This window comes from Leucopleurus acutus, assembly GCF_964270905.1.
Source record: "Leucopleurus acutus genome assembly, chromosome: 19".
In the NCBI taxonomy this organism is placed as follows: domain Eukaryota; kingdom Metazoa; phylum Chordata; class Mammalia; order Artiodactyla; family Delphinidae; genus Leucopleurus; species Leucopleurus acutus.
This window is the reverse complement of record NC_139161.1, coordinates 20,708,263-20,772,206: the sequence shown is the minus strand read 5'-3', so window position 1 is coordinate 20,772,206 and position 63,944 is coordinate 20,708,263. Positions and strand designations below refer to the sequence as shown.

Genomic DNA, 63,944 nt, shown 5'->3' with positions numbered 1-63,944 from the left:
TCCTAAAATGCTGCCAGGTACTGATCTGAGGCAAAGGAAGGAAAGGGCCAACAGCTAGGTAGACCTAGCAGTGGTCTCTCTAGCAATATTCTTTTTTTTTTTTTTTAACATCTTTATTGGGGTATAATTGCTTTACAATGGTGTGTTAGTTTCTGCTTTATAACAAAGTGAATCAGTTATACATATACATATGTTCCCATATCTCTTCCCTCTTGTGTCTCTCTAGTGATATTCTTACCTAAATAATTTTACATGAGCAAATATGCACAGGAAAAAAATAGACTCTGTGGACAGGAAAAAAAGATCATGCTCACCAACCTATAAATATTTTTTATAGACGTGGAGTTGTATCATAGCTGATGTAAAATATAATAGCTACAGTCTGAAAAACTAATTTTTCTAATATTTAACAACTAATCATTTTTCCCATCATCTGCCTTTATTTCTGTAATTAAAGAACCATTTGTTAATGCTCATTAATAGTTGATTATATGCTTGTATACAGTGTAGATAGCACCACAAATGTTCATCAGGGGCTTGATTTAAATTACATTTGACTTTCATGCGTATCATTTACGCATTACGTATCAGTGCAAATATTAATGCACCGGTCCGGGAAGATCCCACATGCCACGGAGCGGCTAGGCCCGTGAGCCATGGCCGCTGAGCCTGCGCGTCCGGAGCCTGTGCTCCGCAACGGGAGAGGCCACAACAGTGAGAGGCCCGCGTAACGCAAAAAAAAGAAAAAATTAAAAAAGTTTATATTCTGACCTAAAAATAAAACTTTTTAACCAAGGCTTTGAAAATACTAAAAATTTGTAAGTGTGACATGAGTAAGGTTGTGGCTCTGCACTGGTATATTTTTTCCTGTGCTTACTTGCCCTTGTAAAATTGTTCAGATGTGCCAAATATTCTGTTATGTCAATAGTCTCTCAAATAGATAATACTTTGCAAATAAACTGATAGTGCTGTGATACAGAACTCAAGTAAAATATGATATGCTCAACTTTAAGAAGCAACACATTTGTTGTGAAGAAATAGTTTACTGTAGGAATTGCAGTGCTTCACTGTAACACTGCAAAGAATGTAGCAAAATTTTTAAACAAACCCAAAAGTTAGATTTCACTACATCATTTTGCCCAGAGTAGAGCCAATATTGGATTAGAAAAAGATAACAGTGTTCATCCTGTGGGATTTATCCAACATTCCAAACTCTTCTATCAAACCTTTAACAGCACCTCTGACGAATTAACCAGCAAAATTAACTAGTTTCCATGTCACTATTTTCTTCACTATCTTTACCATAAAAGCTGAACAAATAAATAGTCAAATGACCAAACACACAGGCAACTCATTCATTAATTTATTCAATAAATATGACTACAGTCCTACTATATGCTAGGGACCAGACTGGGTACTAGTTATCACTGGTGATAAAAAGATCCCTACACTTTGGAACTTCATAGTCTAGATGGGGCTACAGGTGTACTAATGACCAAAATAAGCAAGAAATCTAGATAAATAATCCTTAGATAATTAAGAGTTAAGAGTAGAAAATACTGTTACGTGCTATTTCATCAGTGATGCTATTGAAATGTTTTCCATTTCTCTTATTTTACAAAAGTTTCTTTTATAAACCTACAAATAACCTGATGTGCCAAAAATGTTATCTCTAAGAACACTTGTTAATAAATACAATTTGTGATATGCTGCCAGGTAAGCTGATTTTGAATTTTTGACAATGAGTAAAAAGTACTGCTCCAAAAATGCTTTTATTCTGTTTCATATCCCTTATTAAACACTTAGTTTTTTATATTTCCTAGATGGGAAACATATCCAATATAATATGGTATCAACTCCAAATTATTTCAATTTACCCTACACTACTCTGGTATAGAACTTTAATTTTGGATGCAAAAAGCAGATTTCAATTAAAAATGCTGAAAAAATGATCTCATTCAGGATCACTGGGGATTAAAATATTTTGATAGATTATATAGCAATAATAATTAATAGAGTTATATATAGATCACTTTTCAAATAATCCACATATAACAGAAATATGATTATTGTTTCATCATTTCATCTTTTTAAAAAGTGATTCAAAAGGCCTTAGGGTCATCCTTATGATTTCTAATTACTATGAATATACCAGTTAATGAGAGAGTTGTATTTTTAAAAGGCTTGATAGCAGAGTATACTCTATGTCCTTGTGATGTTTAGAGTCTCTTTTCACAATAATTAATGAATATTTAGCACACCCAAGAAGCATTTCTTGGGCACTTACTACAGGCCGGTTTCTGTGTTAATCACTCAGCTCTTCTCATACATGGTCTAGAACTATAGCTTGAGTCAGCAGCCTATTAATATTGGGTGTCTGATAAAAGATCTACCAATAATCTTTTAGTCCTAAGTAAGTGTAAATATATACATTTATACACTGATGACAAGCTTATAACAATGTATTAAAAAGGTATCACTGGAAAAGTGTATGCTAATTTTATAGCACCATCTATATATCTTATTGATTGAGAAAGAAAGTTTCCCCTCATATTTGATCCATATTTTAATGGACTAATATGTGATCCTGAAATCAGCTGATGTAAAGATAAGATTTAGCATTAAGTGATATTCTAGCCTAAAAACCAATAACATTTTTTTCTAAGTTTTCTGTTTTTGTTATACCACTTAAGTACTTTAAAATTTTTCTGAGTTCTAACAAAGAATTGCTAGCACCAATCCCTTACTCACAAAAATTAATTAGATAAAAGGCATCACAATAAACATGAAAATTACTTTTCAGCACCATTTTAAAACCTGAATGCAACAAACTCTGAAGGTCTTTTATGAACCAGAAACTGTTCTTAGCACTGAGCATACAAAAATAAGACACAGTTTCTGCCCTCAGAAGCTTAAAGACCAGTGGGGGAATAAACACTTAAATTAATAAATAATTTCAATACAATTGGCAGAAGTATGCACAGTAAGGAAAGGTCCTTAGCCTAGCTGGAGGGAGGTGACAGGACTGAGTAGAATGACCACCAGAAGAAGTGGTGACCACTTTTCAAAAAAAAGACCACCAGGGAAAGTCATGAGAAGGAAGTCCTTCACGGTGGTAATGCCTCAGAAGAGTCTCGAAAGATGAGTAGGCATAACTAGGTAGAGAATGGGGTGAAATTTTTAGCAAAGACATGGAAGTGTGAAACAGCATATTGGATTATAGGAAGCACAAATGGGAATTTTCTAAAATTATGTTCTACGTGGACCCCATGGCCTTTCTGGGGCTTTTGTTCCTTTGAATTTTGCCATTTCAACGTTCACATGTTCATAATACAGGGCTAGTAAACTCTACCATCTGGAGGCTATATCTCTGTAAACCCCAACCATCCAGAGCATAGAAGGAAACCCAGAAATGAAAAATGGCTACCACGAAAGTCATGTGGTGAGAGGCTGACATCAAGAAGGAAACAAAAGTTACACAATAACCTGGGAATATTTAGTGTAGGGGCATTCAGCTCTACACAGTTCAAAACCCCGTGAGAAAATACTATAGAACAATACATTACCTGATGGTCAAAATAGTGAGCCTGGGTCACCAAGATAAAGTTTTCTCTTGTGGACCTTGTTTACAAAGCAGGGGGCTGTGTAATAAATACTCTTAGAAAGATTTCTATCCAATATTGTTGAAATAAAAGGTCACATATTAAATGAGAAATATGCCAATACCTGTAAAATTCATTATTTGTGAACCACCCATTTCTCAACCATATCAGACAGAAGGGATATTATTACAGCACAAATAACAAAATTTAGTAACATAAAGAATCTCTGGATAGAAAATATTTAGGATCACAAATTGTGAGAAAAGAAAAAAATTATAGTTTTTGATTTATTATATGCATTGTCTTTTCATTTTTACATGACAAGCTTTCTATTTCAAAAGCTTATTTCATCTGACATCTTCACACATAGAAACTCTCAATAAATGTCTGGTAATGAATGAAAAAATGAATGAATTTTTAAAAAAGATTTTATATGCTGAAGGAATGACTGACTATATAGCCTCACATTTCACAATAAACTATAGCATATTAATTTGACCCCCAAATTAGGCAGAAAATAAAAGTATTCCATAAAGTGCTCTACTTGCTTATATTGCCAAGAAATGAGAGGTATACACTATAGGTCAAATTCTAGATTAAGACCAAAATATCAAGATAATATGAAAGTACTTTATTTAAGTATCAAATACATGAGCCAGATTAGCCAATCTTGGGTGGCTATAATGAACCAGGTATTTTGCTACATCAAATACTCTGGTCCTCAAGGACCTGATGTTAGAATAGCCAAATTCACATCACTAACCTTTTTGTTAATTTTATTTTTTGATTTGTGCTGAAGTTTTTGCATTAAGCATACCATATAACATCTATCTGTATGGACCTATTAATATAATCTCCTCATCTAAACTCACAACTTATCACTGATCCAATTCTATATTCTACCTCTTTCCATTTATAGTCTGTTCATTTCAAATCAAATTCTACACAAGTTTTCACTCCCTTCTTATTCAGACTTATCTAAAAGCCTTTGTTAGGGCTTTAATATCTTAAATTATGCTATTTAGTTAATAATTTCTTTATTTCACATTAAATAAATGAATTCGGAAGTCTTAACATTTACAGAGAAACATTCTAGTTTCCACTGTCTTACAGTATTCTGTATGTTATTCTTGAGAAGTGAAATGATTAAGACTAGGAAAAAATAGTGTTAAAGTATTGATCTATAACTTCACAAAAACAAACTCAGCAATTCATTGGTAATAATTAAAGCATGAGAATTTTTTAAATTATTTTTTCATACTGTACAGCAACCTAATTTTTTTCCTGTTCTTGGCCAATGAAATCTTTACAGGTTAAAAATTACATATCATAAACCATTTTTCAAATAGTCAAAGTGCAAATTTTTCAGAGTTATTTTTAAACCTTGATAATTTTTAAAAACTTAAAACAGAGAGAGTTTTGCATAAGAGAAAACACGAAGTATTATTCAATAATGGTCATTTAAAATTTTCTACATACATACTGTTCATTGACTTATCATTTGGCATTCTACTTAGAGGGAAAAAAAATGTACATAAGGGCCAAGCCAGTTTTAAAAAATTATAAGCATACCAACGTGCAAATTGAGGATTTAAGACCACAGTATTGCACTCAGTTATACTGTGAAACAAAATTTATCTCATGTACTAAAGTATTCAGTCAAGTTTTAATAACTTCATATACCCTAGACCTAAAGCTGCCAAAGATGAAGGTTCATTGGCAATAAGAGAGCCTTCGATTATTATGAAGAAAATGTCCATGCTATTTGTAATATTTATCAAGTTAACATTTTAATCACATGTCAGTATCTCATTTATTAATAGAATGAATACATTTCTCACAAATTCTGATTTTCTGTCACCGCCTCCCCCCAACTTGAGATGCGTCTGCCATTTTCAAGGTTTTAGAAACACTTGTTGAAAAGACCACTGGAAAGTTTACAATAGTAGTGTGAAATTTTAATTATCCCAAGGAGGTACATAGTGAATAATTTTTAAGAAGCGAGGATAGTTTTATGACTTTCAAAATTAATTCAAATGAAACAATGTGAGCCTGATTTTTGCTTTGAGTAAAGAAGTTATCATTAGAAGATCGAGTTCCAAGGGAACCACAAGCGCCAACACTGTAAAATTTACCTTCCCATATGACAGCCTTTACCCTTAGAAGAAAGAAGTCACCTTTCATTCTAAAGAAGTTACTCAGGTTAGCCTAGTTCCAATAGACAGTGAAGCCATGGACGAAAAAATCATGCAAAAGGATTAGTTATTCCAACTCAGGTTTGCTGCCATTTCAGGGACACCCCATAAGTACTCTTCCTCTGCAGACTTAGAGTTGACCCCTGACAACCCCTAAGAAATAAAATTGTGGAGAAGTTATCACTGTCCAAAGCTGGGGGGTGGGGGAAGGGGAGCAAATGAGAGATGTATGAGAACCGACACGCTTTGCCCTCCGAAATGCCTCATATTTACTTTTGACAAAAGAAATAAATAGAAGCAAAACCGAGATTCAGAAGAAACTCTCTCTGCTGCGTGCACCGGTAGAGCATTTTAAAGACCCTTTAGAAAAGAAGCGGGCTGGAGGCTCACCTTCCATCTCGCCGCGGGGCTGGGCTGGAGCTGCCTGTCTGGCTACCCGGCCTCTCCACGTGCTCCTGCAGTCGCCGGGACGCAGCGCGCAGCTGGCGGGAGATTCCCAGCGCGGGGAGTCCCCGGGATCCGGCCGCCGCTTCGGCGCAGATTGAAAGGGACAGGAGCCGGCGACCGGCCGGTGCGCGGGGTTACAGCGGCGCTGGCTGGCGGCGGCTTTAAAGGACGCTCACCGCGGAGCGCCGGAGGTACCTACCGCGCCTCCAGCCTCCTTTTGAATGTCAAAGCCAAGAACCCCCATAGGATGGAAACGGTGCGACTGTAAATTGTCTCAGAATGTCTATTTTGGAAGGATAATGCATGGGAGAGTAATATCACATGGCGGGAGGGAGGATCTGGATTGATTCCTTTCAAGTATAAGTTAAAAGAGGTTTGTCTTAAATTGAGCAAAATCTGGAACTTTGGGTCTAGATTCAGGGATGATAGCCATGAGTGCCATCGATGAGAATTCACTTCATTCGATGTATCATGTTTTACTTCTTCAGTTTTTCATTTCACATAATAAAAGTTCTTGGTCCAAGTTTTCAGAAACTTCTGAGACAGTTCCAGAGTATTTTGGCACTTTCATCAGCTCAACGTTTTCATTTTTGGAAGCAATTCTCTCACTTTGTTTTCCCTTCTGGGAACTGCTTGGTTTATTTGCCACCACTCACAAAATACTACACACTCTATTTATGTGTGTTTACTTTCTGCTACCTTGCCCTCCTCCAAATAGGATCTGAAACAGCTTACAAAACTACGTATATAATGTATCAGTGCTAAGGGGTTGGGGTTGGGGAGACACAATAAGAGTAAAATTAACTCAAAGATGTTAGTACACAGAGTCAACATCTTTTCCCAACATCCTTCCCACTTTATAGAGGTCAAGCACGCACTTGACTATAGGGAGAGGAAAGGGGAAGCGACCACATAACTTTTTTCAAAAACAGAATTTTTCTTCACACTGAGGTCGAAGGGACATTGTTCAGGTGAGTCCTCAAAGTTACCCAGTGTGCTGAACTGGACAACATGTAAATGATCCTCAGAAAGACCACTTTCACCCTTGTTAGAAACTTACGTTGTTGGTATATATAAATACATTGGAGACTTAAGGTTGGGAGTTTGTGCATCAGCAGGCCACATCAGAATAAACCCACACTTACCAGTTAAAGAACGCATGTTGTAATTTTATGAATTTTAGTTTATTTTAAATATGCCTTGGTATAGGAGATATGTATAGATATAGATATAGGTATATAATTTTTAAATGAGTTAATAACTTGTATTGGCTTTGTTTTAAGATCATGGCACCACGATAGCATCTCTATAGCTTGTATGGGTTGGAGTTCTACAGGATAATATCAATTTCAGAGAAATACTCTAAACACTAGGTCTAATTTTAGTATTGAAAGGGGAAATTTGTTGTTTGTTAGTTTCTAAAAGCAAAAATAGCACATCAAAAGTAGCAGAAGAGGAACTGTAAATTTTCACAGGGATGGTGTAAGGATGAATAGTTATTTGGTTATTAAAGCGTTTTAGAAAACGTTTAGCTTCCATTACAATGTTCTTTATGCTTAGCAATGGAATGTGTTACTACTTGGTAAATAATTAGTTCAGTATTGAGTATTTCAGACTCAAGAGAATGACACTTAATGGGATAGATAAAAAGTAAACAGGTAAAATAATTTATGCAGCTATTTTGCCCTCAAGGAGGTGGAGCATAAATCCCCACTCCTCAAGTGTGGGATTGACGTCTGGGAGTTCCCTGGAGGCCTAGTGGTTAGGATTCTGGGCTTTCACTGCTGTGGCCCGGATTCAATCCCTGGTCGGGGAAATGAGATCCTGCAAGTCACGTGGCGTGGCCAAAAAAAAAAGATTAAAAAAAGTGGGATTCACATAGTGACATCCTTCCAAAGAGTACCGTACGAAAAGGGAGAGAGAGGAGAGTAACTTTATATTACAGAAACCAGACAAACACTACCTCAGCCAGGTGATCAAGGTAACATCCACAATGATATAAGGCAATGCTGATAGTTTGTACCTTGATACAGTGTGGTGAGTATGGTACTTCACCTCTGTAGTTTTCCACCCATAAACCTGTAGCCCCAGTCTAATAATGAAAAAAGAAAAGCAGAAAAAGTCCAATAGACAGGCATTCTGCAAAGTGTCTGACCAGTTAAGGTCAGGTCAATGTCATAAAAACTGTAATTAACTGTCAAGGTCATCAAAACTAAGAAATGTCTGAGGAACTGTCACAGCCAAGAGGAACCTAAGGAGACTTGATGACTAAATGTAATGTGGGATCCTGACTGGGATCCTGGAGCAGGAAAAGGCCATTAGGTAAAAACTAAGGAAATCTGAATCAAGTATGGACTTTATTTAGTAAGGTATCAGTATTGGTTCATTAACTGTGAGAAATGTATAATAACTAATGTAAAATGTTAATAGCAAGGAAATAGGTGGGTGTACGTGAGAACTCTTTGTACTATCTTCACAGTTTTCCTTAAATCTAAAACTATTCTAAAAGAGTGGATGGATACTTTGAACAAATAACTACTACTCACTTGGTTTGGTGTCTTCTCATAGTATTCAAAGTTGATCACACAGCGTTTACAAGGATCAATTACTTATAACTGGGAAGGTAATAAAACACTGTGGATTTATAATGTACTTTGACTGAAACTGAAATGATAAACTTCCAGGGAATCAGAGATGATGCCTAAATTTGTCTTCATTATCATCACTTTAAGAAGGGTACAGTTGAGACTAAACCATGAATCTAGACACGGTAACTGACATGGGTGGATCTGACTCACTGAATCACATTTCATGGCTTATGCTATGTAGGTAAAATTAACAGTGACTAAAACTGAAATCACTGACAAAGGTTGCTCTCAGACCATCTGAGATAGCCCAACTACTGACTCGGCTCAAAGGAAATAAAACTGAAAACTCTTGATCTCACCCCAAATAATCATTCTGCACCCTGTCTGAACCTTGGGCTCTCTACCCACCAGCCTACTCAAAACCACAACTGAGGGTGTCCCGCTGCTAAGAAACAGACAACACACAGGGCATTCCAGGCCATCAAATTAGTAGCCAAGAAGGAACCATCAAAGACGCTGGCATGGTCCCCTTCAGAGCTCGCTCATCTTGACTTAGCATCCCTCCCCTCAGGAAAAGCATTTGGGGATCTCGCCTTTCAATTGGGCCCTTTCTTTAAAGCAGTCTTACTTCACAACCCTGGACACATTTGCAAGTGGGGTCTCTCAACGCCGTGTGATACTCAAAGTTGAAGATGAAGATTAAACGTTCCTCTAGAATGTGAAGGCCTGGAGACACCTTATTGGTGCACTAGCGGTTCTTCATTTTATGGGTAGAACACAGTTGGGTAAAAATTGGGTGTTAAGAGTTTGAAAAAGATTGTGCACACAGTTTCAGACAGTTCATGAGAAGAAAGGCATAGGAAATTACCACGTGGGGCTCTCTGCTTCCTGTGAAGTGTAAATTTTCACAAGCTCCTCCCTCCTCAGGTCCTCATGTAATCGCATTCCTACCCGCCCTATCCCACTGGGACCACCATGCTCCTCTCGTCGATCTCTTCAGCCCCTACACTAAGGAAGTGACCGAAACGCGAAGCCTTACGTTCTTTCTTCTTCTACTCTTTTTTTCTCTCAGGGACTGCTCAGAGAAAACCGAGCCACCGACAGCGCGGGGGAACGGCGCCAGACTCGAGGCGCGAAGCATCAGAACCATCCGCACGACGGCAGCCGCGTGCACGCGAGGGGGCGGGGCGCTCGCTTCCCGCGCACCTGCCCAAGGCCCTGCCCTCTGGCCGCGCCCCGCCCCCAGCCCCGCCCAGGCGCCCAGCTCGGCCGACGCGCGCGACGCCCCGATTCACGCGAGCGTTCTCCTGCGCGTCCGCTCCCGCTGGAGCGTCGGACAGTTAGGGGAGTCGACCCCCGTCGGTTTGCTCCTCTCGGTGGAGGAGAGATGGGGAGGCGTTGCGCTGGGGCTGAGGTAGGAAGGAGCCCGCTCCTCGACGCCTAACCCTCCCACGACGCTAGCCCCTGAGCCGTGATGCGAGCGTGGGTCCTGCTCTCCGCGGTGCTCTGGTACCTCACAGGAGGTGGGGATCCTCCCGCCAGGTCCCCTGGCCTCTCCCATCTTCTCCGTCCTGCCTCCTCCGCCCCGCCCCGCCCCACTCTGAGCCCTGGCTTCTCTTCTACGTAAAAAGTCAGTGGTTTCTTTCCTCCGCAGTTGGATGGCAGCGTAATTCCGAGCGCACTGAGAAGGGCTTCATTTATGGCAACCCGGGACACCCAGGTAATAAGAACCTCTTCACCCGCAGAGTCTGCCCGAAGAGCCGGGGTTCCGTGGCTCTGCTAAGGTTCTTCCCGAGGAGGGAAACGGAACATTTATTGAACGTATACAGTGTGCTCTGCACTTCCCGAAGGCTGTTGCATCGTTTCATCCTTAGAGCGACGCCACTACGCCTCAGTTGAATCACCTTACCTAAAGCTGCATAGCTCGGTAGGAGCTAAGACTCCATTCAGATCTCTTTCTCTGATGCCACCTCACTTCCAGGTGTCCCCGCTGCTTTGCAACATGCGAGGCCCCCTCAGAGGAGTGATTTCCGGGGCTGGAAGTCCCTCTGTTTGGAATGCCCTTATCCCTTCCCTTGTTAACTAGAACTCCTACATATCCTTTACGGCTCAGCTCAAATGTCATTTGTCACTGTGATGAAACTTTCTCACACTCGCCAAGGAAAATTAGTCACAAGGCTAATTTTAGATAACTTTGGGCCGGTTCATAGCATTGGTCTGCTTTGGAATCTCTCCGTGTTTGGCGGCCCTCCCCTTCCCTGCCACCACCAAATTGTAGGACACTGTCTTCTTTATATGTTCAGAGCCTGGCATTCAGTAGGCTTTAAAATTAATATCTTGTGGGACTGTATTGGTTCCAAGCACATTGTTGCTGCTTCCATCAAATCCGAAACAGAATAGGTATTGCAGAAAATCTTCTTTGTCTGTCCCATTTAATTATTGTTCCTAACAGAGGAAATTTATAGTTAAATATCATGTTTGCCTTGCGGATGACAATGATCATCTTTAAAATAGTTTTGCAACCAAAAGATCCTTTTCTGATCTTTAATTTGATTCCACTAACCCTTCAAATTTTTTTTATTCTAGTTAGTTCTGAATCCGTACATCAAGATGTATTATGTACATTTTAGCAACTAAGACGTGGCACAGCCAAAATAAATAAATAAATAGATAAATAAATATTTAAAAAAATAAAATGTATTATGTACATTTTTATAAACAACACTATAATATCACAGAAAAAAAATATTGACTCTGTAGCAGTCTAGAGTTTTAAGATATATGAGAAGCAGAACGGACTTTAGCATTCCAAATGTTATAATGATATGCTGATTTTTAAAATAGTGAAATCCAAAAAGAACTAATCAAAGTAACTTTGGGAAAAAATGGTAGGAAGTGTGTTTCTTAATTTAATTTTGCTATATAATGTAGTTATATATTGTTTTATTTTTGTCACAGTGAAATTATATGTAAAATTACATCACAATAGCCCAATCCTTGTCTGTATGGATTTGAAACGCGCTGAAAAAGAAACAGTGGACCCCACCTACTTATGGGTTGGGCCTAATGAAAAGCCATTAACAGGTAAGTTATTCGATTTTAATACCTTCTTTTCTTAATGATGCGAACATTTTTTAAGAAAAGCACTGTCATTTATTGGAATGAACAAATTGAAATTTAATTTTAACTACAGATTCACTTACTCCATATTTAGACAATCATATTATATCTTGGTCTGTGCCTTATTTTCTCCTTAGGCAAAAACTGAAGCAGTAATTTTTGTACCTTACTTCCCAAAGCTGTATTAGTTCAGAAGCTCTTATAAAACCTAAAATTTATCCTTGCAGCACCTGTGATAGGAGATGAGGTAACTAATAATGTAATTTTTCACGATGTTAGGAGGGTGTCTTATAATATGAGCATTGTTAATTTCTGTCTTATGTGAAGAAATTGCATAGAACTATAAGGCAGTGTGATCTCACAGAATTACTGGCATAAATCAATTGAAATTAGATACCAAGAAATGAATTAAAGAAAACCAAAATATATTTCAAAAGTGTACTTATCTCATGTGGTTTTCCATTGAGTAATATGACAGAGTTACGATTTTGTTGAATTCTTGAAGTTAAAATAGTCCATTAATTTTAAAATTTTTGTATTTATTTGTAACCCCAAGTTTACTAAATAATGTTTGAATTGTTACATGTTAAATACCAAGCAATTTACTCTTTCTGTTTAGGAAATAATAAAATAAATATAACCAAAACAGGAAAGCTGATGGTGAAAGACTTTCTGGAGCCTTTGTCTGGACTTTACACATGCACTCTTTCTTATAAGACTGTCAAAGCAGAAACCCAAGAAGAAAAGGTAGTAAAGCAGAGATATGACTTTATGATCTTTGGTAAGAATATAGGCACATTTTAACTTAAACATTTAATATGGATCAGAATTAAGTATATGGTTTCTTCATTTAGTGAAAATGAGTCTTATATATAATCATTATGACTTACAGAGTATTTTGGGTGTATTTGACTAGGCAAACTCTTAAACTGACATCAAAATAGTGTGTCCTAAATAATCCTTTTTCAGCCTCCCACTTCCCACTCTGGGTATGCAGGCACAATCTACATTATCACAACTTTGCCAGGTAATTTAAAAACTGATGTTTAATTCCATAAAAGCAAATTAATGATCCTTTTCACTGTTGCTGACAGCAACACTTCTGTAAATTAAGACCCTCACCATCAAAATCTTATTTTTTTCTTGATACTTTTAACTTACATATATAGCCAGCCCACAGAAACCATACAATCTCTTGTACTGAGTGGGTAATATATCAGATGAAAATAACCTTTTTCATTAAAGTTATTCATTTTATATGTTTTTGTGAGGACAAACTGTTAAAACATTTTATTAGAAAAAATAAAATACCCAAAAAAACCCCATTTTATTAGATAAATTAAGTTTCTGTGCTGGTTTGCAAGATTGATGGGATTAACTATTACATGTTATTTGGAAATTAATGCTAGGCACAATTGTTTTATTCTCATCTTTTTTAAAGCCTACCGGGAACCTGACTATTCATATCAGATGGCTGTACGTTTTACCACAAAATCTTGTGTAGGAAAGTATAATGATCTGCTTTTTAGACTGCTGAAGAAAATCTTGCATAATTTAATCGCTGATTTGTCATGCCATATCATAGAACCATCATATAAATGCCATTTTGTTAAAGTCCCAAAACATGGCCTCATTCCTGAGCTATTTATAGCCTTTCAAGGTAAAAAAAGTTTTAATATTTCTTTAATTTTATGTGTTTAATCTTAATTACAAAATTAATTGCCATATTATTATAGAAAGCTTATAAATAGTAGGCCTTAAATGTTCGTTAAGCACTAAAGTATGTTGTTGGTCTTAACCTGGTTGTGGTTTTAAAAATTAACACATTATTTGCCTTCAACTATGATATATTGTTGCCTGTCTTTTAGAACTTAATATCATTTTATAAATATGGGCTTTAACTATGCAGCTAATATTTAACTTATAACTTCTTATAGAATTTTAAATTGTATTTTTGAGAACTTAACAAAAGGGAGAAACCAAACCAAACCAACCCAGAATTATTACTATTCATTTTAAAGCCTTGTAGTTACCTCCATTAGCCCCCAGATGGAGTGAAATCATAATGTATAAATCATTCAAATTGTTCACCTTTACTTTATTACTAGAATTACATAGATTAAACACATGCACACATGCATACTGAATTCAGCATTTGGAGCTTTATTGGAATGTTTGGAACTTTTTGGAATCTTTCTGTGAAAATGTTATTTTTCCCCCTCCAGTTAATCCTTTTGCACCAGGGTGGAAAGGTAAATGCAATGAGTCTGTTGACTGTCAAGATAACACTAACCATAATATCCTCCAGGTGAGAATTTCAGTGTAAGGGGAAAGTATTTGAATAGTATACAAAGCTATTTAAAAACTGAAATATGAAGTATTATTGATTTTTGGTTTCAGTTTTATAAACTGAGATTGTTGCGATCTTGGCTATTTAAAAATGTTTTGTTGTGGAAGAGTACATCTGGAATGTTATATAGCTCCCCAGGTTAATATTATGTATTTTTCCTCTGACAGAAGGATGGATCACTGTTCTTTGTTCTCCAAATGTAACTAAGCAGCAGCTTGAAGAACAACCTTACAATCATGTCAACCTAGGTTAAAACAGTGGTTCTTCCAAAATTGTATCTGTACTGATCAAAATAGTTGCTCTCTCCTCTGCCTCCTTAGAGGCTAAGGACATAGTCTAAAAACTCCCTTCGCTCTCCTCCTCTATATCCCTGAGCGCATACCCTTAATATTGTGCATGGTTTATGGGTTATTATTAGTTATTATTTAAGCCCCATGCTCAAAAAATAAAACAAAATTTACACCATTAGTCTGTAATGCTGATTAGAGAAAAGTTTTGGTTTCCATTTTGCTTGGCTTTTTTTTTTTTAAATTTTACTTATTTATTTATTTATTTTTGGTTGTGTTGGGTCCTAATTGCTGCGCGTGGTCTTTCTTTAGTTGCGATGAGCGGGGGCTACTCTTTGTTGCAGTGTGCGGGCTTATCATTGCGGTGGCTTCTCTTGCTGCGGAGCACAGGCTCTAGGTGCGTGGGCTTCAGTAGTTGGGGCACGCGGGCTCTAGAGCACAGGCTCAGTAGACGTGGCACACGGGCTTAGTTGCTCCGCGGCATGTGGGATCTTCCCAGGCCAGGGCTCGAACCCGTGTCCCCTGCATTGGCAGGCGGATTCTTAAGCACTGCGCCACCAGGGAAGCCCCTTGCTTGGCTTTTTGGAATTAGAAATAATGAACTCCCGGTTATCTACATATGGAATAGACATGATGCAAATAATTCAAAACAAGTGCTTTTTAACCTCAATTTAGTTTTTCTTAACTGTTGTGCATAAAAATTGACCATAATTGATAAGGTCAAGGCTGAACTAATTTTAGTATTAACATGCAACTTTTCGGGAATTCATCTGTTGTGTAAAGCAATGGCATGTTTGTATTACGTTTCATTGCCTCTGATACAGGAGGAGAAATTTGGTTCATAGTTTAGTAATTGTACTTCTCTCTGGTGTTTTTAAATCTTAGGCAAGAAATCGAATAGAAGAATTTTTCCGGAGCCAAGCATATATTTTCAACCATGATTTTAATAAAACTCTACCAGCTATGCATTTTGTGGACCACAGTTTTCAGATAGTACGAATAGATAGCTGTCGTCCAGGCTTTGGAAAAAATGAAGGTCTCCACAGCAATTGTGCTACCTGTTGTGGTAATTATAAATATAAATATCTAATTATTTAGGTTATATAGTCAGAATTCACTTAGCATAATTCAGTTGAATATTTATAGTGGTTCTCTTTACCAAAAAAATATGTTTAGTTAAAGGGAAGTAAAAATTCAAAGCCCAAATTTCTAAATATAATTATCTTCATTTATATGAATTCTGCTAATGTAATCTTTTGTATTACAAAATATTTCTGTAGTGTTTTTTTTTTTTCTTTGGCTGCGTTGGGTCTTCATTGCTGCGTGCAGGCTTTCTCTAGTTGTGGTGAGTGGGGGCTACTCTTTGTTGCGGTGCGCAGACTTCTCATTGCAGTGGCTTCTCTTGTTGTGGAGCACAGGCTCTAGGCGTGGGCTTCAGTAGTTGTGGTGCACGGGCTCAGTAGTTGTAGCTCGCGGGCTCTAGAGCGCGGGCTCAGTAGTTGTGGCGCACTGACTTAGTTGCTCCGCAGCATGTGGGATCTTCCCAGACCAGGGCTCGAACCCGTGTCCCCTGTATTGGCAGGTGGATTCTTAACCACTGCGCCACCAAGGAAGCCCTTCTGACTTAAGCTACTATACTATGAAAGAAAACAAAATGGTCCTGCCTAGAAATTGTAAATAGGAACTAGAAAACAAGAAATAGGAACTCATAAATGAAGCAATGCAGAAGATACTGTAAAATGCTGATGCTAAAGGAAAAAGATAAGATTCTAACTCTTTTCTGTCTTTAAGATGATCAGATAACAATGTTTAAAACTTATAAATGGGGAGTTCCCTGGCGGTCCTGTGGTTAGGACTCTGCGCTTTCACTTCCGTGAAATCCCGGGTTCAATCCCTGGTTAGGGAACTAAGATCCTGCAACACGCTCAGTGCAGCCCAGAAAAAAACCTCATAATAACCTTCCACACCTTAACTGGCTGAACATTACTCATAGTATAACATAGATATAGAATGTCAGTGGTGTGACATTAATGGCAATTTGTATTATTGGTATAAGATACCTCTAACTGAAATTATAATAATCTACTCCATTGTGTTTTCCTCTGCAGTGGTTTGTGGTCCTGAGACTTTTAGTCCTGATGTTGATGTTACATGTCAGACCTGCGTTTCTATCCAAATCTACGGAGCTAAATCTTGCCCATAAAACTTCAAACAAAAACTGCAACGTGAAGACTAGAGGTGAAAGCATTGCTACTTGCTTGTGGAGGTGGCGAACATAAGATGATTTGTTCACATCCCAGACTGTCATAGATAGTTCCAGTAAGTAAGATCAGTAAGACCAAAACATTGGAAAACATACCTTTTAGAAACCCTAAAAAGATAGTTGACATGGCATTTCTAAGAAGGCATTTAATATCTCCAGTGTGCAAAGGAAAGTGTAAGTATGAGTGGATGAGTTTTATTGAAATATGTTTTGTTGTTTACAAACAATCTGTTTCTGTGTTCCTAAGACTATATTAAGGTAAAGAAAAGTAGCAAAGTATAATATAATAAAAACGTTGTACTTTCCATGTATTATTTTGTTTGATATCACTCTTATATAAAGGCATATATATTACCTTTATAATTAGAACCAAAAAAGTTATTTCTTTTGGTGTCTTTGCTTTCAGTTTGTTTTTAGAATAATAGAATATATTAGTATAGTTTTAGGTTTACAGAATAATTGAGCAGATATTATACAGAATTCCATATACCCACTCCAGCCCACACCCTCATCCCTCCCCAGTTTCCCCTATTATTAACATCTTGCATTAGTGTGATGCATTTGTTACAATTAATGAACCAACGTTGATACATTATTATCAACTATAGTTCATAGTTTATACTAAGGTTCATTCTTTGTGTTCTGCAGTTCTATGGGTTTTGACAACTGCATAATGACATGTGTCCACCCTTAAAGTTTCATACAAAATAGTTTCACCACCCTTAAAATGCCCTATGCTTCACCTATTCATCTCTCTCCCTTACCCCAGAGCCACTGACAACCAGTAATCTTTTTACTGCCTCTATAGTTTTGCCTTTTCCAAGGTGTCATAAACTTGGAATTGTACAGTATGTAGACTTTCCAGACTGGCTTCTTTCACTTACCAATATTCATTTAAGGTTCCTCCATGTCTTTTTGTGACTTAATAGATCTTTTTTATTGCTGACTAATATTCCATCATATGGGTGTGTAAAGGACATCTTGGTTGCTTCCAGTTTTTGGTGATTATGAATAAAGTTGCTATAAATATTTGTGTACAGGTTTTTGTATGGGCCTAAGTTTTCAAATCAATTGCGTAAATACGAAGGAGCATGTCTGCTGGATTGTATAGTAAAATTATTTTTAGTTTTGTAAGAAATTGCCAAACCGTGTCCCCAGTTGGTCTCCCATTTTATATTTCCACCAGCAATGGATGTGTTTCTTGTTGTTCCTCATCCTCACCAGCTTTTGGCATTTTCAGTGTTTTTGATTTTGGCCGTTCTAACAGGTATATAGTGATATTTCATTGTCATTTTAGTTTTAAATCCCCTAATGACATCTGGTCTGAGCATCTTTTCATATGTTATTTGTCATGTGTATATCTACTGTTCAGATCTTTCTCCATTTTTTTAAATTGGATTAGTCATTCTTATTGTTGAGTTCTAAGAGTTCTTTGTATATTTTAGATACAAGTTCTTTATCGGATATGTGTTTTGCAAATATTTTCTCCCATTTTGTGGCTTGGCTCTTCATTCTTCTCACAGTGTCTTTCACTAAGCAGAAGTTTTTAATTTTAGTAAAATTCAATTTACCAATTTTTTTCCCATGGATCATGCTTTTGGTGTCATACCTAAAAACTCATTACCAAGCCCAAGGTCATCTAGGTTTGCTCCTGTTGTATTCTAGAAATTATATAGTTTCATGTTCTTTGCATATGGATGGTTCCAGCACCATTTGGTGAAAAGACTATCCTTCCTCCATTGAATTGCCTTTGCTCCTTTGTCAAAAATCAGTTGACCAGGCTCCCCTGGTGGCGCAGTGGTTGAGAGTCCGCCTGTCGATGCAGGGGACGCGGGTTCGTGCCCCGGTCCGGGAAGATCCCACATGCCGCGGAGCAGCTGGGCCCGTGAGCCATGGCCGCTGAGCCTGCACGTCCAGAGCCTGTGCTCCGCAACAGGAGAGGCCACAATAGTGAGAGGCCCGTGTACCGCAAAAAAAAAAAAAAAAGTCCACATCAAAAAAAAGAATCTTAAAAAATAAATAAATAAAATAAAATTAATAAATCAAAGGACTTCCCTCGTGGTCCAGTGGTAAAGATCCACCTTCCAATGCAGGGGACTCAGGTTCCATCCCTGCTCGGGGAACTAAGATCCCCCATGCCGTGGGGCAACTAAGCCCGTGTGCCACAACTACAGAGCCCACGTGCCCTGGAGCCCACACACCACAACTAGATAGAGAAAACCTGCACACCACAACTAGAGAGAAGCCCGCACGACACAACGAAAGATCCCGCATGCCTCAAGGAAGATCCTGCATGCCGCAACTAAGACCTGATGCAAGGAATTCCCTGATGGTGCAGTGGTTATGAATCCGCCTGCTAATGCAGGGGACACGGGTTTGATCCCTGGTCCAGGAAGATCCCACATGCCATGGAGCAACTAAGCCCGCGAGCCACAACTACTGAGCCTGCACACCACAACTACTGGAGCCCGCACGCTGCAACTGCTGAGCCTGCGTGCCACAACTACTGAAGCCCACGCACTTAGAGCCTGTGCTCCGCAACAAGAGAAGCCATGGCAAGAAGCCTGCACACCACAACGAAGAGTAGCCCCCACTCGCTGCAACTAGAGAAAGCCCACGTGCAGCAACAAAGACCCAACACAGCCAAAAAACAAAATTTGTTTTTTACATCTTTATTGGAGTATAATTGCTTTACAATGGTGTGTTAGTTTCTGCTTTACAACAAAATGAATCAGTTATATATATACATATGTTCCCATATCTCTTCCCTCTTGCGTCTCCCTCCCTCCCACCCTCCCTATCCCACCCCTCCAGGCGGTCACAAAGCACCGAGCTGATCTCCCTGTGCTGTGCGGCTGCTTCCCACTAGCTATCTACCTTATGTCAAAAAACAAATTTTAAAAAATTAAAGGGCTTCCCTGGTGGCGCAGTGGTTGAGAGTACGTCTGCCAATGCAGGGGACACAGGTTCGTGCCCTGGTCCGGGAAGATCCCACATGCCGTGGAGCGGCTGGGCCCGTGAGCCATGGCCGCTGGGCCTGCGAGTCCGGAGCCTGTGCTCCGCGGCGGGAGGGGCCACAACAGTGAGAGGCCTGCATACCGCAAAAAATAAAAAAAAAATTAAAAAATAAAAATGAAAAAAAGACCCAATGCAACCAAAAAAAGAAAGAAAAAAACCTTTAAAAAATAAAATTAATAAAATTAATAAATCAAGAATAAATATAAGAATATCATGTTTAGTTGTAATAAAAACTAAAACTGTTAATATGGGTGTCTCAAGGAAGTGGGACTAGGTTATAGGGTTCAGGGGTTTGAAAGGAAACTTTTACTTAATTTGTTTATATTCTTCTGTACTGTTCAAATATGTCCTCATGTGCACATATTATGTTTTTAAAGTTTTTATTGAGATAAAAACTCACAGTAAAGTGCGCAGATCTTAAGTGTTTAGCTTAATAAATGTTTACACATGTAAACGTGGTTACACATCCATGTAACCACTATCCAGATAAAGATATAAAATATGTCCGGTGCCCCAGAAAATTCCCTCATGCCCCTTGCCAGGCAATACTGCACCCACTGAGATAACCACTATTTTTTTTTCTTTTTTTTTTTGGCTGCACTGGGTCTTAGTTGTGGCAGGCAGGCTCCTTAGTTGCGGCTCGAGGGCTCTTTAGTTACGGCATGTGGACTCCTTATTTGTGGCATGTGAACTCTTGGCTGCAGCATGCATGTGGGATCTAGTTCCCTGACCAGGGATCAAACCCGGGCCCCCAGCATTGGGAGCACAGAGTCTTAACTACTGTGCCACCAGGGAAGCCCCAGAGATAACCACTATTCTGACATCTACCACCATCATGTAGTTTTGCTTGTTTTTCACTTCATTTACATGGAGTTATACACTGTGTGTTTTTTTAAGACTTTTATTGATGTATTGAATATAATACACTTACAGTAACATATACTGATCTTAAATGTTAGCTCAGTGAATCTTGATGTATTTCCAGCCAGAAGATTCCCTCATGCCCCTTCCCAGTCACTACTGTCCCCGCTAAGATAACCACTATTGTGACTTTCTACCCCTATTGCTTGGTTTTGCCTGTTCTTGGGCCTCATATAAATGGAATCATACAGTATTGTGGTGGCCATGGAGGGTACCACCCGGATTTTCTTTAGGAGAACCTGCTGTGGGAAGCAGAGTTGACCGAGAACCTCTAGCCTACCCCGCTGTAGATCTGTCTTCTGAGCCCCAGCTCCCCGGGGCCACATCCAGCCAAAAGCTGAGTATGAGGTACTGGAGCCTGGGCCTTCTGCCTGATGGGGAGCCCTCCGGCAGACCACCTTTGCTCAGGTCGGCTTGGCTGAGACCCTCAGGCTGTGCTGCCACCCGAGACCCTTCCTACTGAGTCCTTCCCTCCTCCTCTCCATTCCCAAGTTTTAGACCTTCATTGTGATTTGAAGGTTTGCCATGCCGATTCCTGCTCCCTCCCTTTATTCTTCACGGGCTTTCCCCCTATTAAGTCCCTTGCATATCTGGTTCCATTTTGGCACCTACTTCTCGGAAGACCCATGTGTTTTTGTGTTGGCTTCACTTGCTCAGCCTTCTGTCTGTGAGAACCATCCATGTTGTTATGTGTAGCAGTAATTTGTTCCCTTTTATTGCATAAGTGTACCTCAATATATGTATCCATACTAATATTATTGGACATTTGAATAGTTTTCAGCTTGGGGCTCTTATTTTAACGTTTCTGTACATGCAATCTTATGGTGAACACGTGCATTCATTTCTCTTGGGTATATGCCAAGGAAGTGGAGTTGCTGAGTCATAGGTATATGTTTAGCTTTAGTAGATACTGGTAAACAGTTTTCCAAAGTGGTGGACCAAGCTACACTCCGACAGCACTTATGAGAGTTCCTGTTGCATATAATATTTTTACAAATTTAAATGTAAAAGTGACTAGTTCAAAAGATAGATACAAATGTATGCTATATCATTCCTAGTTTAATGTTTAAGTTACCATTTTTAAAACTGCTCCATAGAAAAAATGTTCACATACCCCAAAATGTTAATAGTGGTTATATTAAAGGGAGAAGGGAGATCACAGAGTACCTTTACCTTTGACTTTGAGAAATATCTGAAATGCTTTACAACAAATATATATTTCTTTTGCTTTTAATTACATTGTCTTGAAAAATGTTACATAGAACTAAAAGGCTTATGATGAAAACCAGCAGTCTCCTCCTACACTCCTACGCATCCCTCAGTCCCATGCCTCCTAGCTTGCACTCCTATAATTGCTTCCTTGCTTCCAAAGATGTGTTGAAATCCCTTATCTGCTGCCTAATTCTCTTTATTCTTGTGGGTTTCTATCTTTTCCATCACTTTATTGTCATTTAGTGAGATTTCAAGAGGGAGAGGAAATTAATATGATCAATCTGCCACTTTTAATCTTACAATCCAGGCTGATTTTTGGACATTATCATGGTGAATGGGATGTATCAAAAAATAGCGGCTTGTTTTAAAGACATCATTCTGGTGATTGGGAATAGGGATGGTGAGAATGGACTGGGGAGGGGAGCACCCAGAGGCTTGTGGGGAGAATGCTTAAAGAGCTGACAGGAGGGACTTCCCTGGTGGCGCAGTGGTTAAGAATCCGCCTGCCAATGCAGGGGACACGGGTTCGAGCCCTGGTCTGGAAAGATCCCACATGCCGCGGAGCAACTAAGCCTGTGCGCCACAACTACTGAGCCTGCGCCCTAGAGCCCGCGAGCCACAACTACTGAGCCCGTGTGCCACAACTACTGAAGCCTGCACGTCTAGAGCCCATGCTTCGCAACAAGAGAAGCCATCGCAGTGAGAAGCTCGCGCACCGCAACGAAGGGTAGCCCCCGCTCGCCCCAACTAAAGAAAGCCCGCGCACAGCAACGAAGACCCAACGTAGCCAAAAATAAATAATAAATAAATAAAGTTATTTTTAAAAAAAGAGCTGACATGGTATTAGGAAGACACAGAGGTAGAATTCTCACCCAGCTGCAGCAGGATGGAGACAACAACGTAGAGGGCACAGAGAGTCCGTGCCTCAGGGTCACAGCCCACGTCACGGGGCTGCTCACCCTGGTTCTGCTCCAGGATAGGCTCCACCTGGAAGGAAACCCACCAGACTGTAAAATCTAGAAACAAGGAAATATGCCAGAAATGGCAAATATTTGGCCGCACTCCTTAATCCTGAGCCCATGGCAGATGTAGCAATCCACCACGGCACTCTTGCCTGGAGACCCTCAAACTCTCAACATAGTGACAGGTGCTGCTGATCAGTCAAGATGGGGCCAACTGCCCTCCTGGGACTAACAGTTTTCCAACCCCCTTTCTTGCCCATAGGCAAGCAACAGAGCCTAAAAAGCCCATCCTAAATTGTCCTGGGAACTATATATCCGGGGAATTGCCACAAACCAGCTGCATAGACAGCTGGCAGAGGACTATGAAGTAGGAAGGGACTAGTCACTGGGACTTCTGGATCCTTGAGAGCACGGGCATTCACTTCCACTAGGACCTGGGCCCTCAGCCCAGGCTGTCTTACCTTGTCCTTCAAAAGGGGCAGGGTCCCCTTAACTAGGGCCTCAGCAACAAGCTGCCCCTCCTCAGAGAGCTCAGGGGGCAAAAAGGAGGGTGGCTGGTGGAGAGGCAAGGCACATAGTGGGACAGGGCTTCACTGTCTGGTGAGAGCTGGGACAAGCATCAGAAGTTCCAGAGAGCCCCCAGGAGTGCTAGATGGAGGGTCTTCCAAAGGGCTCCTGCTTTCCTCTTAGCCTGCAGGAGGTCGTAGGGGAAGAGGAGGCTGTCCCTCAATCCCTGGCCTGGGAAAGATGGCTAGTGTCTGAAGTGTGGAGTTCTATGCCTCACAAAATGTAAAAGGCAGTGTATACCCGCTTCCTCCCAAGATTTGATTCCCCACAGGCCCCTCTGCTCAGCATTTCCTCCACACCAGCTTACATCCAAACCCCTCCTCACCCATCAAGTCATCCAAGAAATCCGAAATGGCTTCTGTGTGCTCCTCTATCAAGATCCCAGCAGCGTATATACAATGGAATATTACTCAGCCATAAAAAGGAACGAAAATGGGTCATTTGTAGAGACGTGGATGGACCTAGAGACTGTCATACAGAGTGAAGTAAGTCAGAAAGAGAAAAACAAATATCGTATATTAACGCATAAATGTGGAATCTAGAAAAATAGTACAGATGAACCTGTTTGCAAGGCAGAAATCGAGACACAGACGTAGAGAACAAACATATGGACACCAAGAGGGGAAAGCGGGGGTGGGGGGGGTGGGGGGATGAATTGGGAGATCGGGATTGACATGTATACACTAATATGTATAAAGTAGATAACCAATAAGAAACCGCTGTATAAAAAAGATAAAAATTCATTGTTTCAAAAAAAAAAAAAGATCCCAGCAGCGTTAAAAAGGCTGCATGACAGAACCTGCTGGGCCTTCCATCTGTAGCTCCCCGGAGCGCCGGACCTCAGACATCTAGGACCAGGAGATGGGGGAGATAAGCCCAGTCCCATTATAGCAGGTTGTCTCCCCACTGGCTCCTCCCTCTCTCTGCCCCAGTTCTTCCTTGGGCTTCTTACTCTTCGCTCTAGATCCTGCAGCTCTTCATCCTTGCTGAGGCACTTGGTGAAGCAGCTTAGCACCTCTTTTTGCTCCTCAGTCGGATTCTGGAGGACTCGCACCATGTCCTGCATCCTCTCCTTCACGCTTGGGAAATCCTCCAAACTCAAGGACTTCCCAGTAGAGGCAGAAATTAAGAACCCCACCCACCTAGCCTAGCAAGCTCCATTACCAAGGCCCCCGAGACCCCATTCTTTATCTATCTTTCTTCTGGAGACCACCTCTCTGTATATTCCCTTCTTCTAGTCTTTTCCTGTTAAAGCATCCTTCTTCCCAGACGCCCACCAGCATTGCCTCCCGCTGACCCCACTTCCACCTCCCCAACTCACCCTCAGTCTTATACCAACCCCCAATTCTTCTCCATCTGCAGGAAATCAAAGCTTATGTCGTCCTTTCCATTCAAAGTGCAAGCTTTGGGCCCCAGCAGGAGTACTGAGGATTTAGAGGAAGTTAGAGCAGTGGTTCTCAGCCTTGACTGTGCATGAGAATCCCCTGGGGAGTGCCCAGACCCGATGCCCAGACCAGGCCACACCCCCAGATCACTTAAGTCAGAATTTCTAGAGGTGGGACTCAGGTATCACTACTTTTAAAGTTCCCCCCAGGTGATGTCTACAACCCATGAGAATCACTGTGTTTAGAGGAGACAGATGCACTCTCCAGACTGAAGTTGAAACCTGCTTTGGGCACTGTCCTACCCTTCTCCTCCCAACGAGCTCCACTGCCACACACACATATGCACACACACTCACACACACTCAGCTGCCCCACCTGAGCTGCACTTCTTGAGGGCAGAGGGCTCAAGAGTGAGGAGTGCAGCTACCCTGAACACAGCTGGCTTCCATCCTTACCTAACCAAGATGAACCGCCATCTTTCTCTGCAGAGGAAGAATAATCTCAGAGAGTTTTCAGGTCACCTCCACCCACCTGTGGACCTTCTTGTCCCAGTGGTGGAAGTTTTCAATTCTGGACTCTGAGCCCTCACTGCCCATGCCAGGGAGCCTGCAACCTCATCATTGTGTGTAAATGACAAAGCACTATATTTACAGACCCCTTCCTACACCCTCAGAGATAGGCAGGCATAGGATTATGCCTGGATGATTGAAGGAGAAATGGAAGCCCAGAGAGGGCCGCTCAGCAAATCTGGATCAGGGCAGGAACTGGAATCTATCCCCTGACTCCTCTGTTATGGCACTGTAGTCTCTTTTGAGCTAGCAAGACCTTGCCAGGACTGAAACTGCAACTTCTACAACTTCCAGAAATTTTTCTTGAATTTTCTGCTCCATCTAGACTTCCCTCTACTCCTTCACAAGGCCTTTTAGGCAGTAACAACCCTTATTGGATTCAGGGAAAGACTCTGAAATTCCAGAGGAAGCCACATTCAGAATCATAGGGATCTCCTGGTCTAATCCTAGTTCTTTTTTTTTTTTTTTTTGCGGTACGCGGGCCTCTCACCGTTGTGGCCTCTCCCGTGGCGAAGCACAGGCTCCGGACGCACAGGCTCAGCGGCCATGGCTCACGGGCCCAGCTGCTCCGCGGCATGGGGGATCTTCCCAGACCAGGGCACAAACCCGTGTCCCCTGCATCGGCAGGCGGACTCTCAACCACTGCGCCACCAGGGAAGCCCCCTAGTTCATTTTAACGTCAGCATAACCATGGCTCAGGAGGCTGTAGAGCTAGTGAGTGGCAGAGCCAGGACTAGGCCCTGAGACCGTCTGACTCCTAGTCCAGTGCTCCTTTCAGTGCTAGTGCTATTGTGTGAGAACTGGCCAGACAATTCAAGTGTGCTTCCTAGGCCAGTAACCCTTCAGTAAGGGCTGTGAGCCCAAGATTCAGCACACTGACCTGCACAGAGCAAGTCAAAGTTGGCGGAGCCTGGAAACCCTAGGTCAACATGCAATCCAACCTACTTCTCCAACAGGCAGAGTTTTCTCCTGCCCTTACCACAGTTCCCACCTGGGTGCATCCTATTACATTCTTAGCACTAAGAACTCTATAATCCCAGGCCATTTGTTATCCTCTTTTTAAAAATAGTATCCTTGCCCATTCTGGAATGATGAACAGGAGGCCCAGAAGCTCACTCACCTTCTGGAAAGGACTTTTCTTTTCTGCCCGAGAAAACCTAATACCTAAACCAGTTTGTAAAAAGAGAAAGAGAGAAAGACCAGTTATCAAAAAGCTCCTTTCTGGGACTTCCCTTGTGGCACAGTGGTTAAGAATCCACCTGCCAATGCAGGGGACACGGGTTCGTAACACTGGTCTGGGAGGATCCCACCTGCCGCAGAGCAACTAAGCCCCGTGCACCACAACTACTGAGCCTGAGCTCTAGAGCCACGAGCCACAACTACTGGGGCCCCCATGCCTAGATCCTGTGCTCTGTAATAAGAAGCTCACGCACCGCAACGAAGAGCAGCCCCCGCTCTCAGCAACTAGAGAGGGCCCGCGTGCAGCAATGAAGACCCAATGCAGCCCAAAATAATTTTAAAAATTAAATTAAAAAATAAAAAATCGATTTTAAAAAAGAAAGCTCAGTTCTCTCTCTGTAAGGTCCTCTTTCTCCCCAACCTTCCCACCCTGCCCTCCAACAGAAAAAAAAAATACTGGGAGAGAGATGGGAGTTAAGGGAAGAATTAGTGTCATGCTGGGGCAAACCCTGGGTCAGTGGTGTCGGAGCAAGCACCCTTCTTCTCGTTCCCTGGAACTTCCCCCCACCTTCCAGCTCACCAGGGCCCCTCCAGGCTGACACAGATCCCAGCTGAATCAACCCCCACCCTACTCAGGTGTTCAGGCTCCCCCATCCACCCCGCCCCACCAGGCCTTGCTTACCCATACTTTCTGCGTTGGGGAAGACTAGCTGCTTTACTCGATAGCCCAGGACCTTCTCAGGGGTGATGGTCACTTCCGTTTGGTGCTAGGAAAAAGGAGCTCAGGTTGATTGATCCCTAAGTGCCTGATCTCCCAAACAATCCTGGGAGGTAGACATTTTTATCCTCATTTTACAGATGAGAGAACCGAGGCTCTGAGAGGGTCAGCAGATGAGCCCGTTTCACAGCAGTAGAGCTGAAATTTGAACGGGCATCTGACCCCAAAACTCATGTTGTTTCCACTTCATTCAACAAATATTTATGGGGAATTCCCTGGCCATCCAGTGGTTAGGACCTGGCGCTTTCACTGCCAGGGGCCCGGGTTCGATCCCTGGTCAGAGAACTAAGATCCTGCAAGCCGCGTGGCGTGGCCAAAAAAAAAAAAATTATAGAGGACAAAACATGCCCGTTTTGTTCCAGGCATCATGGCTCCTGCCCTCCTGCCTCCTGGAAAGGGAGGAAGACAATGAACAAGGAAAGAACACCCGTGTAACTATGAACCGTGGGAAGCGCTATGAAGCAAATGAAGACAGAGCACCACCAGAGAGTAACAGGGGAGAGGCTGAGTGATGCCACACAGACTTTCTTGGGGCAAGAAGAGAAGTCGTAAGAAGGCCAAGGAGCAGGCAAGACTGCTCAGAGAGGTCTAAAGGAAGAGCTGAAGAGTGCGGCGGCTGGGCTGGCAGCCCCTGACCTGCAGTGGGTGAGCCGAGCTGGCTCTCCCACAGTCCCCACCTCCCAGGATCCTAACCTTGTGTTCATATCGGAGGCCAAAACATTTCATCGGGTCCCAAAAAATATATTGCTTTTCACTTTTCAGGATTACAGTCTTTGTCGTCTTCAGAGTTTCCGTCACTAGATAAAGGTCTTCTCTCATCGCTTGGATTGATTGGAACGTAGGGGTCAGTTTCCTCTTCAGCTTTCTGGAGGGAGTAAAGGGGCAATGAGAGGGGCCCCACCTCCCAGGGACATTTCTCCCTCTCCAGCAGCTCGTTTCTATTTGAGATTAAGTGCCTCTGAGGCCGGAAGACCACAGCACCCGTCCCAGTTCACTTTACCCACTGTGGGCGGGAACGGGGTACAAATGGGAAGGGAACCCGCTAGCATTTCTGGAAGATTACAGTGTACCAGCGCTGTGAGATACTTCAGGCGTCATTTCATTTAACCCTCACCGCCCCGCTATGATGTAGGCAGGATTGCATCCATTTTTCATATGACGAAATTGAGGCTTAGAGACAGGTCGTGAATGGTCCAAGTTCACACAGCTAATAAGTGTATAACTGGGATACAAACCCCAGTCTGTATGAGTCCAAAGCTTGTGCCCTTCCCATGGCACTGAGATAGGTATCTGCCCAGTCCACAATACCCCCTTCTCTGAGAAGGGGCTCCAGCTCCCTGCACTGGTCTCTGGGGCCTGGTTGAATTGTCCACCCTTGGGGGTCCATGAGGCATCTCTGATTCCATAAAGAAATTCATTTGGTGACTTAAAACAGCCTGATGGGGGACTTCCCTGGTGGTCCAGCAGTTAAGACTCCACGCTCCCAATGCAGGGGGCCTGGGTTCAATCCCTGGTCAGGGAACTAGATCCCGCATGCATGCCGCAACTAAGACCCCAAGCAGCCAGATATAAATATATGTATAAACCTCCCTCCCTCCCTACCTGATGGAACTTCTGGTATTTGCAACCAAAAGACCCCCAAGAAAGTCCTACATCCTTGCCTGAGCAGATCTTCCTCTACCTACCCTCCCCCACACAACTCTATTTACACATTCCACATAGCTTCACTCTAGAAACAACAGGCATGCTAGAAAAATGGAGTTCCCTCAGAAAAACTGCAGAAGCCGCCTCCCCAGCAATACCGTGGTGGGTAGGGGTAGATCAAAGGACCAGTACAATTTCACTGCAAGGCTTTCAGTTTTTAATTAAAAAGGAAAAACAAAAGGCATCCACCGTGCTCAGGGAGGGCTAGCCCAGGAGAGCGGTGGGGCCCCTTCCCCCGACCCATCCACACTTTCCAACAATTGCAGCTAGGGAAGAAGACACCAATACCGACCACAACATGACTGCCGAGGAGGAAGGCTGGTGATATCCCTCTAAGTCCCTTGGAAGGACCATGCCCTCAGCTATCAGAACTTCTGTGGCACTTGATTGGTGCCACCCTGGTGGGGTGGGCCGGTGGTACTTCCTGTGCAGGAAATGTTCGACGGGGGTGCTTTGATTTCATTGGGCTTCACTTCAGCTCTCTTACCAAGTACTTACCATGTGCTGGGGATAAACAGAGAGGTTAGTAAAGTCAGTCCCTGGTCACAAGTTGTTCTGAGTGCAGTGAGGGGAGGGAACATGGAAACCACTGGCTTGCCGCAAGGCAGAGTGAAACAGGCACAAAACACAGATTTGAGCAGCACAGTATAGGAAAACAGAGGAGAGTGTGGCCTCTTGAAACCAGCCAGTTTTGGTCCAAGCCCAAGTAATCAATCACCCCGGAGGACAGCAGGGAAATGAGTGAATTGAGGACCTCAGAAGAAGGGCTCCTGGAGGCTGATCCTGGAAGAATGAGAAGGCTTCCTGAGGGTGGAGAAGAGGAGGGCATGCTTGAGTGAAGGAGTGGGATGGGGAGAGCTGGGAGTAGGGAGTGGGAGGCTGCACCAGCCGGGGGCACCCCACCTCAGATGCCCTTGGTGCCCAAAATGGGCTTCTCCCTCTCTCCCTCCCTCCCCCTTGCTGCCCGCATCCAGCCTCACTTGTTTTTAAGGGAATCCAGGAATTTCTGGAGTATCCAGGTCTTTGATAACTCGATGCCCTGCTCTGGGGACCTGGAGAATGTTATTCCCACGTCAAGTGTTTTTTCTTTGGGTAATTTCACTGTCAAACTTCCCTTTGAGTCTACGCTGTCCATAACTTGGGACTTAACCTCTTGACCTGGAAAGAGAAAGGTAAACGTCACATCGAGGCTGACCCCAAAAGATCTCTCTCTAGAAAATCCTCCCTGGTGCACCCCGTCCTGGGCTCCCCTCCACGATCCCCTTCCCTTCTGAGGAATTCTTCCAGTTGTGGCTCTCCAGCCAGTGCTGTTCTCACCAGAAGTCATCATGCCTGGAGCCCACTCTGCCACCTTCTTACCAAATGACCTTGGATAAGTCACATCACCTCTGAATCTGTTTCCTCATCTATAGAAGGAGAATTTTTTTTGTTTTGGCTACGGCCTGCGGCATGCGGGACCTTAGTTCCCCGACCAGGGATCGAACCCATGACCCCTGCAATGGAAGCTCGTTGTCTTAACCACTGGACCACCAGGGAAGTCTCTATAGAAGGAGAAATATTAATAGTACCTACTTCCCGTGCTTGAGGAAATTAATAAACTAATGCAGTTAAGCACTTAACAAAGTGCCTGGCACACATACTAAATGTTCAGTAAATGTGAGCTAGTCCTATATAACTATTTGAGAGGCTGAAATGAGACAAGGAAAAGTAAAGTGAAAGAATTAGGAGGCCCTGACCTTTGGGAAATAAAAGTTAAGCAGAGTTCAGTCTCTGTGTTTGTGTGCACTGTGCATGTGTAAAGTGAGGCAAGTCTGCAAAGTTGCCCACCCAAGTGGACTCTGCCCAGCCTTGCATAAGGCCTTGCATAAGGGCGTGGACTCCAAGTCAGTTGCTGCCCTGGAGTTAGTGGAGCATATGTGGAAATGCTGCCAGGCTGAGTGCCCTTCTCTCAGACCTCCCAGTTCTGAGCCTACAGAGCAGGGAGAACTTCTACTGCTGGATTTGGGGGGCAGGGCCAGATTTACAGAGAAGAAATGCATTTTGAAACTGGTGGAAATATGACAGACCTAGAAATAGTGCCTGAAATCAGTCCTGTGTGTGGGACGCTAATGTCTCAGGGCCCAATTGTTTCCTGAGTAACGTAAAAGTTCGTGGGTACTTTATCAGAGAGAATACAGTATGGGGGACTTCCCTGGTGGTCCAGTTGTTAGGACTCTGGGCTTCCACTGCAGGGGGCATGGGTTCAATCCTTGGGTCAGGGAACTAAGATCCTGCAAGCCACACGGTGTAGCAATCAATCAACCAATCAATAAAACAGTATGGAGGAGGGGCGGGGGGAAAGAGTAACTTGACAGTGGAGAAACCTGACAGGCAGTACCTCAGCCGGCTGACCAAGGTCAACATCAACAGTGATAAGTCATGTTGATAGTACATAACCTTGATATGATGTGATGGGGACAGCACTTTACCTCTGCAGTCTTCCTCCCCCAAACCCATTACCTAGGTCTATCCATAAGAAAAAAATCAGACAAATTCCAATCAGAGGGGTGTCCTACAATATGTCTGACCACTACTGCTCAAAACTGTCAAGGCGGCTTCCTGGTGGCGCAGTGGTTGAGAGTCCGCCTGCCGATGCAGGGGACACGGGTTCGTGCCCCGGTCCGGGAAGATCCCACATGCCGCGGAGCGGCTGGGCCCGTGAGCCATGGCCGCTGAGCCTGTGCGTCCGTAGCCTGTGCTCCACAACGGGAGAGGCCACAACAGTGAGAGGCCTGCGTACCACAAAAAAAAAAAAAAACTGTCAAGGCCATCAAAAACAAGGCAAGTCAAAGAGGAGCCAAAGGAGATGTGACAACTACATGTAACATGATGTCCTGGATGGGATCCTGGAACAGAAAAGGGACACTAGATAAAAACCAAGGAAATCTGAATAAAGTATGGACTTTAGTTAATTTAAAAAAAAAAAAAATGTACACCATCTAGTTAAAAAAATAATAATCTGTTTGAAAAGGGAGCAGGCCAAGTTGCTGAAAATCAATTTAAATGACCAGTTCACCTCATTCTTAAGGACTTTTTTAGTTTGGTTTCATCTCTCCCTCTGAATTTTTTTATGCAAACAGATAGACTTTCCCTTAAAGCAAGTTAACTGACTTAGTCAAATTTTTTTTTCCATAATTAAACTTGCCCCTGCCCCCTGGGGAGTAAGATGATCATTGCAAAACATTCTAGTCCTGCTTTAAAGTTTTCTTCTGTTTCCAGTGAACTTGTCTTTTTTTTTTTTTTTTTTGAGAATCAGCTTTTAGTAAATTGACTCTTGGCAATTCTCGTTTCAGAGAATTGACTCAGAGTCTTTGAAAAATACTAATCTGAAAATTTCCTAAAGTCCCCTTGCTTACTTAAACCCCACTTGTGGAAAAGCCCACCACCTCAGAGCATTCTGTGCACTGCTCTTGGTCACATAACAGCAGTACCAGGCACGTGGCAGGTGCTCTAAAACTATACAGTGGTGTTGTTAGAATTCTCTTCCATCTCTTGGTGAGACCCAAATGGGCTTTGGCAGAGATGTCGGAGCTGTAAAACTCCTCACCATGAGGCGTGAGATGCTGCAATAAGTCTCCAAGTGAGGGTTCATCAACACCTATCCTGGGGCTTCTGAAACCCAAGAAACCCCAGGAGTCGCTGAGCTTGGAAGCAGGGGGATGGAACAGACTTCTCTACTAAGGCCTTTGAGCCCTTAAGGGAGCTCTGCTCACCAGCAACTTCCCATTCAGCCATGATGTCCAGGAACAGGAAGGGATAATAATAATAACCGCCACCAGTAGAATGATTGAGGCGAACTTTTATTGAATGCTCCTTCTTGCATGCACTGTGGTAAATGATTTATGTAATTTATCTCTTTTGATTCTTGCAACAGTCTTCTTGAGTTGATAGACGAGGAAACACACTTAGATAAAACCACTTGTCCAGAGGTCACCCAGCTGGTAAGTGTGGCAGACCCAGGTTTCGAAGGCAGATGCCCCCAGTTCTAAAGCCCGAGTCCTTTCCTAACCACTAAGCTAACTGCCTCCATTTAATTATCCATTTAAATGATAAACATTATAAACACATGAGAAGACCTCAGCTAATTTAAAAGTGAATTATTTACAAAGGAAAAAAATAGGAAAGACGACTATTAAAGAAGAGTTTCCAATAAAAATAAATTTCCATTTCCCCTATTCCCTTCTCCCCACGCAGCTCTCCCGTACATTTCTTTAATTGACGTGTACGGACGTGTACATACAAATACCACGGTTCCCTTTTTGACTGGCTGATCTCATTGATAGCAATGGGGTGTTGACAGTGGGGTAGCGTAGGCGTAGACAAAGTCTCTCACCCACCTCATACGGACCTTGGAGCCCAGGAACCAGCTTATCAAACAGCCCTTCACCCTTGTCCATCTCCAGGATGTCCTACAGGGTGAGGTCTCTCTTATCATATTGGTATCCAAAGAAACGTCTCCTCTCCTTCACCAGATAGAAGCAGTGGAATCTGTCAGCATCAATGAAGCTTCTGACAGCGATCATATCCCCACCAGCGTCCATGTGTTGGACCACAGCTCTTGCGATTTTCTCAAATACCGCGAGCATGGTGCCTGGACCAACTGGGAAAAGGAAGCCCATTGCAGTTTGGGGGAGGGAAATATTAGTTCAGGTTTTTAAATCTTCTACCGTTGGCAGCTTGGGGTCAAGAAAGATCCAAAAGTTCTAGGCCAACCAGAACGGTTTGCCTTCCCTGTTTCCAGAAGGTGTGGTGGTCACTACACACTAAGGTGGGATGGCCATCACAAATGCTGGATTCTCCTCTGCCCCTTGTGGAACCTTTCTGGAGGAAAGCTGGAGTGGTGATTGCCCAGAAGGAAAGCGAGATCTGTTTTCTGCATTTCCCACAGCAGAGTTGCCCCTTGCTCAGAGGGGCCTGATGGGTGGGAAGGTAGGCTCACCATCCCCAGCCAGACCCTCACCAGTGCTGATGGAGAGGACCCAGGAAGAGATGAGGGGCATGACTGCCGGACCTCACATTACCAACCCCAACAGATGACTCGCTTCGCTCTGACCCCTGGGCCACCCCCCCTTTCCTGTTCTGCAAGGCAGTTGGATGTTGCCCCTACCAACCATTTCCCAGTGAGATGGTCATAAACTGGCCTCAGAAGGAAACAAGAGAGAAAAGGTAGTACTCTACCTTTGTACTCAAGAGTGGCTTGGAGCTAGGTGCTCTGGACAGCCCCCCGCCCCCAAGTCCTGTCTCCTCAGTTTCTGGTCAACTTCTGAAGGGTCCCCTTATACTTGGTAAAATAAAATGAATCCCAAAACCCCGCCTGGGGCATCTCCCTCCACCCACTCTCCCCTTCACCCTCTCCTGGTCTACTTTTGTCTCCATCTTGCCTGCCCTGCGGGACGCTCCACGGGCCCACCACGGGGCCAGCCTGACACAGCTGCTCCTCCCCCATTTCTGTTCAGCAGCAGCTCTTGTGTCCCCACCACGTTGGACCCTTCGGGCTCTCTTTCCTCCAAATCCTTCTTACTCTTTCCCCTTCCGTCAATCATTCCGCATCTCCTTCCCTTTCTTCAGGCTCCTCTGTCACCCTCCTGAGGCCAGATCACCCCTCACAGTCTTCCTGGCCACCTTCCCCTAAGTCCCTTCTGGCTAGCCCAGGCACCTACTCACCCATGCTCCCTTCTCTGCCCCTGCCCCCATCATGATGGCCAACTCTCCACTCACTCCCCACCTAGGAATTCATCTGGGTATATGGAAAGGCTGTGCCCAGGGCCCACAGTCCATCTCAGGGGCCACCCTCTTTTTTTGTCCTCAGCTACTCACCAAAAATGGAGGTTGAAAGAGTCCCCTCTGTGTAAGATCTCTGCACAGTTCCTGGCCACTGTGTCTCAGGAAATTATAATACGGGAATTGAAAAAAAAAACAAAAAAAACTGGAAAGCTAAGTGCCCCACCTCTCAGGCTTTTAGATAAGCCACATTATAGCTGGGGTGGAGGCAGACAGGCCAAAGGTAAGAAACCAACCCTTCCCTCCTCCTGGACCCAGGGAGCAGGTGGGAGATAGATGATAGACATACACAGATGATATACACAGATGACAGATATACACAGATGATAGATATACACAGGTGACAGATATACACAGATGACAGATATACAGATGACAGATATACACAGATGATAGATATACACAGATGACAGATATACACAGATGACACTGCACTGAACGCGCTGTAAAGACTCCTCCCTCTCCTGGCCATGTGAGCCTCAGTAAGTCCTATTCCCTCCCACTCATGCTTACGGTGGGGAGAAGGAAGCAGGAAGATTCCTCTGAAGACACAAAGGCCAGGAGGAGATGCAGCCCTCCAAGGCAAGGAAGAGAAGTGAAACAGGGCAGGAATTCAGAGGAAAGGACTGGGTACCCCTTGGGGCTCTGCCTTCTACATGAAGCCATTGCTGAACTGACCTCCTCCCTGGCCGTGTCACAAGCTATCCCTCTGCCAGCCCAGCCTGGCTGAAGCCCAATGGTGTAAGTTCTGTCTGAGGACCAGCCAGGCGAAGTCCCAGAGCAAAATGCTGCTCTCTGGCCGGCTTACTGCCTCTGCCAGTTCCCCGCCAGCCCCTCCAGCTTGCTCTGCTGGAGGCAGCAGGAAAAGCAGAGGTCCCAGGGGCCCTCCCACCATCCAGGCAGAGGGTCAGACTGATGCTCCACACTGCCCCGTCTCCGCCCCCTCCAGGAAGCAGAGGCCAAACTCAGGGGAAATAGGAACACACTGTCCTTTATTTGTGTTTCTCAGAATACTGTACAAAGGGAGTAAAAATCCTATTCACACTTTGCTTAGAAAGATTTTGAGGTCAAAGTTCCTTATGATACGTGGGGCGGGGGTTGGGGGGACCAGGATGCAGAAAACAGGGCCAGTGACGCCACCACCGCCGTTGCCACCGCTCCCTCAGCGCCCTGGCACCCACACCTTCTCAGAAGTAACACGGACCCCAGTCAGGCTGGGGAGGGGAGAAGGCGGCTCCTTCCCACCCCTGCAGGTCACTCCCTGCGCCTGCCGCTGTCCCGCTTGAGAGGGACCATGAGGGACTCTGAAGTCCACCAAACCCCTTTGGAGGTGGCCTGATGGCCCCAAAGCTGCATGCCACACGAGAGGCCCCGCCCCAGCGCAGTCTGCACAAGGAGGTTACTGGGTGAAGGGCTGCAGAAGGGCCCCACCATTCATCATGTCTGTCCCATGTCCCCGCGGCCCTCACACCACTGCAGAGACGGGCGTCAAACTGGACCTGTGCTTACGATGACGCACAGGCCCCTTCCACCCATCTCCACCCCCTCATACCAACCCAGGAGCTTCAAACCCATAGCAGCCTCCCTTCCCATTACCCCCACCATGCTGTGGGTAAGTGACCCTCCAAGATTGCCCCCTTCCCTGACCACTTCCCAAAGAATGAGGTTGGGTCTGTTCCCCCCCCCACCCCACCCCGCATCTTACACGAACCCCCGCTGCTCTGCGGCCCTGTTGTTTTCAGTCTCAATTCACCCTCCCCACCCCTGCCCCCAGCCCCCTCCCCACCTCCACCAGGGCCAGAAGGCTGCAGCCCTGGCCCCCCACCTCTGGGACCAGGCCATGCACACTCAGCCCCATCCCCCCACATCTCCTTACCCTCCCCACCCGCACCTAGTACCCCGGGGGGTGCTGTACGGGAGCTGTCTGACTTGAATTAGACAATTCGCTACCCAGAGGGATGAGGCACTCTCACACAACTGCTTTCGTATATATGAGCACACACTAAGTGTCATCCTAAAGACTTAAGAATTAAAGTGAAACAAACTAGAAGCTGTACCGTTCCCTCTGCCCTGCTCACGGGGGTTAAAGTGCTTCAGCAGGCCAAGGGGGCGCAAGCGAGCAGGGGCTTCCCTGGCCTCTTGTCCCAACCTCACAGGTCTGTGTTCAGCCCAGGAGCCCAGCCCATTCCAGGAGCACCCCCATGAGGCAAAAGGAGAAGATCAAAAGAATCAGGAGGGGTCAGAGCCCCGGGGGGGGCCCACCCCAAACTACTTCAAGTCTGCTACTGTGGGAAGTGAGGGGGAAACTAGGGCCCAGAGGCTCAACCCCCAGCCCCGGCGGCTCCGGCGGCTCCTCTGTCTTCAGCGCCACAGCACAGGCTTCCAACCCCCCCCCCCCCCCCCCGCCATCCCACACAGGGGAGGGGGCTGCACCCTCAGTACTTATTGATTCCAAAAATCCGGACTCCGTGGAGCTGCGGCAGCTTGGGGATGAGCACGCTCATCAAGGACACAGTGTTGAGGATGAAATGGATCTGGTCGTACTTGGTGTAGAAGCTGGTGAGGAAGTACCTGGGTGGGGAAGGTTGGGGGCAGGTATAAGACGCTGTTTGGAAGACGCCTTTCTCCCTCACTCCCTGGTCGGGGGAGGCAGATTCCTGACAGCCGAGGAGTTATGGGAAAGAACCCCCCAGAACAGAAGTAGGGTGGCAAGATCTGCGCAGCTAAAGAAGCCCCTGCTGACCCAGTCCCCTTGCTCTACCCCAAGCCCATGGGCCAAACGCAGTGGCAGGAAGGAAGCCCCAACCGAGGAAAGACAGGACCAGGGAGGCACAGCCTGAGCCCAGTGTAAGACCCAGGCACACCCCAACCTTCCTTCCCTTGCTCATTCCTATGCCAAGAGCCACAGCTGGCGAGGGGTTTAAGCCTTGCAGGGCCCCAGGGTCCCCCAGGCCTTGGCCTTCCTGCTGGCGTCCCCCTCTCCCTAAGGCACTCACAGCACGATGGGTGTGATGGTCAGGAATTTCCGAGATGCCGTGAACTGGACTCCATAGTCCATCTGCTCCCAGTGGGTTAGCAGCCTCGCCTTGCCCTGGTCTGGGGTCTCAAAGGGGGTCCCCTTCACCGTGTGCAGGAAGATGTACATGCCCTGGAGGGAGGGGCCTTTGTTAGAGGACGCACAAGGCCGAAGGCCCTCCAGCTCAGCTCCTCCGCCCCAGTCACAGACGTGGGCTCCTGGCGATCTGCAGCCCCCTCCGCTGGGCAGGGGGATGCGGGCTGGAGGTCAGGTGGGAGGAGCTGGGAGCCTGGCCAGAAAATAAGGGGACCCACCGGGGGAGAGGGCAGGCCTGGCATGAGGAGAACTCCCGGGGAGGTGTCAGCCACAGAACCAGCATGGAGACGGCACCCCTCCAGCCCAGGGCTAGGCTCCCTGTGCCTGCCAGCTGGCAGGGGGCAAGCAGATGGGAAGGAACGAGGCCCCTGCTTGCCCACCAAAAGAATACCAGGGAGCAAGCAGGCAGCGAGGGAGCAGAGAGGGGCAAGAGAAAAAGATGCTCTGAGACCCTAACTCGGGAAAGAGGCATTTCTGCCCCAGGCTAGGACCTGGGTCGTCTGGACTCTTTAGGGCCCTTAGTTCAGCTCTCCGTGGCCCATCTTCCAGGTCCACAAGTCACGCCATCCTAGAGGTGTGGACATATCTGCAGATTTTATTCCAATAAAGAGGAGTGGGGCAGAAAGAAGAGGGTGGGGTCTGGGCTCTGCTGACACGTGCCGTCAGCATGTCACCCTGACGTCTGGCCCAGGTCTGGCGGGCTCCCATCCTCCCCGGCCCCACCAAAGGCAGGCAGCAACAGGTCCTCACCATGTTGTGGATGAGGTTGGTGAGGGTCCAGACGACAGGGACGCTCACAAAGGGAATGCTGAGCAGCACGATGTGGAGGAGCCCGATGGCCAGCACGTAGGACAGCCAGATGCCACGGCTGTTCATCACCCGCGTGTTGGGGTTCACCTCGCTGTGTGCTGTTCCCACATTCATCCTGCTGCCCCTCTCCTGCCACTGTTCTGCAAACAAGCAGCACAGGTGAGACAGGTCACACCACTTTCCCTGCCCTCTCACACCCTCCAAATCCTGCAGGGAAGGAGGCTCTGCTCTCCCCAAGAACTCCAAGCAGGTCTACCATTTTGATTCTCAAGCGAGGAGGCCAGAGAAAGTCCATGTAGACTTAACTCTATTCATTTCTCACTGCTGGGTTGGGATGAACACCAGGCTGCTCCGCACATAGTCCGATCAGGACAGTGCCCTTCCAGGCACTGGGACTGCCTGGGCGGATAGGTCATCAAGAGGCATGGAGCCCCAGAGTCAAGAAACCACTGCCCACCCCGCAATCTCACCCTCCAGAGGGTCCCCTTCCCACGAAGCCCAGGGGAGGGGAGAAGAGGCCTGTGCCCTTAGAATCACTCGGCATAACCCCTGCTGGACTCCGTCTTGCTGAGGGTCTGATATAAGACCTCCACCCCTGAGCTCCCCGCCCTCCCGTTACAAGGAATAAAAGGAGATGAGAACAGTCAGTAGTGGATAAAATATTTGGGGGGTCATTGCTTCTACCCATCTCCCCTAATTCTCCAATCCTGGGTATGACTGGCAGCGTAGAAAGAGAGGGAAAGGGAAGAAAAGAGAAAACACACTAGAGATGAACTTTGCCCAGACCTGGAAGCTGCCTTCTTGGTGACACAAAACAACCCATCCAGATGTTTTTTTTTTTTTCCGTCCAGATGTTTTATCCATTTGGCAGCCACTCAGGCTACCCCTCGTGATGCCACCCATTTTGCTGCCAAACTACCAGGGCCCTTTTCCCCACCAGAGGAGAGGCAAGGATAGAGAACACAGCCAACACCTACAGCTCCCACGGGTGGCTGGAGCCCACATCAACATACCTCTCCCAGGGACACAAAACCACACCTGTGGCCTCTCTCCTACCCCCCCCCCCTTTTCTCTCTGCCCACCCATCGTCACCTGGGCCTCCTTTCCCAGCACCTGTTTCCAGGTGTAAGTTAGCACCATGCCTTCCGCTGCCCAGCTCTAAGGGCAGAAGCCCTGCAGCAGGAGGAACCAGGAGGGCTGCCCTTGATGCCCATGAAACAGTGCAGCCCAGCTGCATTCCTGGATGCAGGTAAGGAGGGGAACGAGCAGCCCCATGTCCAGAGCTGAGCTCTGGATCCCTGAGGGCCCTGAGGGCCCTGTGACCAGCAGGAGGTGGGGACAGATGGCACCTTTGTACTGGCTCTCCTCCCTAGCTGAGGGAAGATCCTGCCTGATAAAGACCCTAAGGTCATCACCATGATAACAGCCCCATCTTTCCTGGGGATACAGATGAGGGCATCCTGGAAGTGCCCAGAAGGTCACCTCCCTCACCCTGCTGCAACAAACCCCCTCAGAATCGGTTGCCCTCTATCTCTGGCTAGGATCACAGAGTCTGCAAAGGAGCAGATTCTCAAGAATCAGTTCCCTACTTCCAGGATAATGGGAACAAGTTTCCTCCTTTCAGATGGCTCCAAGCTTAAAGACCTCAGGGGAAATGTGACCCACAACACACTTTCCCAACATACAAACACATGAGATGGCCCAGGGTGCATCCAAAAGTAGCGATGCTCCTGGGGCCCACCAGCTCGACCCATTAGGCTGGATCACTGGGCCTAAGAGAAACCCAAGGAACCAGAAAACCAGGAGTGGCTCAGGTGTTTACCTTCCCAGGGCCTTAGGACTTCAGTTACCCTAACAGAGCTCCTGGGACACCTACTGCACAAAAGTCTCCACCTGGTGGACAGGGTGGTCGGGGAGACTTGGCTAGGAAGTGAGGGCTCTGAAGGACTTCATTACTGACGAAGGAGAGAGAAAGAATTCCCCAAGTTGACCAGACACTGCTGCCCCTCCCCACTTCTCCCTAACCTAGACCCTCAAGGGTGTAGGAGTAGCTAGATCTCTAGCCCTCCCTAGTGTTTTGTCCAGGAGTGCTAAGAGCCTTGCTGAGTTCCAGATCATCCTACACTCCTTTCTGGCTGTATCAGGGCATCCAACGAAGCCTGATGAGTCTAGGAGGGGCCCAGGCCTATGACTTAAATGACACCCTGGGAAGCTTCTTCCTGAAACCTGAACACTAAGTGCCCTGAGAACAAAACATCTCAGGAGCCCACCCCCGCAAAAGAGGCCTCCCCCAAAAAAGAAAAAAACAGAAGAGGTCAATAAACTAAGAAAAAGACTGGAAGCTAGAAGCACTCTTGAGACTTTTGTGTGACTAAGGGTACATATCACCACTGCTAGTGAAATAACCAACTCCCCTGTCCCAGAAGGGGAGAAATGGAGAGAAGAAGCTGTTGGAGATAGAGTAGGCGCACAGCAGCTGAGCCTGAAAAGTTCTGCTGCCACCGCTGGCAGCGGGCAGGTGGCTGCCTGTGTCAGTCCCTGATGTGGTTTCACAACCTGCCTCAAACCAGAGCCTGCAGCAACTTTGTTCTGTTAACTACTTTCTTGCTGGTAACTCTTTCCTACTAATTCCCTCCCTTCCCCTCTGGCTCCGTATACAAATATCTCTGCTTAGCCAGTCTGTCAGACACCTAAGCCGAGGCCACAGTGCCAGCAGCCAGGTGAGCGCTTCCTAATCTCTCCCCCAAGTAAGGGCAGCAAATCTTTCGCCTTCTGGGTTGAGGAGTACAAAGTCTGCAACCTGGACCCCAACGGGGAGTCCCTGGCAGCACGCCACAGTGCCATTTTCATTCCGCCCACCCCACAACCCGCAGGGCCACAGTCGTTCACCTCGCAGCTCCGGCTCTGCCTCCCGGACTCGGGGTGGCGGTGGGAATGGAAAAACGGCGAGTACAGGAGGGAACCCACACTAGCACGGGGAGAGGGTGAAGCGAGGAGGCGGAGTTTTCACTATTGTTGGGGTTTTCTGAGTGGGACTTCAAGCCGAAGTGGGGAGCCTCCGCTCCGTTCCCCAGCCTGGGACCTCGCACTCGGAGCCTGGCCCGGTCCGGAGCCCCACCCCCACCCCCACGCGTTCACCCAGCCCTGGAAGCGAACAAACCTTTATCCTCAAAGCCCAGCCTCTCCCCGCCCCCCACCCCCAGACCGAGCACTCCTCCTCTACGCCCCATCCCGGGCCTCCGCCCGCACTTTCCCCTTTGGGCATCCCTTCGACTGATGCACACCCCCCCCCCGCCCCCCGCTCGGCTGACGCACCCCCTCCACCTCCGCTCACCCTGTCCCGGTCCCCTCCAGCCACGGGCGCCTCCCCAGCAGCCCCCACCTCCTTTCCCGTCCCGCCTCTAGCCCCAGGAGGCTCCCGGTTTGGCCACTCCGAAGCCGCCCGTCCGAACTCACCGCGCGCAGCCGGAGCTCGAGGCCCGGGAGGGGTGCCCGGGGGCGAGGGCCGCTGCTGCTCCAGCAGCTGTAATAAGCCGCGGCGGCAGCCACCCCGCTGGCAGCTCCGGCCGAATCAACGACCCGCGCCGGCCCCCATTACGTCACCGCCCAGCGCCGGCCCGCCCGCCGCCTCCTGGGAGTTGTAGTTTTTTTTTTAAACCCCTGCTCCAGCCCAGGCCTCGCTGGGGCCGCACGGAGCTTTCAATAGCAAGAGAAACAAAGATCAGATGGTATCGCTTTGGCGCATGGCAATGCCTGTTTCGGCGTCTGCGCGCTGCTTGTGGGGTTTACTCTTGCCCGGTTTTGCTGGCGAGGAAACTTGTAGTTTTAAGTAGCTTGCCACAGCCGCCGGCTGGGTCCCCCCAGAAATTCTGACCTCAAGTCAGAGTTTTTCATCTACACCTCGCTGCCTCTGCCCTGGCCCTCCAGAAATCGACTGGCTCAGCCGGTGCTGGGCACTCCTGGAAGCGGGTTTTTCACAACGTTGCTTAGGATGAGAGTCTGCAGGGCAGAGAACGCAGTCCACAGCCTGTCTGCTCCTCAGTTACACCTGACCCAGGCTGGCCTGGGCCAGGTCCCATCCTCAGCCTCCCCACATTAGAAGTTGGAAGAGGACTTGGGAAGACGACCTGATGAATAGCCGAGACCCTGAGTCCCAGCCCCTGGTCAGCTGTTTGGCTTCGGGTGGGAGGCTCTCGGATCTGCACTTTTCACCTCTGCGTGCTCTAAAGGCAAGGGCACAGATTTTCCTGTCAGGTAGACTTAGCAGGCACTGCTTCACCAGCAGTGTCACCCTGGGCAAATAACTTGTCTTAATCTCCAATTCCATACCTGTGAAAACCTACCTCCGAGGTTGTGGGAATTCAGAAGAATGTATGTATAGCAACTGTTGCGTGGTAGGAAGCTGTTGCTCTAGGAGGTTGAACTAACGACTCTTGAGGTCTCCTGGGTCACTCCCACTCTCCATGTCACCAAGAGTGCCTTGTTTGAGGAGTTTCCAATCCCCCGACCCAGGTTCTAAGTCCACTCTATGCACAACAGGGCTGGAATAGCAGGGTCAGGTGATGTCATGACACGCCAATCTGACTGGCTGTAAACACACGCTGAAGGTGAGGGGACAAAAAGGAGAATGCTAGCCCAGCGAACCTGGGGAGCACTCCTCTGTGACCTCACCCACCCCTCCCCAAGGGGGCTTCCAGGGAACAGCTGTCACAGAGCAGGAGTGGGGCCCCCAGAGGCACCTAGTGGGCACCAAGCAGGTGGATATCTGAACCACTCAGAGCAGAACAGGCAGCTTCTCGAATATTTCCAGGGCCAGTAGCCCAAGAGCACTCAGCCCAAGACCTAAATGGTCACCCCAGAGTCTGAAAAATTTTTGCTGTGTCTTACAGAAGTTCCTACCGGTAGGGAGAGGCCCCTTTCCTTACAGTCAGCCTTGTGAAGAAATAAGCAAAAACTGAGTGTTGTCCTTTCCTTAGAAGCCTCCCCGGTATTGAGGCAAAAAAAAAAAAAATCTCTTGGGCTTCCCTGGTGGTGCAGTGGTTGAGAGTTTGCCTGCCGATGTAGGGGACACGGGTTCGTGCCCCGGTCCGGGAAGATCCCACATGCCGCGGAGCAGCTGGGCCTGTGAGCCATGGCCGCTGAGCCTGCGCGTCTGGAGCCTGTGCTCTGCAACGGCAGAGGCCACAATAGTGAGGCCCGCGTACAGAAAAAAAAAAAAAAAATGTCTCTTATTTTTCCCAAAGTGAGCCTACTTGTCTCCTTCGACTTTTCTCTGGGATTCTTCCATCTTCCCCGAAGTTGATCAAGCTCTCTGATCTTTGCCAGTTTCCTCACTCTCTGTGAAGTTCAGTGACCCAGACTGGATCCATGTCTCAAATAAGGGTCTGACTAATGCATAGTCTTAACAGAAAGATTATTGGACATGCCATGCCCTATTAATAGCTCCTGTTATCAAGGGGTTGTTGTTTTTTATCTTTCACAACAGGAATGAACAGAGTACTGACTCACTCTAGGTTTGTGGTAAATTGTGGATCACTTTCTGCTTAATTTAGCCTGAGTCCCTGTCATCATCTTTCTCCTCTAGCTCTCTGCCTTCATAATTATCACGTCTTCACCAAACATCCTTCAGCCTTGAATAGGCCTAAGTACTTAGAATGAGTGACAGCACTCTTGTGTGGTGCTGGGGATGCATAACCCCTTGGACAAACGCTTGGTGATCTGTGCCAAGAGGCTGAACGATTGTTCAGGCCTCAGAGCCATGATTCCATTTCTGGTAGCATATTCTGAGGAAGTACGTACGATGCACTATGTGCGAAGATCTTTATTCCAACATTAGTTATAACAATGGAAAACTGAAAGCAACCCAAATGCCCAAGAAAAAAATAATCGTACTATATCCATTGGGTGACATAGTAGGAAGCCATATAATAAGCAGTATAGGAAAATGTTTGCTAAGTTAGATGAAAAGATCAGGATACAAAATAGCATGAGCTGGGAGTTCCCTGGCGGCCCAGTGTTTAGGACTTGGGGCTGTCACTGCCATGGGCCCGGGTTCAATCCCTGGTCAGGGAACTAAGATCCCACAAGCCCTGCCCCACAGCACAGCCAAAAAAATATATATGTATATAGCCTGAGCATTCTCCAGGGGTGCAGTCAGCAAAACAAACACAATTCCCTCATTAACAAATAAATTGGAAGAAAAAAAGGAAAGGGAAAGACTTACACTTAAAAGAAATTAAGCAATCTGTCAACCAAAAGCCTTATCTGGGTCCTCATTCAAGCAAACCAACTTTTAAAAATATATATATTTTATTAAATTATTGAGGAAATTTGAATACTAACTATTCAAAGTGATGATCTTAATGAAATATACATTTTAAGGCATGATATGGTACTGTGGTAATTTTTTCAATAAAAAACCTCGGGTTTCCCTGGTGGCGTAGTGGTTAAGAGTCCGCCTGCCAGTGCAGGGGACACGGGTTTGAGCCCTGGTCCGGGAAGATCCCACATGCCGCAGAGCAACTAAGCCCGTGAGCCACAACTACTGAGTCCGCGAGCCACAGCTACTGAGCCCGCGTGCCACACTACTGAAGCCCCTGTGCTTAGAGCCCGTGCTCCGCAACAAGGGAAGCCACCACGATGAGCAGCCTGCGCACCACAACGAAGAGCAGCGCCCGCTCGCCACAACTGGAGAGAGCCTGCGCACAGCAGCAAAGACCCAATGCAGTCAAAAATAAAATAAATACATTAAAAAATAATAATAATAAAATAAATAACCTCCTTATCTTTTGGAGATAAATACTAAAATATGTGTGGATGAAATGATATGATGACTGGATTTGCTTCAAAATCATCGGGGCTGGGGACGGGGGAAGGGATTAAAAGAAACAAGTTGGGCCATGAGGTGATAATTATTGAAACTGGGGGAGGGGAACATGAGATTCTGTTTGAAATTGTCCATAATAAGTTTTTATAAACCTGCATATGCATTAACGATTATGATGAGACAAAATAGAGTAACACTGGTAAGATCCTGGCCCCAGACTGCCAGGGTTCAACTCCCATCTCCTGTAGTTACCAGCTGTGTGACCTTAGGCAAGTCACCGAACCTCTCTGTGCTGCAGTTCCTAAAAATGAAGGATGTTGATGATCATGGTGATACCCACCTCATGCTGTTGTGAAGATTAAATGGGTCGTTAAGTGTGAAGCATTTAGAACAATTCCTGGCACATAGTGAGTACTCTATATATGTATCAACTTTTGTTAATCCGTTCCACATTTGAGTGATATTTGAGCATCTACTTTACTAGGCTGTGGAAATTCAATAAAATAAAAACAGATCTTGTGTTAGGATGGAGGGTTTGGGGGTGATCTTTTTCATTCTCTAGTTTCAAACTTTGTGTAATGTGAGATTATTCGTTTTAAATTTTTTATGAAAACTGTTTGTGTTTTTAAAACAGAGTGAGTCACCTTTGCAGGCTCTCCCAGCCCTCTGGGAGCTCCTTAGTCTGCTCAAGTAGACGTGTTCCCAGCCTTGGGGTATTTCCATCTGGCAGGGTGGTGTGGCCTCTGCTTGCCATAGATACACTGTGTGGGCCAAGATAGCAAACACGGGCAGGGTAATAAGCTGGGAGTACATTCCTGGGGTGATGGTAGTGGTGGGAAGTGAGGAGGTGGGGCATCAAGAAACAGAGCCCCTTCTTCTGACCCCTGGGGGAATGAATGGCACCCCTCCATTCTTACCACCTCCTACTCCGCTCCAATTCACTCCTGCTACCCTCCGGCTCCCCCCACCTCACCTCCCCCCTTCCCGAAGGGGAGGTTTTGAGGTCACACCCAGAGCAAGTGCGACGAAGCAAGGAGCTGTTTATTTCGTTGGCAGTTGTTTTTATTTGGGTGGGGGTACCATGGGCGTGTAGTGGCAGCGGAAGGGAGGGGGCAGTGATGCTGAGCAGACAGAGCACTGAGAGCTACCAAGCTGATGAGAAACAGGAGGAGGTGCCGGGACGGGCAGCACTGCCAGTGGGCACTCCGCTCTCCTCCCCTCGCCCAGCCCTGTGGTTAGCTATTTTGGGCTGCAGAGGGAAAGAGTCAAGCCTGCCAGGGCCTCCAGGGCCAGAGCCAAGGCCAGAGAACCAGAACCTCCCTCTGGGAACCAAGAGCAGCCTGTTCTTTAGGAACCCCTCAATCTGCATATTCTCTGATACAGACAATTGAGATTTTCTCTCATGAAATAAAAACAGTTTAGAAAACTGTAAATATTACAGATCAAAAGGGCAATGGATATAAAAACAGTAGCTTCAGGAAAAGCTCCCCTCACATCCTTCCAGTCGCATTACTACCCTTAGCAGGCCTCACCTCTTTAGAAATTCTGGGCGGTCACTGCCCCAGATCAGCTTCCTCCTCTTCCTAACACAGCTCCTCCTTCAGTGACAATCACAGCCAACATTATGAGCGTTTGCTGTGTTCCAGGCACTGGGCAAAGGCTTTTACGTACATAAGCTCTCTTAATCTTTAAAACGGCCCTGCAAAGTAAGTATTTTTATTATCTCCACTTTACAAATGAGGAAACTGCCGTACAGTGAGTTTAAATATTTTGCCGAGGGTCACACAACTAGGAGTGGCATTTCTCCCAAAAGTCAATCCTGGACACAAACACTCCTCCAACCATGAGTCCCTCATGTTTCCACAGGTGCCTCGCAAAGACTTCTCTCCTGGGCTTCCCTGGTGGCGCAGTAGTTGAGAGTCTGCCTGCTAATGCAGGGGACACGGGTTCGAGCCCTGGTCTGGGAGGATCCCACATGCCGCGGAGCAACTGGGCCCGTGAGCCACAACTACTGAGCCTGCGCGTCTGGAGCCTCTGCTCTGCAACAAGAGAGGCCGCGATAGTGAGAGGCCCGCGCACCGCGATAAAGAGTGGCCCCCGCTCGCCCCAACTAGAGAAAGCCCTCACGCAGAATCGAAGACCCAACACAGTCAAAAATTTAAAAAAATAAGTAAATAAATAAATAATATTAAAAAAAAAAAGACTTCTCTCCTACACTGAGGGTGCTGTATTTAAGTTACCTGTTACACATCCGCTTCCCCTGGAGGCTGCCTGCTTCATATTTCTTACTCATATTTGCATTTCCTGCATATACTGAGTCCTCAGTGAACATTAGCTGAGGGAGGTAATAGACCCATACATCCCAAACTACAGTCACACCAAGCCCCTAGCCATTCTCAGAACACACCTTACTCTTTCTTGCTCCTGTCTCAGCCTACAATGCCTTTGTCCATCTGGTAGACTCCTACTTGTCCCGCAAGGCCACCCCTCACCTGTCACCTTCTCTGTGAAGCCTTCCCCAACTGTCCAAACAGAATCCACTGCTTCTCCTCTAGGCTCCTCCGACGCCTGCAAACACCTCAACTAGAGCCCACCCTAGGCTCTCAGGGGGCTGTGTTTGTGCTCACATCCATCTTCACCATTGTCTGGGGGCTGTTCTACTTCTCTCTGCATCCCCAAGGCCTAAGAAGCCCAGGAGGTGTGCGTTGAACAAATGAGAGAGTACATCGGAGGATGGGAGCAGGAGGTGTATACACCCTTGTCAGTTTCCGCAAGGAACAGGAATGGCAGAGGCCTTTGCTGCCCCTCCAGCCCACACTGCCTAGGAGACTGGCGTTAGATGGGTCCCTGGCTGACATGATGGGTAAAGTAGCCAGCCCTCCTGCTTTCCTTTTGCCCCCTTCTACCCATGCTGGATCTGGGAGCTTCCAACATCAGGCAGATAGGGTCCTAGAAGCCTGCTGAACTTCCTTCCAAGGTCACATCTTTGGGGCATGGAGTTACTCCCCTTGGAGGAAGGAGTTGTGACTCAGTCGGCCCAGGGTGGGGGCCTGAAGGACCTACTTTCTGGGACCCTGAACTTGGGAGCCAGGCCCTGACGTGCCTCAGCCTCTTCCCTGTCCCACCATCATAGACACATTGAACATCAGGCTGGCAGGGATCTCAGAGGCCATGAGGTCCAGAGAACCGAAGGCCCAAGGGGATTGGGAAGGGATGTGCCCAGTGGCACAAATGTCTGATGATCTTGGGCTCCTCCAGGCATAGCTCCTTCAGTCCCATTCTCTGGCGTCCACCCAGGCCCTCATCACCTCCCACCTGGACTGTTGCAGTAACTGATCTCATCACCTCCCACCTGGACTGACCCCTGGGGGATCAGTCACCTGCATATGCCCTCATCACCTCCCACCTGGACTGTTGCAGTAACTGGTCTCTCTTCCACCAATACATCCCTCACACAGCCAGCAACGTGATCCAAATATCAAAGGTAATTTTAAAACCCTTCAATCGGGCTTCCCTGGTGGCGCAGAGCCCATGCTCCGCAACCGGAGAAGCCACTGCAGTGAGAAGCCTGCACGCAGCAACAAAGACCCAATGCAGTCAAAAATAAATTAATTAATTTATTTAAAAAAAAATAACCGTCAATCCATCAGCCATAGAACCAAGTCCTAAATCTTACATGGTGTATAAGACCACAGGGATCTGGTCCCTTTCCACTTTAACTGCAGCCTTTGACACCACCCCTTCTGCTCTACTGTCTAGGAGAAGCCAAGCCTTCTCATGCTCCCTTGACCCTGCACATACTCTGCTGCTTCACCTGATGAACCGAGCCTTAAAGACCCGGCTCAAATGCTACTCCTTGGTAAAGCCTTCCCTAACATCCTGGAAAAGTTAGTGTATCAGGTAGGAATGCTCTCAGTTAAAAGCAACAGAAAACCCAAGCAAAGGAATTTTTGTGACCCTAGGTTGCCATCAGAATCTCTTAAGGATCTTTAAAAAGTCCCATCACTGTACACATGCCAGATCAATGTAATCAGAATCTCTGAGGTGGACCCAGGCATCCGTAATTTTCAAAACCTCCCACATTCGAATGTGCGGCCAAGTTGAGAAGCAGGAGATTATTTTTCTCACATAGTGAGTCCAGAGGTGGGCAGCTGCCTGTGTCGGTTGAGCGGCTCAGTGATATCCAGGCCGATGTCTCAGTGATACGCTTCACCTTTCCTTTCGGCTTTGCTGCCTCAAGGTCACAAAAGACTGTAGTTGACCCTTCATGTTCAAAGCCTGAAGAAAGCTGTACGGAGAAGGGGAGGGCCCAAACCACCCTCTTTTATGAGCAAATCAAAGACTGTCCTAGAAACCCCTTTAGCAGACTTCTGTTTAGACGTCATTGATCACAGTGGACCACGCCCAGCTGCCAAGGTGTCTGGGAAAGTGGACGAGATTTCTGACAAACTGAGAGGACCAGCCAGCTCTGTCATGAGGGTCGGAGCACATTGCTACTCCCAAAACAGTGTGTGTTATCAAGGAAGGAGCTTAAGAATGGATACTGAAGGGTGGCAGAAGACACCACCCCAGGGGCTTCTCTGGCTGTGCAGTGGTTAAGAAGCCGCCTGCCAATGCAGGGGACACGGGTTCGAGCCCTGGTCGGGGAAGATCCCATACCCTGTGGAGCAACTAAACCCGTGCGCTACAACTACTGCAAGCCCATGCACCTAGAGCCCGTGCTCCACAACAAGAGAAGCCACTGCAGTGAGAAGCCCATGCACAGCAACAAAGAGTAGCCCCCACTCGCTGTAACTAGAGAAAAGCCCACGCGCAGCAACAAAGACCCAACACAGCCAAAAATAAAATAAATTTATAAAAAAAAAATACACCACCTCAAAATATGCCACTTGGGCTTAAGGATTATTTTGAGCAGATGCAAGAAGAGCATTCTAATCTCCCCTTTTCTTCCAGAAAACGGGAGACCAAACCCCCATGTGAAAGATGCCCTCCCTGTATGGGGAGAAAAGAAACATTTTTCAATGGAGAATCAAAGCCAAGAGAATTCTGTACAAACAGGCCTTGTTAAAATAGTTTTTCCCTTCCTTTAAGCTCCCCGTATATTTTAGCCACTTCGCTACAATCAGTGCTCTTTATTCAACCTAGTATAAAAGTATTAACGTTTTACCACTTCCCTAGGTCTCCATTTCCTTATGAGGGCTCCCGTGTCTCTAATATAAATTTTTTAAAAAAATTTTTAATTGAAGTATAGTTGATTTTTTATTTTTTATTGTTTTGGCCGCACCACACACCTTGCAGCATCTTAGTTCCCCGACCAGGGATGGAACCCGGGGCCCCCTGCAGTGGAAACGCAGAGTCCTAACCACTGGACCGCCAGGGAAGCCCCATTGAAGTCAAGTTGATTTACAGCGTTTCAGGTGCACAGCAAAGTGAATCAGTTACACACACAGTAGGACTTTACAGTAGGACCTTGTTGTTTATCTTTTTTGTATATAGTAGTGCGTATCTGTTAATCCCAAATCCCCAATTTATCCCTCCCCCTCCAAGACATAGAAATGTGTACGTTTTTCTACTGTTCATCTGTTTTATGGTACTTTAATTCCCAAGCCCACCTGAAAAGCCCTAATTGGGTAGAGGTTAAAATGTCGCCCCCCCTCCTCCCCCGACAACACCAGCAGATTCTGCCACAGTGACTTAACCTCTCTCTGGGCTTCACAGCTCTGGGCTTCACACATTGGTTCTGGCAGACATCACATTAAAGGCACTGTGCGGACGTGTGTCCACACGTCCACGTCTCCCTCTAGACCGGCAGTTCTTTTTTTTTTATTCTTTCAAAATGGCCCCACACTGTTTTATTTCAGCCCTCAAACAACATAAAGAGGTAACAACTTCTGATGCCATGCAACTAACAATAAAGGAACAAAAAAATATTTTATTTTATTTTTTTATTGGAGTATAATTGCTTTACAATGTTGTGTTGGTTCCTGCTGTAGAACAAAGTGAATCAGCTATATGTATATATATATCCCCTCCCTCTTGGACCTCTCTCCTCCCATCCCACCCCTCTAGGTCATCATAGAACATCGAGCTGAGCTCCCTGTGCTATACAGCAGTTTCCCACTAGCTATCTATTTTACACATGGTAGTGTATATATGTCAATGCTACTCCCTCAATTCATCCCACCCTCACCATCACCCCGTGTGTCCACAAGTCCGTTCTCTACATCTGCATCTCTTTTCCTGCCCCGCAAATAGGTTCATCGGTACCATTTTTCTAGGTTCCACATCTATGCGTTAATAGATGATACTTGTTTTTCTCTTTCTGACTTACTGCACTCTGTATGACAGACTCTAGATTCATCCACATCGCTACAAATGACCCAACTTTGTTCCTTTCTATGGCTGAGTAATAAGGGAACGAAAAGCATATTAAAAACACAGTCTTTGAAAGGCTGCTCACAGCAGTAGGTTGGCAGCAGTGGTAAGTATTTCTGGCCAATGGCTTCCAACAAGAGGGGTCTGAACGAACCCCCTCATCTCAGCAAAAGAGCTCCCACACTTTCCCTCGATAGTTTACACACTCTGAGTCACGAGTGCCACGCCACTACACTCACCAGACTTTTGGAATTCACATCTTAAAACATGTTGTGCGTAATCGCAACAAAAACTGAAAACAAAACTGTGGCAGAAAAGTAAACAAATCCAGTGTTTCCAGTAAGGCATCAGGGAATCACTGCTGGCTGCGCCCTTCATTTCACCAGTTTAAAGAAAAGTTTGATTTACGTCTCTCAGCAAACCCAATAGTCAGAAGCTTAACCAGCAGCCTCAAGTTAAAAGTTTAAAAGACAGTCCTCCTTTCTTTTGGTAAATGGTTCATATACAACATGAAATCAAGTTCTACTTTATAAAAAAAAACTGAGTATTTTTAACAGCAAAAATATATATGTTTGTTTGTATTTCTCTTTTTAAAAAAAGACATTTAATAACAATAAGTCAGAGGACAGGATTTAACATTCAACCCCCCCACCCTGCCAAGCTGTCTACATGGCACAGATACTTTAAGGCAAAGGCTCCTGGAGAGGCATGTCCGCCTCGGCGGTGGGATGGGGACGTGAGGGGAACACACTCCGCTCTTGCAGGGCCACTTTAGAAAGGCTTCTCCCTCATGTTCACCAAGCTGTCCTGCATCCCAAAGTAGACTCTCTCCGCCATGCTGATGAACAGGCCCGTGTCCACCACACCTGGGATCATTTTGATAGCTGTGTTCCCTTCACTCCATTTGTGGACCCCGTCAAACTTCCAGTCCAGGATAAGATTCCCATTACAGTAAGTCCCCTACGTATGAACCTTCAAGTTGCGAACTTTCAAAGATGCGAACGTGCGTTCACATGTCCAATCACGCAAGTTAGTTCATGTGTCTGGCGTACCTTGTCACATGCGTGCATCCTCTGCAAGTTGTTGTGCTTTTGTGTACTTTACTGTACAGTGCTGTTGCTATGCAACATGAGGAGCTTACTAATGAAGACCTGGTGGAATTGGAGGCCCAGAGAAAGGACAAAGAGAGACAAGAGGAAGAAGTAACTAAAGAACCGAAGAGAGTCGGGATGCAAGAAATGGCAAGGGGATTTTCTTTATTTGAGGAGGCACTGTTAGTTATCGAAGCACAGGACCCGAACGTAGAAAGGTTCACGAAGGTTGCAGCTGCCGTTCAGGATGCAATCCAGTGCTACCATGTCATCTATGATGAGAAAAAAAGAGCTACTACCCAGACATCACTGGATCATGTTTCAAGAGGGTAGATAGAATTGAATCCAGCAAGGAATCAGAACCTGTGCCATCCACGTCAGGCGTGAGTGGAATTGCAGCTCGCCCTCCGTCTCCTGTTGCTGACGATCCTTCAGCTCTACCACCTCCCACCTCCTCTCCCTCCTCCAGTCAGCAACTCTTCTTGCCTCTTCACTCGATGCAGCCCCTGTATGCCAGCTGTTGTACTGTACTACTGTACTTTTCAAGGTACTGTACTGTAAGATTAAAAATGTTTTCTTTAATTTTTGTGTTTGTTTTTTATGTATTATTTGTATGAAAGTATCATAAACCTATTACAGTACAGTACTATAGAGCCGATTGTGTTCATTGGTACCTAGGCTAACTTTGTTGGACTTATGAACAACTTGGACATATGAATGCGTTCTCAGAACGGAACTCATTCATATGTAAGGGACTCACTGTTATCCATCACCAAGGGATCTGCCTTGTGGATGGCCATTCGAAGTTCAATCATGCCCCCAAACTTCTGGGTCACAGCTCGGCTCACTGGGACATAGGCCATCGGGATGACCTTGATGGGGGTTCCCCTTGTGCCACTGATTCCCTGAGGTTCTTTGAACCTTTCCTGAAATCAGTGATCACGATGAAGCAACTGGCATTGCCAGCCACAATTTTCTCCTGAGTCAGGCAGCCTCTACTGCCCTTGATGAGATTGAGATCAACATCTACCTCATCAGCACCATCGATGGTGAGGTCAGTCTCTGGGTGTCGGTCCAGGTCACCGAGAGTTCAGCCATACTGCAGGATGAGCTGACGGGCCTTGAAGGAAGTGGGAATACAGACGGGGTTCAGATTCTCTTGTTTCACCCTTTCAGCTATTTGCTGCACAGCGTGGACCACTGTAGAACCATTCCCAATTCCCAGCACTTGGTTATTCCTCACGTGGTTCTCCACCGCTGCACGGCCTGCCAGCTTCTTGGCCTCCTCAGCCTTGGACATGACGGAGGGGGCCAGGCAGATGCTGTTAGCGTCCCCGCCACCAGTACTTGTCTAGACCGGCAGTTCTTAACTCAGGCTGCACGTTAGAAATACCTGGGGAGCTTTTTAAAATGCACCAGGGCCTAGACCCCACGCACAGAGATTTTAACTAAATTGGTCCAGGTAAACCCAAGCATAACTAATTTTAGAAGCTCCCCCAAGTGATTCTAATGTGCAGACTGGGTGAACCACTGGGTTAACCACAGCCATCTGAGACCCTCAGAACAGGGGCTGAATCTTGAGCACAGTACTACTTATAACATGGGGCTCACAGGAAACCCTCACTGAACGAATGGATGAATGAATGAATGGCAGGGAAGAACTTCTGCTCCAACCTTGTCAACCCCCAGTCTGCACTGTGCACCGTCCTGAGTGTGGTTCCTCCCTCCTCTCTGTTCTCCCTTCTCTACTGAGCACTGCACTTAACCACCCTCAGTGCACCACGTCCCTGAGCCAGCTGGACCCTCCTAGGTGAGCAGACTTCCTACTTCTCCAGCAGCTGCTGTGCTGGAAGCCCCAGTCCCACTCTTTCCTGGTAGCTGGCCTAGTCGGAGAAGGAGATAACTCACTTCTTGTGCCTTCGTTAAAGCCCCTGCCCAGCGTGACGTGAGAGCCGTGGGAGGGGTAGGCTTCCATGTGCTTCCTCTTCTGCTTTCAGGCCCAATCCCAAAATGGACTCCCAAGTATTCAGTGGCAGAGTGCCTGGCCTAACTAACAAGCAACCACAGACAAAATGTTCACTTCTCCTGTCCAGGTGTAAAAAGTGTGTCTTATCTGATTCCTTGGACAAACGGGAGTCTGAGAAATGACCCTGTTGATGTCACCAGAATGAGTCAGTGGTAAATACATGCCCACAGATAACATCATCCAGTATCCTACCCTCTGATTCTGGCTTCCATCACGTGTCTGAAATTGCTCGTCCAAAGGTCACCTACAGGGCCAGCTTCAGCGGCCTGCGACCTGTGCAGTCCCACAGGGCCTCAAGCCCTGCATTCAGAAGGGCCCTGCACCTGGTTTTACGATGTGCTGTTGTTGCCGTCTTGAAATTCTTAACAGTTTTGAACAAAGGAGCCCCACATTTTCATTTTGCACTGGGCCCTCACTTCTGTTGTCCGATCCGGGTCACCTATAGTCTCTTACAAAATCCAGCAAGGTTTTCCTTCTCAGAAAGGTCTCCACAGCGTATGACCTCAGGCTCCTTTGTACAAATCTCTGTGACACCCAGTTTTCTGTTCCCTTCCTTTACATTAAAAAAGGGTGGTGTGATGGGGTGGCATGGCTGCACGTGATGGTAGGGATCAAAAGACCCTGGGGAATAAGTCGTACAAGCCCTCCTTGACTCCCGGGCCTGAAGGAGAGTTAACAGTACCAACTTGGGAGCTCAAGGCCCCAGCAAACTAAGAGAATCTCAGGCAGCTCCAATCCAGAACAGAAAATCAGCGTGAAAACTTGTAGATGACTGTATTGGACTTCAGAAACCTTGAAGAACCCCTTCCAACTCCTTGAGGGGCCGTCTACCAACAGTGCAGAGAACTAACGCAGTGCCCCCTGCCAGGCAAGGAGGTTGGGTACCCTGCGAGGAGCCAGGAGATGAGGTCCTCTGCAGAGAGAGAGACAAGTTTTCCAAGGAAAAGGCTGAGGAAAGTTTGTTCACCGTGGGAGACGGTGCACTGTAGGAGGGCAGAAGGGAGGTATGGAGCTGAAGGGAGATGAGTTCAGGAGACAGTGGATGTGAGAGGGGGCCCACCCCAGTTCTGCCCCCCAAGCCTGCCAAGCAGGGACCCCTCTGCTCAGCCAGCCTCTGGGCAGAGGGCAGAGGTTCTAAGAGGCAGAGTTTCAGCCCCGGCTGGGAGAGGAAGGATGGAGGATAGCATGTCAAGGCCTTGGAAGGGGAGCCTGAGGCAGGGAATGGAATTGGGGCCCAGTCTTCCCAAGGCAGAGCTCATCAGGGTCCGGGATCTGCCCTCTCTTGGCATCGCCTGGCCAGGCCATGGCTCAGGTATCTGACACCTGGGGCCTGGAGTCATATGCCAGGAAACCCAACACTCTTGGGCCCCAGCCCCCAACTTCCAGCAGCTACAAGCGAGCGAGCAAGGCTTCTGGAGGAGGAAGCGGGTCTCCAGAGCCGAGCAGCAGGGAGGCTACTTCCGGGGAGACGGCAGCACAGGAGAAGGCTCTCCCACCAACAGGGGTGAGAGGCTGGGAGGAGGAAGGAAAGGACAGGGGGGAAGAGTGGGGCGGAGAGGACAAAGCTGGGACGGGCAGAGGGGCGGACGTTCCAGGAGAAAGGGTGAATGGGTACAGAAGCTGGGGCCTGAATCACCTAGCCTAGCTGGACGCTGCAGAGCCCTGTTGCTGATCGGGCTCTCTGGGGCCTACCTGGCCCACCTGGCAGCCATCCAGGTAGGCTGGCAGGAAAAGCCTGTATTCCAGTGAAGGAAATCAATACATGAGCAGAAGCAGACACTGAGAAGCCCCCAGACCCAGAATGACCAGTAGGGCTTTGGACCAAGAGACTTCATAGATTAGCCTTCCAGAATCAAAGAGACCCTAGAAGAGTCTCAGGCCCAGGGGACCCTCTACCCAAAGGGTCCAATAAGGAGTCTTGGACCCCAAAGAAGCAAAAAAGCCACGCAGGCCTGAGAGAGCTCCGAAAGGAGAGGCCCCGGCCCAAAAGAAATCCACAGGGGGACTTCAGGAAGAGAATGCTGGCCGTGGGAATGGAATTCTCTGGACTCATTCTTCATTTACGGGGCTTTTTCTTCCCCAGATCCTACTCCACTCCAGGACTATGCCAATCTGTGGCCATGCTCCCACCAGCTGGTCACCTCCTGTCCCTGCTGCTGGTGATAGGCACAGGGGGGACTGTGCCCAGCCCCCGGCTGTCTCCCCAGGGCTGCTACGTGGCAGAAGAAGCTGGGGAGCGGACATTCCGCTGCAGCCAGGCAGGCCTGAGGGCTGTGCCCACCGGCATCCCTAACGACACCCGCAAGCTCTACCTGGACGCCAACCGGCTGGCGTCCGTGCCGGCTGGGGCCTTCCAGCACCTGCCTGTCCTGGAGGAGCTGGATCTATCCCATAATGTCCTTGCCCACGTCTCAGGGGCCGCTTTCCAGGGCCTGGCGGGCACGCTGCGCCACCTCGACCTCTCTGCCAACCAGCTGGCCTCGGTGCCCGTGGAGGCCTTTGCGGGGCTGCAGATCCAAGTGAACCTGTCTGCCAACCCGTGGCGCTGCGACTGTGCCCTGCAGGAGGTGCTTCGGCGGGTGAGCCTGGCACCAGGCACTGAGACGGGCATCGTCTGTGGCCCGGGAGCCCGATCAGACCTCGTGGGGCAGGAGTTCCTGCCGCTGGTCGAGGAGGAAGAGCTGTGTGGGACGGGGCGGGGCGGGGCCCGGCACAGCACCGACGTGGCCCTGCTGGTCACCATGGGGGGCTGGCTGGTGCTGGTGGTGGCTTATCTGGCCCAGTACGTGTGGGAGAACCGGGATGGGACCCGACGTCCCCTCAAGCGGGCCCCCGTGCCGCCTGTGCCCTCTGAGGACTCCTCTACCCTCAGCACCATGGTCTGATGACCAGGGCTACTCTTCCGACCCTGCACCCCGCACCCCTGCTCCTATGCCCTCTCCTCTCCTCCCACCCCCTCTGCCTCCTCTGCAGCCCCTTCCCTCCCCCCAATTCCACCTCCTTCCTCCTCTGTCTCCCCGAAACACCTGATCTCTCTCACTCCTCCAGCACCCCCCAATTCCACCTCCCTCCTCCTCTGTCTCCCCGGAACACCTGATCTCTCTCACTCCACCAGCACCATCTTTGGTGCCTGGGAGCTTTGATGCCGACTCTGGGTCTGGGTTGTGCTAGACTCAGAGACCCAGAGCTTCTGAGTCCACAGTGATGGGGGGACCCCAGAACAGAGAACGATGGTAGATGGTCACGTGTGCCAACTTGGAGGTAGGAGCAGGCAGCTTGAGAGCGTGGCGGAGGTGATCTCAAAGGCTGCGCTGTATGGACGTTTGAACTGACTCTGCAAGAATGAGGGGGGCTTTGGGCAGAAGAGGGAGGCCCCCAGCTGAAAGATGGTGGACCAAGACGAAGAAGATGTAAAACAACTTCGAACGTCTGAGCAGCGGCAAGACATATCTGGGGGCTGGAGAAGAGGGCGCATAGAGGGGCAAGGGGATGGCGGGACCAAGCTGGCAGTGAGGTCAGAAAGGACCCCGTGGGCTCTTCCTCTCTTCTCCCGCCGCCTCTGCCGAAAAGCTCCCCTCCCCGCCCCCTGCCCCATGCTTCTTGCCTCTCTCACGGCCCCAGGCTCTTCTCCCTGTACCTTCTATTGTGACCCCCTGGCTTAGGGCTCCCTGCTTCCTTTTCCAGAGATTCCCTATCTCTCTGCTCTCTCCTTTTTACACAGAAGGGCTTCCTGAACCCTTTCCCTTGGGGGAGAAGAACTTTCTGCTCTGCCTGAGCTGGGGATGGGTCACTAGAGAGCTGGAAGGGAGGTGGGGAGGTTTCCCATCCCCAGAACATCACTGGACAATCCAATAAAGCCCCTTTATTAATGCCCCGATCTCTTTCTTATCATTCAGTTTGTTGAACACATGGGGCCCCGCAGTGAGGAGTGGGAGGGTGTTGAGACCTTCTCTGCTACCTCCACCACCCCTTTGGTGCGGGTGCTCCCACTGGGCTGCGTGCCAGCTCCTTCCTCCCATGCTACCTCCCAGCTCCTGACACCAGAGCCTGTCTGCCAGGCATGCCAGGGCCTATGCATTAATGATGATGGAATGGAAGAAGGATGGGGAATGGAAGGGGACATGGAGGGAGGACAACAAGGGAGGAGGGAAGGAGGCCAAAGCCCAGGCATCAGTCTCCAGCCTGCTCGGGGTGCACGGGAAGCAAAGGAAGAGGGAGCCGGTACTCTCTTAGCTGTCTGTCCCTTCTCTCAGCGGGAGTCTGAGCAAGGGGTAGGGAGAAACTAGATGTACCCAAAGTTAGTAAAAGAATTCCTGGGCAGAGGGGGAGGGCAGAGACCAGGTTGGCTGAAGGAGGGGGCCATACGAGACATCCCTATCACCAAATAGGCTTTGCAAGGGACCCAAGGGGGCCAACACTCCCTGTCCCTTGCCCCTGTGAGGGTGATACATCATGTGGCTTCCATGGAGGAAACAGCCACTTTGGGAAAGCTCTTGGAACCCGTAGTAGAAACTGAAGATAAGAACCACTGAACCAGGGTTCCACCCAACTTACGGCAGAGCCTGGGGCAGAATAGGAGGCCACTCAAGGAGTGGCAAAGAGGAATCCAGTCACCTCCCCTCGTCCCTCTGACCCATCCTGACTTCCCTGTCTCCTTTCCAGCCCTGCCCCCTCCTCTCGATCCCTGAGGCTCTTCCCACCACTCCAACGCTGAGCTTCCTCACCTCATCCAGGAAACCTCAACTTGACTCATCTCAGAAGAACATGGGACAGCCCCCCATCTTCTTTTCTCAGGGGACATGGGCCTCCCTCTTCATTTCCAGAGGTGCTCAGGGATGGAGGAAAGAACTTGGATGTGGGAAGTTTCAGGCTGTACCTTTGACCGTCCACCCAGCCACATCCTGGCCTGGGCCTTAGGATCCTGGCCCCATCCCTATCAAACCCTCCGTCACTCCCTCCCCTGCCACTCTCAGAATCTGTCCCACTCTGCTCACCCACCCCCTTCTGGAATCAGGCTGGGACTCATCTCCCTAGGTTCTGGGAAATAGATTGTGGAGACCCATGGGGGTGGGAGGGCGGGGGTCGGGTGGGGCACTGTGTCCCTATCGTTGATGCCCATTCCTGGAGGCTCATTCAACTTCCTGTCATCCTGAGCAGCGGAGATAGCATCTTTAAGGTCTGCAGAGAGTGGGTTCCCCTACCGTCACCCCTAACCCCAATGCTCCGAGGTAAGTTCAGGATGGGAAAGGATCCAGGGAGGGAAGCTTTGCTTGGAGCCCGGATCAGGAGGGGTCCTGGAGCCCTGGATAATAAACGTCCCACCAGTTATCATTATGGCTCCCCTCTGGCTCAAATTTCTTTCCCTCTCTGGAGCTAGGACAGGAGGGAAAGGAGAGGGAGGACAAGTGGGGCAGAATATGGGGGGGCAGGGTAGGGAGGTGGCAGACAGGTGCTTCACCGGCTCTCCTCCCCAGGGAGAGACCTCTTCGCCCGAGCCAGTTGGAGTCTCTGAGTCAGAACTTGGTGTGAGGGGGGTGTCCAACGCAGTAACTTCGGCTCAGCCCATCACAGGAGACTGGGCAAAGTGGGGCCGCCACAGCCTCAGAGAAGCTCCTGCTAGGACAACAGTTACTGAACCCCTAAGCCCTACCATCAGCACCCTGGCCTCTGGGTTGTGTTTGTCCTCTGGGCAGGCAGGAAGGGGTGGCAGAAGTGGTTTCAGCCCCATCCTTATCTCTGCCGGAGACCAGTGATCATAGGACCAGTGTTCCGTGACGCCACGCGGGCCCTGGCAAGGCAGCTGGATGGCCTCGTTTTGGTTGCCTGCTTCTGGACCTTCTGCCTGGTACAGAGGAAAGGGGGACACGTTATGTCAAGACCAACCTCTCCCATCGGGATGTACTGGAGCCAGGAACAAAACTGCTTCCCTGGTGGAGCAGTGGGTAAGAATCCGCCTGCCGATGAAGGAGACACAGGTTCGAGCCCTGGTCCAGGAAGATCCCACATGCCGCGGAGCAGCTAAGCCCGTGCGCCACAACTACTGAGCCTGTGCTCTAGAGCCTGTGAGCCACAACTACTGAGCCTGCGTGCTACAATGACTGAAGCCCGTGCGCCTAGAGCCCATGCTCCGCCACGAGAGAAGCCACTGCAATGAGAAGCCCGCGCACCGCAACGAAGCATAGCCCCCGCTCGCCGCAACTAGAGAAAGCCCGTGCGCAGCAACGAAGACCCAACACAGCCAAAAAAAAAAAAAAAAAAAGGCTGCCAGCTACCAAGAGAGCCCAGCCACATGCCTGGTCCAGCTCTGATGCAAGAACCCAGGAAGGCAAATCCCGGCTTGTCATCCATGGGCAGCACCCTGGAGCCAGTGGTCTGTGGGTGGAGGTGGGAGGAGAGGAGAGTCCCTCACTCAGCCCTTCCACCACCAGCTTCTGGAGCAGCAGAGAAAGCAGGCGCTGCCCTCAGGGAGCCCCAGTCTGAGGAGGAGAGCTATGACCCTATCTCTCAGGGAACCCCCAGACTAATGGAAGAAATAGGGTCCTTTCTCTTTGGGGAACTCTGATGCTGGTGAGACCAAGACATCTCCCAGACACAGAGACTGAATCATGTACAAAGCCTAATTATCTACTAAAGGAAGTGGAGAGAGAACAAACCGAGTACAAAGGAGTTGAGGGAGGCCCTTAAGAAGTAGTGCCCCACCCTTCCTGTCCTGGGCTCCTGTGCAGACATTCCAAGTGCAACCCTGAATGAGGGGTGTCAGTATCAAAACCAGGAGAACCCAGGCAGCTTCTTCCAAGTACCTCCCCCATTAGACTATGGGGAGTTCCAACCAGAAACAGTTTCCTCTCGTTTCTCTGGGGTCCTGTTATCAGTAACCTCGGTTGCCTGTAAGGCATGATTTCCCAAACCAGGAAGGCAGAAAACCAAGCAGACAGAGCAAGGCATCTTAGCTGCCAAAGCGCATGCCACCACAAGTCCACTGGCTCGTTCAACAAACATTTATTGAGTTACTACTACATACCAGGTGCTGCAGATTCAAAGATGAGGAAATTGTGGTGCCCATCCTTGGAAGACCTGACAGTTAGTGATGACAGCCCGGGCGACAGAGGTGTGCGCAGGGGCCACGTGAGCCCAAAAGGGACATCTAAAGCAAAGGTTCAGATACTTTGTTCACAGGAGCACTCACTCAGAACCCATTTATTTTGCCTATGTTTTAAAATCTTATTCTACATAGAGTTCTAATAATTTTGGAACTATGGTTTCCTTGATACAACAGGTTAGAAGCAGTATATTTGAAGTAGGAGAAAAGTTCACTACAGATAGAATAATAGCAGGGAGTATCAACAGCCTGAGAGCAGGGAGAGACCTTCCTAAAAGTATTTTTAAGAACTCAAAAAGCAATGCAGTAGGGCCCTGTAATGTCTTCTTTTTTTAAATTTATTTTATTGAACTATAGTTGACTTACAATGTTTTGATAGTTTCTGGTGTACAGCAAAGTGATTCAGTTATACATGTATATACATTCTTTTTAGTTTTTTAATATTTATTTATTTATTTGTTTGGCTGTGCCGGGTCTTAGTTGCGGGATCTTTTTAGTTGCAGCATGCAGGATCTTTAGTTGTGGCATGCAAACTCTTAGTTGCGGCATGTAGGATCTAGTTCGCTGACCAGGGATCAAAGCCTGGCCCCCTGCATTGGGAGCACGGAGTCTTAGCCACTGGACCACCAAGGAAGTACCTACATTGTTTTCCATATTCTTGGCCATTATGGTTTATCACAGGATATTGAATACAGTTTCCTGTGCTATACAGTAGGACCTTGTTGTTTATCTATTTTATATATAATAGTCTGCATCTGCTAATCCCAAACTCCTGATGCATCTCTCCCCCACCCCTCCTCCTCCTTGGCAACCACAAGTCTGTTCTCTATGTCTGTGAGTCTGTTTTTATTTTGGAGATAAGTTCGTTTGTGTAATATTTTAGATTCCACATATAAGTGATATCATATGATATTTGTCTTTCTCTTTCTGACTTAGTACAATAATCTCTAGGTCCATCCATGTTGCTGCAAATGGCATTATTTCATTTCATTCTTTTTTATGGCTGAGTAGTATTCCACTGTATATATGTACCACATCTTCTTTATCCATTCATCTATTGATGGACATTGAGGTTGTTTCCATGTCTTGGCTATTGTAAATAGTGCTGCAATAAACATTGGGGTTCATGTATCTCTTCAAATTACAGTTTTCTTCAGGTATTTGCCCAGGAGTGGGATTGCTGGATCATATGGGAACTCTATTTTTAGTTTTTTGATGAACTCCGTACTGTTTTCCATAGTGGCTGCACCAATTTACATGTAGTGTCTTCTAAATGACCCTGTGTGGACAAATTATTCTCCCCGCCTCTAAGGGGCCTATGGATGTTGGCAAAATGCATACTATTAATCTCACTGACTTTGAGTTACCTGCAAAAGAGGTCAAATCTTGGAGTGTCCACTTTCAGGGACAGGGAGCCCGTGATGCATTTGAGAAAGTTTCCCTCCTATGAGGGCAGAAGTAAATAATGCAGAAGGACTATTGGAAAAATGCTTGTTCTACCAGGGCTGCCTCCTTGTTCCTTCCTCCATGGGACCAAGATCTGCCCTGAGGCTGTGCAGAGCAGCCCAGTCTCTCCTGGAAACGACAGCCCTTTGAATGGGTGAAGATGGCTCTCCAGCACCTGATTCAGCACATCAT

The 63,944-nt window shown here is 47.1% G+C and overlaps 4 protein-coding genes and 1 pseudogene across 8 annotated transcripts; 2 read left to right on the top strand and 3 right to left on the bottom strand.

The window, feature by feature from the left end:
- Positions 1–11,822: 11,822 nt before the first annotated feature.
- On the top strand, positions 11,823–16,792 carry ZPBP2 (zona pellucida binding protein 2; the record flags this gene model as incomplete). The annotated part of the gene is made up of 6 exons (XM_082861001.1): positions 11,823–11,916; positions 12,572–12,733; positions 13,394–13,612; positions 14,178–14,260; positions 15,475–15,655; positions 16,698–16,792. Exons 1-6 carry the CDS (start codon positions 11,838–11,840, stop codon positions 16,790–16,792), a joined length of 819 nt encoding a protein of 272 aa, XP_082717127.1. The 5' UTR covers positions 11,823–11,837.
- A 6,054-nt stretch (positions 16,793–22,846) lies between these two features.
- Positions 22,847–33,772, bottom strand: GSDMB (gasdermin B; the record flags this gene model as incomplete). Its single annotated transcript, XM_082861580.1, is given in 11 exon segments — positions 22,847–22,990; positions 23,427–23,519; positions 24,299–24,332; positions 24,334–24,380; positions 24,485–24,611; positions 24,872–24,956; positions 27,348–27,432; positions 28,212–28,308; positions 30,128–30,305; positions 33,520–33,595; positions 33,599–33,772. Coding segments are annotated over 11 exon segments (1,140 nt in total).
- Positions 33,773–36,848: 3,076 nt separating this feature from the next.
- On the bottom strand, positions 36,849–43,373 carry ORMDL3 (ORMDL sphingolipid biosynthesis regulator 3). Of its 4 annotated transcripts, none has more exons than XM_082861012.1 (4): positions 43,233–43,373; positions 38,830–39,029; positions 37,964–38,115; positions 36,849–37,538 (listed from the first exon to the last, which is right to left on the bottom strand). In XM_082861012.1, exons 2-4 carry the CDS (start codon positions 39,001–39,003, stop codon positions 37,403–37,405), a joined length of 462 nt encoding a protein of 153 aa, XP_082717138.1. In that variant the 5' UTR covers positions 39,004–39,029; positions 43,233–43,373; the 3' UTR covers positions 36,849–37,402. The 4 variants fall into 4 exon arrangements, with proteins under 4 accessions (XP_082717138.1, XP_082717140.1, XP_082717137.1 ...); XM_082861014.1 differs by having other exon boundaries at positions 38,830–39,024; XM_082861011.1 differs by lacking the exon at positions 43,233–43,373 and adding an exon at positions 42,346–42,448.
- A 9,488-nt stretch (positions 43,374–52,861) lies between these two features.
- Positions 52,862–54,481, bottom strand: LOC309975774 (ribose-5-phosphate isomerase-like; annotated as a pseudogene). Its single transcript has 2 exons — positions 53,955–54,481; positions 52,862–53,050 (listed from the first exon to the last, which is right to left on the bottom strand). The product of its transcript is annotated as a ribose-5-phosphate isomerase-like (transcript).
- Positions 54,482–57,285: 2,804 nt separating this feature from the next.
- Positions 57,286–58,092, top strand: LRRC3C (leucine rich repeat containing 3C; the record flags this gene model as incomplete). The annotated part of the gene is made up of 1 exon (XM_082861017.1): positions 57,286–58,092. The coding sequence occupies exon 1, from the start codon at positions 57,328–57,330 to the stop codon at positions 58,090–58,092; it is 765 nt and encodes a 254-aa protein (XP_082717143.1). The 5' UTR covers positions 57,286–57,327.
- Between the last annotated feature and the right edge of the window lie 5,852 nt (positions 58,093–63,944).

Excerpts from the sequence above, each read along its gene's own strand:
- ORMDL3 (XM_082861012.1), bottom strand. The coding sequence starts at position 39,003 with ATGAATGTGGGAACAGCACACAGCGAGGTGAACCCCAACACGCGGGTG. Across the intron at positions 38,116-38,829 it reads CCAACCTCATCCACAACATG|GGCATGTACATCTTCCTGCA; the intron begins GTGAGGACCTGT and ends CCCTCCCTCCAG. Across the intron at positions 37,539-37,963 it reads ACCATCACACCCATCGTGCT|GTACTTCCTCACCAGCTTCT; the intron begins GTGAGTGCCTTA and ends TTCCCCACCCAG.